This window comes from Glycine soja, chromosome 9, assembly GCF_004193775.1.
Source record: "Glycine soja cultivar W05 chromosome 9, ASM419377v2, whole genome shotgun sequence".
NCBI lineage: Eukaryota > Viridiplantae > Streptophyta > Magnoliopsida > Fabales > Fabaceae > Glycine > Glycine soja.
In genome coordinates this window covers 11,492,028-11,564,116 of record NC_041010.1, presented here as the reverse complement: position 1 = coordinate 11,564,116, position 72,089 = coordinate 11,492,028, and the positions used below count along the sequence as shown (strand labels likewise).

The 72,089-nt window shown below is 33.9% G+C and overlaps 2 protein-coding genes and 1 pseudogene across 6 annotated transcripts in view; 1 reads left to right on the top strand and 2 right to left on the bottom strand.

Annotated features, from left to right (window-relative positions):
• Positions 1-12,204, top strand: part of LOC114367818 (CTD small phosphatase-like protein 2) — a 14,850-nt gene extending 2,646 nt beyond the window's left edge. For 2 of the 5 annotated variants that reach the window (XM_028325023.1, XM_028325022.1), the window contains exons 3-7: positions 273-400; positions 1,225-1,324; positions 4,008-4,526; positions 5,908-6,245; positions 6,941-7,528. In XM_028325023.1, the coding sequence (XP_028180824.1) occupies positions 273-400; positions 1,225-1,324; positions 4,008-4,526; positions 5,908-6,245; positions 6,941-7,099 (1,244 nt within the window). In that variant the 3' untranslated portion in view covers positions 7,100-7,528. Of the gene's footprint in view, positions 1-272; positions 401-1,224; positions 1,325-4,007; positions 4,527-5,907; positions 6,246-6,940; positions 7,529-10,611 lie in introns of those variants that run through there. The other 3 variants (XR_003657273.1, XR_003657272.1, XM_028325024.1) reach the window with 3 other exon arrangements.
• A 22,984-nt stretch (positions 12,205-35,188) lies between these two features.
• Positions 35,189-35,596, bottom strand: LOC114368175 (agamous-like MADS-box protein AGL80). Its single transcript, XM_028325513.1, has one exon. The coding sequence runs from the start codon at positions 35,594-35,596 to the stop codon at positions 35,189-35,191; it is 408 nt and encodes a 135-aa protein (XP_028181314.1).
• A 12,062-nt stretch (positions 35,597-47,658) lies between these two features.
• Positions 47,659-53,934, bottom strand: LOC114368173 (annotated as a pseudogene).
• Between the last annotated feature and the right edge of the window lie 18,155 nt (positions 53,935-72,089).

The window sequence follows — 72,089 nt, the reverse complement described above, 5'->3', positions numbered from 1 at the left end:
TTTTTTAATGTAGATAAAGTTGTTTTGGTAAGATTCATTTTGTATAAAAGAACTAGTTTTTTTAATCTTTTTGACTGAGTAAAGTTGGCGAACTATAAAATTGTGTTTCCAGTTCTGGCTGTTATTCTTGATATAATATATTTCTGTGCTGTAATAGTAGACATTACTTTCTGTATACATACAATCTTCCTTATTTTATGGATTTGTGTTTAAATTTATGCTCAAATTATTTCAATTCCTCAAATTTGATGGTTCTTACTATTTCTCTGCAGTTTCCTCAAGGACGCAGCCCAAAGATGTTGCATGTGATCAATCTGTTGATAACAAAGAATTTCTAGATAAAGAAAACTCTGAATCCGAGCAGCAATTTTCTGTTTGTTCCTCTGTCCTGGGAAAAATGGTAGAGTTTGATTTTATTGGCTTTAGACAATCTTTATTCATTGGAAGTTTACTTTTTGTTTAATTTACTAGTAACTCGGTGTTAATCACTACAATGGTCAAGACAACTGCCACAAATGGAGTGTGGATTGTTTGATATAACCCATCATAAAAAATTGTCCTAAAATTAATGTATCCACGGTTTGCTCGGCCTTGTCATTCTAAAAGTGTTCCATAACTTCCTCTTGCTAAATTATTGGGTTGAATTGTTTTCATAAGTTATCTTGTCATAAAGTTAGTTGTTTATGAACCTTTTCTATTTCTAAACTTAGCAAACTTGAATTGTGAAATCAACAATAAAAACTGAACACTCTGTTGGCCTTGTCAATTTTCTGGAATGATGTAAAACTCTTAAAGGGCTGAGGATGTTATTTTTCCCAAATTTTATATGCAACATTTTCTTCAATGCTTTTTTCAAGTGTTGGAGCTTGTGAATTGGAATGCTTTTATCCTCCCCCCCCCTGCTTTTCTTTGTCTATGATTATTTTATTTTTTCTGCACATAGACTTCTGTTGTCTGGTTCTTGATAAGATGTGATTAACTTCCTTTACTTTTATTTATTTATTAGAGTATATTAACAGTTAGTGTTTGGAAGTGTCGTAAAAGCAATATAATCAAGTGGTAATTAAGAAGTCCTCCCCTCCCTCTTCCCCGCATACACAAAAACAGGAGAATGAATGCAATTTAACACACGAACAGTTCCTGTGTTTTATTATAGGTGGAATCTGATTGTCTTGATCTTAATTTATTAATGGCACAACTGACTATTGTTTCTCTGTTTTCTAGGAACTAACTAACGCCTGTACAGCAAATTTAGAAACAATTTTTTCTCCTGCTTTTGAACCTATTGAAGTCCATTCACAACATTATACTGAAAAAGATGCAGGTATGACAATTCTGTGCTGTTAGTGTGTATAGAAATATTTCCTATATGTATGGGGGGCATATCTAGTGAGAGTAGTGGCTTATTGGGAGAAAGAGACAAACAATGACTGTTTGATCATGCATGGGTGACCAAGATTATAACCTAAAAAGTTTGATTGTGAGAATGATTTGTGAGAAATGAGAATAATGAAAATAGATTATTAGATTTGAATGGTCAAGATTAAAAGAAATAACTTTTTTAAGTTGCTATGTGATCACTATAAGAGTAATGAATACTCTTATAATCACTAACTAACTTTTGATCTTGACTATCCATGTATGGTTGTATAATCTAAATTTATAGTTCTCACATTTTTAATTAGCCATGTTCTTGTTATATATGCCTCTCTCTCTCTCTCTATATACACACACACACACACACACACACACACACAAGTATGTATGTATGTATAAGAAGCATATCAGATCAGATGAGGGATGAATGTAAAAGGAGTGAATCTTTGCTGTATAATTTAAATAGATGGTTAAAAACAAAACTAATTAAAGCAAGGAATAATATGTTTTTGGTTCTTGAAAATATTACATTTTTTGTTTTATTCTGTCTCTATAAAAATTGAATTAATTTTTGGTTCCTACATCTAAATGATGTGGTCTTAGTCCCTCACAAAACACTAAAAACATATGTAGTAAAAGACTAAAACCCTATGAAGCACGGACACAAGACAAGACATGGACACAGACACCGGGACACAGCTAAAATCTAAAACATAGGACACGACACATACATACATACACACACACACACATATATATATATATATCAAGACAAACAAAGGGTGTATCAGAAACACGAGATGAGAGGAAAGTTAGCGAAAAGAAAAGCAACATGAAGTAACAAACAGAGGGACCACAAATGCGAAATCAGCCAAGCAAGACAACCAGACGCTGACGATGCAATGACGTATGGAAAATAACCAGTGACATTGATGTACTCGAGAATTTGAGTGGATGCTGTTGTGCAAAAGGGGCAAACCACAAATGTGTCTGATGTGTGTCCAGATAAGTGTCCGTTGTGTGTTTAGAGAGGTGTCCACTACGTATCCAGTTGTTGGAGAAGTGTCTGCTGTGTGTCCACTTGCTTTGGAGAAGTGTCCTTGGGTTTTTGACTCCACTTGCTTTGTTTATGATCTTACTATTGTACTTGATAAACTGTCTACTTGTGTCATTAAGTATGTTTTCCTTGGGTATATATATAGTGAAGGCATGAGGGGTGAGAGGAGTTGATGTGTCTTTTGTGAGTTGACGTCCTACATATGACCAAACTCTTACTTCTATAAAAGTGAAATTCTTCTGTATCTAACTGCTGCTTTGGCAATTTATTTAAATGGAAGAAAATGCCTTCATATTCTTACAGATTTTTATCATTCAAGATTGACAGGTTATACAAAATCCAGTTTTTCACAATTCCTCTTCGGTCCAGTAAACTCATAAATAGTTGGGATCCATTACTATTAAATAAATTATCTTTCTTTTTTGGCCAAATCCGTAGCTATTTTCAGCATTGAATAAATTACTATGATGATCTATCATATTGGTACCATACATAAATTTAACCAAGTCTTCTTGATTTATTGTCTACCAGTTTTTTTGTTATTTAGTATGTAATTATGCATATACAATAATAGGATGACATTTCAAATTCCCCTTACAACATCAACAAATAGTAAGCCATAATCCCAACGGTCTGTTACCTGGGTTTACAGCCACAAAATACCACATGATTAAAATCATAAAATCATTCCATATGGATTTTTATCCCCAATGCTATGCCAACAGTGTCTGTTGCATGCATATGCTAACACTGTACATTCACTTACATTACATTACATACTTATACAATTATGACAGGGTATTAGAAAGCTTAGAATTCAGCATATCAAAATTATGATTCTTTTGGGAGAATTGAAGATAGGATTTACGGGTGTTTTTAGGTCATAGGTTTAAATCTCCTTGTAGTCATTGTAACAAAAAATAAATAAATGAGAGATACATGATAGTCATAGCATAATGGTTAGTGATAGAGGTCTAGGAGGGGGCACTGAAAATGTTTCAAGTACCAAGTGAAACACTTGGAGAGCTCCATGAAAAGACCTTAACAAGGGCTAAAACCAAGAGAATTGATGAGGATTTGAAAGGAAATATCAAGTTGAAGAAAGGCTGTCAGGAATTTAGTGACATAATTGTATTTTGGGCCTCTTGGGCCCTATTTTGTGACCTAATATGTGTTTAGGGCCTTAACCTTGTTTCCTGGGGTATAAACACCTTTTTACAAACACTTGTAATCAGTTTTTAGATGAATGAATTGAGAATGACCATTGGGTTAATTGTAAGAGTGAGTGGGTCTCCTGGAGGTTCTTGGATTAGAACTAAACTTGGATTCTTATCAAAGGCTTTTCGAATCTTTTTGGTGGATCTACGGCCTAGACTTGTTGTTTGTGCGGGGTTGTTGACATGTTGTTCAAATCATGGTGTCTATTCTTCATCTTCTTCCTCTTTCTGTGTTTTCGTTTTTATGTTCTTGAAGGTTCATCATTGTTGACCTTGTGTTTGGTTCTGGATAAATCTTACTTGATGACTATTTGATTGTCATTATCTATATGCTAATGACTTTGATTCTATTGTAGTGAGCATTTGTGATACAAACATGGCGGGAGTGGGAGCTGATGAGGGAAGAAGCATATGTGGTTATGAAACATGTGATGTATCAGACTTCTACATTTCTGACATGATCGTTACAAGCTTACCCTTTGGGGGAAATTCCTTTGATGATGATATCAGCGAAACCAACTGCCTATCTGATTATGGATCTGCTGAGCCATCTATGTTTACTGCATCTGAACAGTACATGATCCTGCCTGCTCTTGAAGATGATATTAAAGTTGGTACTTCTGATATCATATCATATGAAGAAGCCGTGATGGTTCGAGAAAGTGCTAGTTTGTATTCAGCAATAGGTCAGATAAGATCCTGCAACCAGGAGTCTAATGTTAAAAGTGACTTGGATAAATCAGAGTGCTTTGATCCTCAGTCATTTATCAAGAATTTACCAGAACTATCAGAAATAGAAGTAAATGGGCAGCCAACCCTAATTCCTAAGCAATCTCCAAGAAGAAAGTCAATAACTCTGGTGCTGGACTTAGATGGTAAGAAACTAAGTTAGCATGTCATCCACTCAATATTAATAATATATTAATAATCAATACTTATTTAATATAGCATTGTACATAAACGGACACCATTAACTTAAATGCTGTTTACATCCAATTCACCATTTCTTATTATATGATTAACTTTCTTTTGATTCATAATACCCTTTTTTCAGTTTTTTTAAATATTATTTTTTCTTAGAGATTGGCCTTACATCATGAAAATTTGTCGCACTTCACTTTTGATTTAAGAATAAATTTTGGATGATTTGTCTTCGAGTATTTAATGTTTTAGCTAAAAAAGAGACATTCATGCAGCACTTTTCTATCCATGGCATGGCAAAGCTGAAATTATTGTGACATATAGGATAAACACCTACTAGGCTAGCCGTGTCTATGACTGTGATTGGGGTTTTAGACCATATCTAGGACAAAAAATTGGTGCCAGATCACATTTGCATCAAAAACAGGAAGAGGCCAGACTGCTTCTAGGACTGAGATCGAGGCTGTATAATATGAGACCAAAAAGTTGGGTCCAGATAGCATTTTGGACAAAAAATTTGTAGGCCTAGATTGAGGAATTGGAGTCCATGGGTTATAGCAAGAGAGAGATAAAATGACCAAAGAGCTCTGAAAAATGTAGAAAAAAGAGGTTTGATATTTGATACTGTTGAAGGGAGGGCTAAATTGGGTACAGGGAAGGTGGCACTGTGCACATTGTCCAGAAAGGTGTTGAGACATATTCACATGTGGTAAACACCGACATTGCATACAGAAATCAAGCTGAAGAAATCATGTGTGTCTGGACATGTGCAAGCTTGAATGAGGATGGAACCAGTGGGGTTGGGCTGGCCTTTGAGGGAGTATTCCAATCTGGTGGTCGGCAGCTTGAATCAATGACAGCCAGTGGTGGTGGCCAGAAAAGTGTGACAGGAAGTCGAAAAGGTGTTGTGTGATAGAATCAGAAAAGGGTCACAGACAACAGTGATCCTGGCAGAACAGTGTGACAAAAAAGGGATTTCTCTATTCTGAAGTGCTGTAGGCTTGATGATTGCTTGAAGTTCCTTTTCAATTAACTTTTTGAAGCTAGCAAGCTTGATTGCTCAATGTAGCATATCGAAGTGTTCCAGTGCCCCAGTATTGGCTCGCAGATACAAATAAGTCGCCTTAAAGTACAATTGAATTTGATTGTGAATTCAATGTATTCATTTGAAATTCACTTAGTTTTACCGACTTCTTTAAGCATCTCTACTGGATGATATTTCATTGTTGCATTCATATAAATCAAATTTATCATTTTTCTGAATGTTGGTTTTTGAAATATTTACAGTTGAAAATCCTATTTACCTTAGCCATCTGTCATGTTTTCTTATTGCAGAGACACTTGTTCATTCTACACTGGAACCCTGTGATGATGCGGATTTCACTTTTACTGTCTTTTTCAATTTGAAAGAGTACACAGTATATGTAAAACAGAGGCCTTATCTCCACGCATTCTTGGAGAGAGTATCAGAGATGTTCGAAGTAGTAATTTTTACTGCCAGCCAAAGCATATATGCAAAGCAACTACTTGATATATTGGATCCTGATGGAAGATTTATTTCTCGTCGCATGTATCGAGAATCATGCCTTTTTTCAGATGGAAACTACACAAAAGATCTTACTATATTAGGTGTTGATCTTGCAAAAGTTGCCATAATTGATAATTCACCTCAGGTACATAATCCGTCGCACTCTGTTGTTGGTTCATTTATCTCTTTTAGTTCCCAATTTTTAAGCAGTTTTTAATCTCTGTCAAGTACTGAATTCTCACCACAAATGTTTTTCTTTTGAATCTGTGGGTAATTAAAAATATTTTTCTTTTCATACATATTAGAAGATTTTCCAAAAAGGCATATATAAAACTAGGTATATTAAAAGTTCCATAACAGTTATCTTGGGGAATCCTGCAGCAAGCACTAGAAGAGCACTAGTCTCTAACTTTTTCCAAGACAATATAACAGGAGAAACTTGAGATTCCTTACATTAAGTCAATGATATCCTACTAACCTTGTGTGTTAGGATGAAAGCTAAAGAGAGGGAAAGGAAGGGAAATTGACTCTGACCTTGTTTTGAAGTTTTTAAATAAGGGGAAGGGAGGGGGAAGTGTTCCTTCTTTCCCCCTCAAAATTAGGCTGGGGTTAAGGCTTTATTTTAAAGAGGAAAGTAGCCCTCATTCTCTCCTTTGTTTGCTTAAACATCCAAACAAGAGGAAATAACTCTCTTCCATCCCCTTCTCTCTCCTTTCAATCTCTTCCCCACTTCAAAACTTTTAAAGGCCACTCTGGCCCTGGATGGGGGAGTTGAGAAAATGTTTTCTTCATTGAATATTTTTTGATGTTTAATCCTTTCACTCTAATAATACATTTCAGGTTTTCCGATTGCAAGTGAATAATGGTATTCCTATAAAGAGTTGGTTTGATGATCCATTAGATTGTGCACTGATGTCATTACTTCCCTTTCTAGAGACCTTGGCTGATGCTGATGATGTCCGCCCTATCATTGCAAAGAGATATGGTAACAAAGAATAAGGTTTCTCATTAGACCAAATTTAGCAGATCTTCTCCTTTCTTCTAGGATTAAGAAAAATTTGGCCTCTAATTAGATGCTAAAGTCTCCTTTCCATTTGAGTTTGAGATGAATTAACCTATACAATAAACTATTGGTTATCTTAGTGTTGAGTCCAGAATTGGTTCCCCTTTCTTCTCTCAGTTGACAAATGTGGAGTTCTGTGTTTCTCTCGAAAGGTAGTTGTAGCAACCATCTCTTTGTCTTCTCTTCCTCCTGTTAGTCTTTGTACAGTTAAAGTTTGAATATTCCATGGCGGTGTACATGAAGTTTATCATATTAAGGAATATAGTTCTGAAAGTTACATATTTCATTTCTGTGTTCCATATGAAGGACCAATCAATTTTCATGTGTGCTGATAGAAATGGAACCTGTTATTTAGTTGAGTTTTACATGGTATTTTTATTATTTATTAATCTTTTTCTTGTCATATACTCCTTTAAGATTATGATTCAGGTATTATTTTATGGACCATTGATCAATGAGTAATGTGTTGTCAAATGAGACAAATTTAGTTTGATATCCTAATTCCTAAGAAATTGTGAACTGTTTGTTCAAGAACAGTACATATACTAGGAAAAACTTTATGAGAAAGTACAACAAATATGTCAAGGGGCTAAATTTAGAGTTGAAATTATAACAATCAAGTTAACAATTCTATGGATAAGATTAAATACTATTATTGTATTAGTCTTTCAAACAATAATTAATTATCATCCATGGTCAAAACATAACAATACAAAGAAATATATGATCATAATTATGAAACATCAAGTTTTGAGAATAATTGAATAGTATAGTTTTGAGGATAATTATGATGACAATCCTATTTCATTTAAGGTTTGAGTTGCATTTTAAACAAATAGCTGAAGATGAATGTCAAATTAATCCCATTCATTATCTAAACATATCCACAGAAATATATTCAGATAAATAAGTTTTAGTTTATTGTCCTACTCTTTATGATTCAAAGAAATATAATTACTGTATCCACTTTCCATAGCTGTTGAGATATTAAGCGGATTATAGAGATGCCCTAGGATATATGATACAAATTTGATTTAGAAAGTATTTTAGCCCAACTTTTTTTGAACTTCTCTTCTTAAAAGGAGAAGTTGAGCCAAACACATTTTCTAAAGAGCTCTTAGTTTAGCAATTTAATTTCTTATAAAGGAAAAGGAAAACAATAGATTTTTTATTTTTTATTTTTAAAGCTAGGTGAAGCAGATTTTCAAATCAAGTTGTCATCTCCTTTCTCTCCCCTCTTGCTGTCCCTGTTCTCTCTATTTCTCTCTCTCACACTCTCTTCCTGTTCTCTCCTCTCTCTCTCTCTCTCTCTCTCTCTCTCTCTCTCTCTCTCTCTCTCTCTTTCCCCGCTCTTTCTGCTCTCTGTCTTCCAGCTCTCGCACTCTCTCAAGCCATCTCTTTTAAGCTTAACAGAATTGAGTTTAGGATGAGGAACAAGAACCATGGGAGCCAAGAAACATGCAAAAATTAGATACTAGGGTGAAAAACAAGAACCTTCATGGGGGAGATGAGACAAACCATGGCGAATTAAAACCAGCAACAATATTAGAGATCAAGAACCAGAATCAAGGTTGTAGAGAGAGCATCAATGGTGAGGAAGCAAAAGAAACAAAGAACAAGAGTTTTCATTTAGCAAATGAGGTGTTCGAGAATGCGAGAAACTTTAGTATGAATATGTAGGAGGAAGATGTGACAGATAGGAAAAGTTTGGTTTCAAGAATTCCAATCAACCTACTCCCGATTGGATCCTCCCAAAACAGATTTGACCCACAATGCAGGTGGGGGTCATCAGCTATGGAGGAGCTCAGGCTCTAATGCATAAGGTCAAGCCACCACAGCTGGAATCACTGGGCTCAATCTTCGATGAGGAGGATGGGTCATGATGCTGGGACATGCAACCCAGCTTCCATCACCAGAATTGCAAATGATACTGATTTATGATCCTCGTATGGTGGCTGAGATAGAGGCAGAAATAGTTAGTCTCGCATATCCAAAGCATTGATGTGTGGGCTATGGTCAATGTTTCTTTGAAGATGAAGACGAGGGTGGAGATGGAAGTGGTTCTGCTACCCCAAAATATTAACTCAGTTCATGAGCCAATGTGTGTAATGGCTGTGGCAATGTCTAGCTCATTGGCCAAGCTGTCCTGCCATGAATTAACAGACCAATATGTGTGTATGGTGGCTGATGCAGCAATAATGGCTGGGTCAAGAGACGAGGTGGTTGCTGTCACACAACCCCATATCAGTGGCAAACATTGGAAGGGAGAAGAAGCTAGGGGCAAGAACAAGGTTACGGAAAATGGGCCAATTTGTTAGCCTAATTAGTCAGGGCCCATATATCATATACCTTTTATGTTGTTCCAAGCCCAATAGAATGACATTAGTTTCTTTTTTGCTGTGTGTGCAAATGGGGTTTGTGCTGTGAGCTTTTTCCTGATTTAATGGGTTGCAATGGTTATCATCTTGTACCTCTTGCCATGGTGCAATTCACAAGGGAGCCAGGGAATCTAACTGCAGTTGCAGAGGCATTAATACTGCTTCGTAGTCAAGAATTGTACAGAAACAAAGCATTAGAGAAGAATAGAGGTACTCAACTGTTTGTATTTGACCAAATGAGGGGTTGATGATATTTTGGGGCTGTTGCAGTGCCAATTTGGCTTGATTTTCATACTTCAAATAGTTGGAACTCCAATGGAGCTTGCGGCTTTTTTTTTGCTGAGGGGGAGAGATTGTTGGGAGTTGAACAACATAAATGCATTTCTGCATAAACATTCTAATAAACCACTTAACATGATTTTTTCCATAATTTGCGTTATGTTTATGCCAATCATTTTATTAAGATTTAAAAGAGGGTATCCTTGTTCATGAGGCTCCCACATGTCTCACATCATTGCGGGGTCTTCCGGACTGGGAAGCCTTGGGTATTCTAAAATCTGATTGGTTAATTTTATTATTATAGTATATGGTGGGTTTGTGGTATAAGAGAAATTAAATAAATTATTGATGTTTACAAGGCCCAAGTCCATATAATTCAAAACTTTCACATAATGAAGTGAACAATAGTCTGAAGTTTCCTATTACACATAGATACTTAAGGATCTAAGGTTAACATTGATAAGGAATTAATTGTCATTTTATCATGTGTATGCTATATTTGCTGTCCTCCACTTCATCATTGTTGTTTTATGGATGACATTTTTTGGATAAAATAATAGATGACTTGCACATTTGTTGTTAGCTTTTGTTTGTATATTTGTACAATAAAAGAGCAACCTGACTCTATGTTGATATGAAAACCATGCTGCAATTGAAAAATATGAATGTTTGAGCGTATGTACTGGGATTTATGTTGGTTGTGCTTAAACATATATCTACTGATTGTGGCATAGATCCACAGACCGGTGTTCAGCACCATTTAAACATAAAGTATTTTGGCCGTCTATCAGGTCTGAGTGGGAAGTCACCATCCTTAATAATTTCAATTGAGTTGTCAACATTTGAGGTAATAAACTAGCTTCCTCTTCTTTTTTTTTCCTTCCCTTTTTTCTTTAAAATTTGAACTAAGTTGTTATTAAATTTCTTATTCAAGATTATCCTGTACTGAGTTCTGGTTCTAGCAATCATTTAATATATCAACTAAATTATGAGCACCCAAGTGGCCTGTTGTAATGTTTTATCTTGATAACTAGACCATTTCCTTGACACTCACACACCCCTGTTCTTAAGGTTCATATATAAAAGACTTTCTGTAAATGAGGAAAGCAGTTCCCGCAGGTGAAGAGAGAATATTGTAATTCAGTTAAACATCCTTCAGCATCATGGATTTGACTGTACTGCTATATACTTTACTAGCAATAAATTTACTTTTATCATCTTTTATGATGGTACGTGGGTGATTAACTAGTATCATTGATTGGGACTGCCATTTGTTTGGTGTATTGGAAAGAGACATAAGTTAAGATCGAGTTAGCTATATGACAATGAGTTTGTTTCAATGGTCTACAAATGAATAGGATATCCCAAGTGCTTTGGCTGGCAACCGGAGGATTTTGAAAACTCATGTTGTCTATAGTTCTGAATCTTCCTATATATTTTTAATAAGATTAGATGTCTTATGCAGCCAGTAGCCATATTAATGTACCCCTCCAGAATATCCACATATAAATCAACCTTAGTGCAGTGGAGTTGTTTGAGGTAATCCAACAGCAACAGTCTTATCCCACCTGGAGGTAATCTATTTTAAAAGGACTAAAAATATTATTATCATTAAATCATTGGTCTGCTACACTGGATATGAAACTAAAATCAATGCGACTATATGTTATGGAAGGATTGAAAGTTGAGTGTTTGTGCATATGGTATGACATTTATGCTATATGGATAACATTCTGATTATGTGGTTTGTTCTAGAAGAGAGGCTGTGATATGATTTTTATATATTTCTTTTTATTTGTCCAAAATTCCTTTAGGTTTGAATTTTAAGTTCATGGACTTGGCCTGTATAAAATAGGTGACTATCACTGCTTTGATGATTGTCTGCTATTTCTTGCTATCTACATATGCTTTCATGATTTTGCATATTCTCTGCAGGTCCGTGAAGAAAATTTTATTAGATTATTCCTCTAATGGCTGTTTGATAGGTATGTAAATTTTGATTGCACAAGAGTCCTGTAGCCATATGTTAAAAGTTAATTATCCCGTCATAATATTTTACACATGTTTCACCTTCATTGCAAGGTGGTGTAAAGTTGTAACATCTAACTTGAAATTTTAAATCACTGTTAGTCCCTTTTTATTTCCCCGTCCTTCATTCCCTGGCCATTTGAAATTTTGTCTTTACAATTGGCTGTGATAGTGCTGAGAAAATACAAATGATTCTCTGCTTCCTTTTTCCTTGAGTACAAAAATTTGGCTATGTAAATTCTAGGAAGAAGGGAATTGATTTTTGTTTTTTTCTTTCTTAACTTTCATCTTTAGTTGGATTAGAATCTGATCATTTAATGTGATATAACGCAGATTACATTAATGTGGTTTATTTATTTAGTTTGTGCATACTTGATATGGTTTATTATATTTTGAATTTTGGAAATTGCTTAGTGGGATGAATTCGTGTAGCACGAATTACTGTGTATAACTGATCACCTGCGGATTTTTCTTTTCTTCTAATTATCAAATTTCTTTGATTTTTAATTAACATTTGAACAAATTATATTGAAACAGATGTTCCGAAAACAATTTCTTACCAACATGTTTCGTATCATTTAGCATTGCTTTGCTGTTAAAGATTAAAAGCAAAACACATTCGAATCATGTAGTTGGTGATGTTACTTCAATCAATGCACCTTGTGATAATTCTGATCGGGTTGAACGTGTTTATAAAAAAATGTTTTAGAATGTGAGAAGGTTTCAGTCCAATATATTAAGTCATTTAATTATTTTCTCAAAAATCGAAAAAAGCTGATTATGGTATGCACGAATTATCAAGGCATGTTTTGATATATCAAAATTTTCAGTCAGTCTTACACTCTTACGAGTTACGACCTCATTATCATTTGAACGATGAAAACGCTTATTGCCATTCCTAACATGATTTAATAAATCCTATGCTAAGAAGTTTCTGTTGGGTTACATTTTGAGTTTTTTATGTAGTACCCACGAGTGGATAAAAAGTACTTAAAAAGGGATATAACTCAAGTATAGAGAAAGTATTAGCAGTAATAAACTGATTTCGGCTTAGTGACAACATTTTAACACCTAACTGCCATCATATTATCAATTTTACTAAGTTTTGTTTTTACTAATCTTATTACACAAGTTTTCAATTTTTTTTTCTTATTTATTAATGGTGAAATTGACGTTTATTTTTGTTAACAAATATAATGTCATAGGTATATTTAAAGAAGAGAACAATTCTTTCTTTAGAGGGTTTTTTTCTTTTTGATAAATCCTTTGTCATGGGTCATAAATACAATCAAATAAACTATTGATATCTATTAAGTAATAAAACATATTGGAAGAAAAAAGTAATATAAAAATGAGAAGCAATCAGGAGAACATGGACCCTAATGGTAAATGAAAATAAATAAAGTTACTTGATGCAAAAAAAAAGTAATATATATGTTGATTTAAATTATAGTAAGTTTAAATTAAAGTTCAAAAATTTCATAAAATTTATTTTAGAAAAATATATCTCCATATTTTTTCACATGATATTTTTTAATTAATAAAAAATTTAATTGATTACACGTTTCTTAATTAATTTGATTAATTAATAACACTCATATATACGTTGATTTAAATTATAGTAAGTTTAAATTTAAATTAAAAAATCTCGGAAGATTTATTTTAGACAAATACATCTCAGAATTTTTTCACAAGATATACTTTTCAGTTTTAATACATAGAAAATTGATTTTTTATAATTATAATTATAAAAAAAGATTTTTTTTCACGTAAACATATTTTTTATTCAAAATTTCACTAAATTATTTTATTTTTAATTCACGAAAATAAATATTTATGGTAATTAAAGTGATCATTTAACTATGAAATACTTAATTACAATAATCAATTATGACTAGAATATTCTTAATTAAAGTGATTATTTGATTATACAATACTTAATTACAGTGATCAATTATGAATATAATATTCTAATTAATTATTAATATAATTATATACTTTGACTCAAATTATTATTATTATTATAAAAAATCATTTTATTATTATATATTTAAATTTAACTAAGATCCGTTCATTATAAAAAAAATATTATAAGTGGTTTTTTAATTCATATATGCTAAACAAAATGAGATTTCTGCATCAACTATAAACATTTAAATTACTTTGAAGCCAAGGATAATATTATCACTATCGAATGAGACAGCATAATAAAAAATAACATTAAAATATATAAATATGTAATTTAAGATTTTTTAAAGAAAAATTTCTTTTGTTTACATCACATATGTTTTTATTAGAGACAATCATACTTGAGTAGGGTATGACACTATGAACAACAATTTTTTTATCGGAATATTTGTTGCAATCACAAATTTGAATTTAAGACCTCTAATTAAGGAGTAAATGATAATTATATATATATATATATATATATATATATATATATATATATATATATATATAAATATAAAATTTGTTACTACTAAATTTTAAAATTGGGTAATTGATACATGTTTGTTATAATTAAAAATAACGTATGTTAATTTTGTAAAAAAAGAACTCCATGTAAATATTCTTTGTCAAAAGCTATAATTGGTATTTTAGTTTATGTATGAGATTTCCTTGTCACTATTTCTAATAAATTGGCTTATAATATTTTTGTATACGATAATTTTACAATAATTAATTAATTTAAAAATCTATATATAAAAAGGTTTTTTCATGAGGACAAATGTCACTTTTTGATAAAAATTAGTTATTGATAAAGTTACTTAACATTTCGTACAAATAATGATTAATTTTTTTTAAAAAAAAACAAAAAAAAAAACATATAAGATATCACCATAACGAATGAGATCTTACTTAACATAACATCTTTAATAATAATAATTTTCAAGAACATGTGTGTATAAAAATATATTAAAATATTTATTAACATAAATTTATTAAAATTTAAAATAAATAATTAATAATATACTAAAAATTCGAAATCATATAACAAAATTACTTCTACAAATTATAAAATGTGATACTAAGCAAGTTTTGATAGTATAGATCAATGTTGGAAAAGTAAAAGGATTGCCTAACTTAGTTGATTCAACAATGTATATGAATTATTATAAATTTTTGGTATTATCTTTAATCGTTACAAATAAAAAAAGATTAGTGTTAGAAAAAAAATCCTTTCATGCATAATGAGAATTAAATGATAGAATATATTCAAAGCAACACTGTATATAAAAATAATAAAAGACGAATTTAACGTGATTTGATATTGGTGGCCATGAGAATATTTTAATAAGTATTTGCTATGTCAAATAAGATTATAAGTATTCTAATCAAATTTGAGAAAAAGTTAGACAAGCTTGAAAGTCTTTTTTTTTTTTTTTTTCAGTTACCCAAATTTGTTATCTCACTTGCCTATAATTTTTACTCTTCACAAATACTCTTTTTATATAGTACAGATTCATGACTCTAGTTATAAATATGGCTCAGTGAACTTTAATAGTGTCATCTCTTCAACTACCCATGGTTATCATGCTTCTGAATCTAAACAATCATAGTCTCAGCAGCTTGCAGATCAAAGATACTTGATTCAAACACATCTTTAACAAAATGGCGAACATCATCCCCTATCTTGTCCCAAAACATCTTATAAAAAGCTGGTTGGAACCCATTAGGTTGGAGAGCCGCTTTATAAGATTTCATTCCCATGAGAGCTTTATAGACCTCCTCCTTCGTAACTGGGCAGCTGGGTAGCCATGGAAGGAGAGGGACTAAGGGGGCTCACCTCTTCTGTCTCACCAAACAAGCTCTGAAAATAACTTCCTGCTGGAGGATTTCATCATCCGTACACCAATTCCCTTCAGGTAGGAATAAGCCATGAATCTTACTCCTCTTTCTTTGCACCACAGTCTGAGCATGAAAAAAAGCTAGTGTTTTTACTTCCCAGCTTAATTCATTGCTCCCTAGGCTCCTGGAACCAAAGTATTTCCTCTTGAAAAAGGACTCTCATATTCCTTAGAGAGCTCCTGATACAGGTTCCAAGAATGAACACAATCCACCCTCTCCAAAAAATTCTCCAAACCTTTTATCCTTCTTTGAAGCTCCCTCTTTCTCTAAAAAATGGTACCAAAGATTTCCTTGTTAAAAACAATAGTCTTGTTTAACATTCTCTAACCAGTTCAACACATTCCTAGTAACCAAAATAGACCTGGACTCTACAAATATCCATAAGCAGAAAGGATAATTATCTACTTAGGGTTGGGAATAAGGACTGGTACTATAGTACTTGTTCCATCCCGTCCTCCACACATATATTAAATATTAATGTATTAAAATATGTTACTTAAATAAATAATTTATATTATATATATATATATATATATATATATATTTTTTTTTTCTATAAAAAATTATACTTTCCAAATTTCATGACTAAGAATAACACTCTAGAATAATGAATTCTAATTCAACATACCTCATATTAAATTTGTTTTATATTTTATTTAAAAATATTGAACTACTATCTATTTTTATTTATAAATTTATGAATTTGTTGATAAATTCTTCTAAGATTGACTTCAAATTGTGAATGATATTTTGTATTGTTTGATGCTTCCATTAATAGTGTAAAATTGCACCTATTTAATGACTTATCTTTGTAATTTTTGAATGATTATATTTGTAATATTTATTTATGACTTAAGTTTTGATAAATCAATGTTATGTTTGCTTGTTTTTAATATTACCTTTGGTCTTATATATAAGAAATAAAATGTAATATTTTCTTGATCCTAATTATAAGAAATATAAGACTATTTTATTGCTAAATTTTCTTTTTATCCCTAATTATTATGAGGTCTATCAATGATATGCACTTATTATTTTCTCCATGAAAATGAGTGCACTTATTGAGCTATCAACAAACCAAGAAATACTCATTGGTTAAAAAAATATCTTTGAAAAATAATCTCAAACCATTTAATGTCATGGGTAATCTTGAAATAAAAATAAACTTTATGACAAATTAACTAATCTAACCACTTATATTAGTCTTGATGAATTAATTAATTGTTTCTTATATATATAGGACCAAAGGTAGTATTATGTGGATGCTTTTAATGTTATGTTTGAATTACTTAGGAGTAAATTTTCAATTTACTTGCTGTAAATTTTCTAATTAATATATTTTTTTATTGATTTATTAACTTTATACATAAGTAAAGTGCGGATTGTGGATGCAGGCATGAGTATATAGATACTCAATAGGTACATGCATGGAGATTAAAGTTGCTACTTGCACATGTGTGGAGCAAGATGCATGCATTTTTTTAAAATGTGAATATGGGAACAGATACTATAAGACCCTACCATTACCATCCCTAGCCCTACTCCATGCATTTCTCACCATAATTTTATAATCATCATGAGTACACCAGACAACTTCAAATCTAAAAGGCCTATCCCCAATAGCTTAAGGGAATTCCTCACATCCATAATTTTAAAACCTAGACTGAATCAGTCGATTTGACCTGGACCCAGAGACCCAGTTTGTTTGGTCCAATTATTGGATCGAACGTGTAATTAGTTCGGTGAGAACCGTGCAACCTGTGTGACTCAGTCCCGTATCAGTCAAAACTGGCCATTCAACTCGTTTGATTATGTATTTTCCCACATCAAAAGAAAAGAGGCTTGTGGTTCGGGTGGGCTCTACCAAGCACCTCAACAATTGCTTCACTGAATTTCAGTCTCCATTGAGTATCATAGAAGCCCTGTCCAACTTCTTATGCATAGGGCGACTTTCAGGACCTGTCCTATGCCAAATAAACTTGCCCCCAACCTAATTCATATAAATTAAGTTACAATCATCAATGCTTTGGACAAAAACAACTCTCTATTATGGTTAAATACTCCTCTTTGCTCAGAAGGGTGCCAATAGTCATTTAAATCTCCAATCAACATCAAGGCTTATCACTTAGTAATGTTTTCCTTCAAGTGAAGTTGATTCTTCCACTATTAGAAAATATGTTTTTTACATCGGTTATTTATGACTTTCTACATCGATTTTTAATCGATGTTAAAAGTACCAATGTTGAAAGTATTATCGTTAACATCGGTTTTTTAAAACCGATGTTAACGTAAAATTGACAACATCGGTTATTTAAATAACCAATGTTATATAATAAGAATTACACCAAAAAAATGTATGAATGTTGACAATTCACATCGGTTTTTATACAAAACCGATGTTAACTTATGGATTAACATTGGTTTTCTATAAAAATCGATGTTAACTTATACGTTAACATCGGTTCTGTATAAACATCGATGTTAACTTCCAAACGTTGACATCGATTTCAGTCAAAAACCGATGTTAACTTATACATTAACATCGGTTTTTGTAGAAAATCTATGTTAACATTTTTTATGGTAACATCGGTTTTTAACAAAAACTAATGTTAACGTATACGTTAACATCGGTTTTTTTCAGAACCGATGTTAACGTTTTGGATATTAACATTGGTTTTTAAAAAAAACCGATGTTAATATACACAAGCAACATCAGTTTTTTGAAAAACCGATGTTAACTTATACGTTAACATCGATTTTTTTGGAAACATTGATGTTGTTTGTGTATATTAACATCAGTTTTTTTAAATAATCGATGTTGTTATTAGGATTTTTTTTTAAATACACTTTCTGTTTTTACAAAAAACCCAAAATTTAACATGTAAATTTTAAATCAGACCACACAACAGAGCATGTATCATTTGCATTCTGCTTTCAAACAGTTTTTAGCAGAAAGCTAGATAGTAAACTATCAATTGTAAAAAATTGATCAATTGATAACTATGAATAAATAATTTATTAATAACTATCAATAAAGAATATTCAATGTTAAAATGAAACAACAATTGTAAAAAATGTAAAGCAAACTAGTAAACTAATTAAGGAACCTAAAATTACATAGTTCCCTAACATCCTAAGTTTGATTTCAACTTTGAGATAATACTGTGCCCACTGGATGCGAAGCGCCTTCAATCTTTCTGCTTCTAATGGTCTAATATCATTAAAATACTGCATGATCAAATAAAACACAAGTTAATAATGTAATACCAATGATAAGAAAATCAAATTTGTTTGAAATAAACAATTACCGTTTCCCAATTATTCCTGAAACTTCCTAAGATTATAGTGGGCATCCGGTGCATGACATAATAGCCACACTCAGTGCTTGCTTTTTGTCTATTACACTAAATACATAATGAAATTTGGATATTAAACATTAACTACAATTAGTGTACACACACATAAAATATATATAAGTATAAGTTTTATTTAAATCACTTATCTTAACAACAATCCACCTAGCAAAAGCCTTGGATTTAGGTTGTGGAGTATCATCAAGTCCTTTCAAAGCACTATTGAATACTAGGAACATTAAAATATTGATGTTGTTGAGTAATGCTGATGCAAATGCATTGAAAAACAACACTGACCTGTTAATTATTCCTTTAAGGTAGTTGTCTGGTCTGTCATGCAAGGAACAAAACCAGACAACAAGATTTTCCTTAGGCAAAATGACGACTATTTGCCAGTGTGCGCTGTAGTGGAGACCAAAATGGGTTATTGTAGTATTATACATTATTTAAATTCAGTTGTTCAATTTTACTTACCCATTCAGGTAGGCTCCAAGGTAGACATCTCGTTTTGAACTTTGCATCCAACTCTTCATGTAACTTTCTGATTCAAATTGTGATTGCCCAGATCTCTGAATGGACTGTGGCTCGAGGAATCCGTACACATCGAAATTCCCTGCTCGCATACTTGTCTCAGTCAGATGCCTATTGTTGTTAACACAAAGTTAATTATGTATGAATTTAAAATAATAATTTAGGTAATTAACAATAATCAAAATTGACTTACAGAATCCACAACTGTATAACAGGTATGCGGAGACATTGACCACCATGTGCAATTTCAGACAGATCTTCGTGCTTTATGTACAACGGGAAGTGTTCATTAAACACCCCGAACACGGTATCATCCCACATAACCTGCAGAGGCTTCAAAAGAAGCTGTGGGATGATCAATGTCATCAAATGTAGGAGATCATGTACCTGAGGATCCGGTCCATCTGCAGGTTTTGCAGGAGACACAACTGCTTGTTTATCCAACATAGTTAATTAACATAATTTAATCACAGTGAGAAATTCAACTGAAAAAAAGAAACATATAATGAGAGTAAAATACCTGTTCTGATAAACGCTTCACGAGATGTGTCGACCAAGCAAGGAAGGTGTTAAGTGTCTGCCCCACTAAAATAACCTCGACAGTGGGTACAGGAACGAGAGGTTCTGCATATTTAACCTCCTCAACACTAACCTTCACTTGGCCATGCAACAAATGGATGTTGTGAACCACTGTGGATCCCTCATAAAGTCTTCCTAGGGCAACCATGCGGGAAAGATTTTCTTCGATGTACAACCTGCATTTGTCTGAGTCACCCGTGTCTAGATCAGTTAGTAAGGGATCAACACAACTCCCCTTTGTGCTGACACGAGCAGCTGAGGGACCAACCTTAGGCTTCAGAGGCAGTGCAAGTCCCTGTGAATGGATTTATGATTGCAACTGGGACTGCATCTGGCTGAAGGATAACATCAACTGCCGAGTCACTTTTTCTATGATCGACTCCTCCAGCTGGTCCCTGATTTGTTGAGTCCGCTGCTCTAGTTCTTCTGGAGCCATGGAGGAAGAAGTGCGGGAGGTCCGTGGAGCCGATCCAAAGTATTGCTTGATGGTCACACCGGCTTCATCAGCACGCACACAACTAGGGTGTTCTGGTCGCCCAATGGCAGCAGTGAGGACATCCTCACGTCCATGGGGGACAAAGGAACCCTATGACGCCTGCTCCTCCAAAGAATCCTGTGCAGAACACATATACTTGTTTAGTCATTCACAAAATAAACAAATATAATTACAATTTTTAATTGAAAATGACTTATAATCTTCTCAGCAATTTCCTTTGCTGCCTTAGACGTCATCTGCCCACTTTTCTTGGTGCGGGCCATCTTCCACTTCACGTGTCGTCTGATGGGAGATGGAGGGTCAATCAAGACCTCAGTGCTTCCAAATTGAGTAGCTTCCTCCAGTTTTTTCTTTGTCTTCTCCGCCATCAGCTTCTGTTCTAAGTATTCATAACCCCCACGAGACAACACGTGGGGGGCGGCGTTTTGCTTCTGGATGGCTTGTGCCTTTTTTCGCACATCCTGCATAAATCGAACATTAATGAAACTTATTATTACAATGTATTATAAGAACTGGATTTTTAGTGGAAAACAATTAAAATGACAAAGTACATACCTCCCACGAGGGGTCTCTGCGGGTCTGACAAAACTGGACCCATTTCTCCTTGCTAATGTCGTATTTTTCACAAACAGTGTCATACACACTGTCCTTGTTGGCTGCAAGTGTCATTTCCTCGTCAAATCAGATTTAAACTGTCTCCACCGCTCCCTGACAGTCTGAAGTATTTTCTTCTTTGTCTTACCGTCAGATGCTTCAGGGATATCAAATTCAGCTTGATAAACAATAAATTAGGTTTTATTGTCAGTAAATTATAAATTTTGGCTAATAAAGAAAATGAAAGATGAAAACTAAAATACCTAAATATCCTCCCATATCAAATCCTTCTGAGTGGTAGGGACTTCCTTCCAAGTCTCGTATGTCACGTCGACCTTATCACGGGCGACAATCCCCAAATATGTTCTTAATTTCTTCTTGTGGGGACTGTCGGCCTTCCCGGTCGCAGGATCGACGTGGACCACTGGCCTCTCTGCCCCAGGTGGTCTAGTGGCCAAGGATCATAGCCGTGTGGCTTTGCGTGTCCGCTTCAAGGTAGATAGAGACTGCGATGCTACTGCAGGAGGAGAAGGAGGAAGAGGAGGAGGAGGAGGCGAGGCAGGTGGAGTAGCCATGGGCCTGTTAAGAAAAAAACTTGAGTTAGTTAACATTATCAAAAAAGTGAATCAGTTATGTAAATAAATGTAGTTAAATGAAATACATAATAAGAAAATTACATTAGATGATAATTAATTCTCCTTCATCATGATGATTACGATTAGCATGAACGTCGTTAGCTTTTTCTCCGACGATGTTAGGAGTCATTTGTGTGGAAAAAGGACTAACATAACTATGAATGTATGAATCATCATCTTCTACATTAACACCAATTGTTTTCCCGTGTAGAACTACAGATCACCCTTCATCACAAGGGTCTTGAACATAAAATACCTGTTTAGCTTGTTCTGCCATGATGAAAGGATCATTCTGATAAGCTAGTTTCTCTAGGTCTACCAACGTAAATCCTACATCATCAGTCCGCACACCGGTGTTGCTGTTAACCCATTTACATTTGAAAACATAAAAAATAAATTTGACATAGTTAAGCTCCCAAATTTCACCAATGAACCCAAAGTAAGGGATGGAAGCTACACAGGGATTATCATCATGTACACTTGCGAAGTGTTGAGATTCAGCCCTTAGGGTGACCCCACTATTTTGCATTGTATTTTTCTCGTCTTGTGCTTTTGTATAAAATGAATACTTGTTTATGTCGTATCCTTGCCAAGTTATAACATTTCTTTTAGGCCCATCTGCTAGATTTCTTAATGTTTCAGAAGCATTTTCATTTGCAAAGATTGTATCTTTAAACCAATCAAAGAAAGTCTTGTTATGCTTTTTCAAGACCCAGTTCTTCGACATTTTTGGATTACTTTGTTTGACTAAACCTTCATGCTGAAGTATATGTATGGCAAAACTTCATTATTGTTATTCAAGACATATAAGTGAGCTTGTAACAAATCTTCTAGACTTGGAGTGATAACATGCAGTCCTCTTGAGCCCTTACTGCCCACTCTGTCGCCATGACGAGACTCAGGAAGCCCAATAGGTTTAGCCTTTTCAATGGCTACTTTTGCAATGTACCTTTCAACAATAGAAGCTTCGGGACGATGTAGATTCTTGGTATACCCTTTTACGATCTTCATGTATCGCTCAACCGGGTACATCCACCGCAAATAAACAGGACCACAACATTTGATTTTTCTAACCAGATGCACAATTAAGTGAACCATGATGTCAAAGAAAGCAGGAGGAAAATACACCTCCAACTTGCACAATATAATTGCAGCCTCGTTTTCCAAGTCATCAAACTTGACAAGATCAAGGACTTTGCTACATATGGAATTGAAGAAAAAACACAGGCGAGTTATGACTAACCTGACTTTGTTAGACAAAATGTCTTATATGGCCACAACTAACAATTGTTGCATCAACACGTGACAATCATGAGACTTTAATCCTACCAGCTTAAGCTCCTTCAACTGCACAAGGCTCTTAATATTTGAAGAGTATCCTTGTGGGACTTTGACCCCCCGTAGACACTGACAAAAATTGATCTTCTCCTTTTTCGACAAAGTATGACAAGCTGGAGGCAAGTATATTTTTTCCCCATCAGACCTTGGATGCAATTGCGATCGTATGCCCAACTCAACTAGATCTTGATGGGTATTCAAACCATCTTTCGTCTTGCCTTGAATGTTAAGGAGCGTCCCAATGACACTATCACATATATTTTTTCTCCTCATGCATAACATCAATACAATGCCTAATGTCAAGGTCAGACTAGCACGAAAGATCAAAGAAAATTGACCTCTTCTTCCATATGCAACTCTTACTTTTTTCCTTCTTTTGGGTCTTTCCAAATATAGTATTCAAGTGTTCAACCCGCTGCAAGACCTGCTCACCAGTCAACGGTATCGGTGCTGTTTCATGCTCTTGACTTCCATTAAATGTTTTTTTCAATCGCCTGTAAGGGTGATGAGGTTTTAGAAAATGCCGATGCCTAGTGTAAACTGTTTTTCTACCATGTTTCAATTGTATGTAGCTTGTGTCTTCTTCACAGACGAGGCATGCATGATGACCCTTAACAATATAACCGCTCAAATTCCCATATGCTGGAAAGTTATTAATGGTACAAAAAAGCATTGCACGCATTTGAAAAGTCTCATTCCGAAACCCATCAAACACTAAAACCCCCTCGTCCCACAACTTTTTCAGGTCTTCAATCAACGAACTTAGATAAACATCAATGTCATTTCCTGGTTGTCCTGGGCCTGATATCATCATGGACAACAACATGTTTTCGCTTGATGCACAACCAAGGAGGTAAATTGTAAATTACTAGTAGAACTGTCCATGAACTATGTTAAGTGCTTAAATTGCCATATGGATTGATTACATCACTGGCTAGTCCAAGCCTAAGATTTCTTGTCTCTTTGCCGAAATCCAGAAACAAATAATCTATCTTCTTCCACTGGGAGTAATCAGCCAGATGACGGACCATTCCATCACAGTTTCTACCATTTGCATGCCATGTAAGGTTTTTAGCGTCGTCTCCATTAGCAAAAAAATGCTTAAACCTTGGAACGATCGACAGACAACACAACACCTTTGTTGGGGGGCCCTTCTTTGAGTTTTCATCACTACTACACTCCTCATCATCCTTGACTTTGTATCGTGATACCCCACACCTAGGGCATTTAGACATTTCTTCAAATTCATGTCTGTACAGTATGTAATCATTGGGGCAAGCATGAATCTTCTGATACTCCATACCCATCGGACACAGTATCTTCTGGGCCTGATAGTAACTTTTAGGCAACGTGTTTTCCTCTGGAAGCATATCGTGCACTACTTGAAGCAGTGAACTAAAGCTTTTGTCACTCCACCCATATTTGGCCTTCACATTAACCAGACTTAACACTGCCAACAATAGTATCAACCAATTGTTGCACCCCGGATACAAAGGCTTCTTTGAATCACTTTGTAATGTATCATACATAGGGGCATGTGCTTGCTGAAAAGACTCTTGTCCAAGGTCACAAATCATATCCTCAAAGCGATCTCCCATTTCTACATCAAACGGTTCAGATTAGGGCCCACTCTACATGTCTGTCATTTCACCATGTCATATCCACGTTGTATAATTCCTCTTAATTCCATCACACAACAGATGGTCCCGTATGTCGTCGAATTTTTCCCGTCTCCCATTCAAACAATTTATGCACGGACAAAAAAACTTCCTATTTTCATCTGGTCAACTTCTTTCTGAAGCAAATTGTAGGAACTGTTCCACGCCTTCCTCATACACAGGGCTCAAGCGGCTTTCATTCATCCAACTTCAATCCATTTAAAAAATAACTCCTTCATACTCTGAAACTCATTCAATGCATGATATCTCACTTTTTCATTTAAGGTGTGGCCCTATCCCATTCAAGAAGACACATGTTTATGGTACATTCATGCATCAATGTTAATCTTATTTTGTTAAATTTGATGAAATTTCGGCAGCATTTCGCATTGGTCTCCAAGTACACGACATGAAATTGGTGACATTAATTCGCCGATAATCAAGTATGCACTCAGAGAACAACTAGAAATGCATTGTACCGTAGTTTCATAAAATTAAACAAAATAATGTTAACCTTAACACATGAATGTACCATAAAAATGTGAGTCTCCCCAAACTGTCCAAACGGGCAATTCAAGATTCAATATAATGATTAATGCAAACTTTCCACAATAATCATTGTATTCAATCTCAAATGGGAATCTAAGGTTCACTCATTATGAACAAAAGTTGAATCTAATGCAAAACACATTAATGACATACAAATTAAATATAGCGAGATATAACATAACACAATAGATCGGGAAGAACCCTAACCAAACAAGCAAGCAATGGTTGCAAAGTTAGGGCAACAGACGGTGGAGCTATCCACCCTCGTCACATGTGCTGCTAACGATAAGTCCTCCAATTTGTTAGCGCTGCTAACATATTAGCAGACTTATCGTTAGTAGCGCGTGTGACGAGGGTGGATAGCTCCACCGTCTGTTGCCCTAACTGAGCAGCCATTGCTTTCTTGTTTGGTTAGGGTTCTTCTCGATGTGTTGGGTTGTGAATTATATCTCAAAAGAGAAACTAGCTAACTAATCGAAACCAGCCATTGATTTAATTGCAGGTTTTTACAAAACTGGCCAGAATGCAATTTCATAGAACATTTATTACCTAGTTACCTATCTAGTGTTCTCTTGTAATTGCAGATTTGACCATTATACCATATAAGATTTTAAATCAAACACCAGTATATGTGTATATAAATACTGAGACAAAAGTCGAAAGACTAGTCCGTGACAATAATAATATGCATACTAGTCTGTACGTACGTACCTGGAGTTGCTATAATCATAGATCTTCCACAACAACGCCAATTAGCAGTAGTAAATGATAACTTGAAAAAAAAAGCATAGTCCAATTAGCCACAGTGTATTTAAAGCCTTTTATCAGCTATGTCCACAACTGCTTTACTCAGCAAGTGGCGCCATCAGAGGAAGGCAACAACCTATCAATTATCAACCAAAATGTTGACAGAATTCAACATTTAAATCCAATGCAGTAAACATGGCAGACAGCTCTCCAATGCTTTTCATGAAGTAAGTGCTACTATCATATATCAATATTTTAAATTTCTCTAGAGGATCATGCGGTTCTTGAACAAGTACTAAAATTATTGGTTACTAACTTGCTATTCTTTGTTGTCTTATGTATAATTTGTTGGCAACTTGAATGTTTTTGGTTGACGTTTAAAAATTTCAAGTCATGAAAGTGTTAATTATCATTAATAAATAAGCAAAGACCTAGTAGCTGTGAGAATTATTAACTAGGTGTTGGAGTGGCCTTCTAATTCTAATATTAGATAAAACTGAGCAAAGCAAGCACACATATTTGAAACAAATGTGGCTACTCAGCAGAGAAATTGAGAGAATCTTCTCAAGAAGAAAGACATAGACCTGCTAGAAATACAAAATATTTACACATAATATTGACCACACAGATTCTTGACAGTTTCTTAGCAACAAAATTAAAATTCAAACTACAAATATGACAAAAGAGACAAAATTATTATTAATATGGTAAATAAAGTTCATCATCCTTATGTTGGGTGAACTGGAAATCCAATCCTAGCGCCACTCTAATTGGGACCCAAAATTTGCAACAAAGACTAAATTCCAATGTCTACAAACAATTCTTCTCAACCACCAATCAAGATAACTCTATGTATAAGAGACACTATCAAACTTATTTTTACTGCTTAGCTCCCCTCCTTGCAAAACTATTATGTTTTCAGAGACTAATCAGCCTAAGAAATTATGAAAAAGGATGGGATTAAACAGAAATGAGGCGCAATATGCAGATTTGCACATAGAAAAATTCTCATTATATAAAGAGAAAATTTTCTTCGAGATTCATATGTTGTCATCCACAACATGTGCATATTTGCACATGAGGAAACTGTTGGAAGGGATGTATCAAAACCTCATAAAAGGAGACAAACCAAAATAACAAAATGAAGTCAATAGCACAAACTGTACACATCCAAGAGAAGGTAAAGTGAAGAGACAGTATTTGGGGCGTAACTTCACTTCTAATTGTCCATGGCACATGATTGTGTGGTCATAGTAGTTCAGTGGACAAGCAATTGGATCTAGAACTTTACCAGCTAGTAACATGTGTATGTTAGTTCAAAAATGATTCCACTGTGATAAACCAATTTTACAACATTGGTTAAGAAATGATCAAGAAAATTCAAGGCAAAAACAACCTTATGTAAGGGAGAAATAACTATAAAAAATGAAGTGAGGTAGGAGCATAATGTGCTCAACAAAGTTTTCAAATTCAGAGAATCTTCTCAACAAGAAAGACATAAACCTGCTAGAAATACTGAATATTTAGACACCTAGTTTTGAGTTTGAGTGTGTGGTCCAATAAGGAACGATATATCCACTTCCTACAATTGCTATCCAATCAAGAACAAACTCTAGTTTGAGTGCGTGGTCATTGGTAATCACAATCTTACCTTAAGGTAATTTTTAGGAAAATTTTCACTAAAAAGTAATTATACTCAACAATACTTTCAAGCAATCCAGAGATGGAAAAAACATAAAGAAACAAGGTTTGAATTTATGCATCAGCATCACACTTGTGTCATAAATTAGAGAGAAGATTTCATCATAACATAAATATAGGACCAGACAGAATTTTTAAAATTTTGAATTGGGTGGAAGCTAAATTATACATGGAATATTTGTACTTATATGAAGAAAGGGGGGGGGGGGGGGATTAGGAGATTCACAAGTTTTATGGAACTTTTAATTGCTGAAGAGATAATGACTGTTTCTTGCCAACTTTATGACCCATGTGGACTGCAAAAACAAAGATGTAGGACTGCATGAATCACTAAATTGACTTTTCAGATTGAAAATCAGAAGATCTGTCTATGCCGAAGAAAGATTTCCTCATACAGATGTCAATGGAGTCTAATAAAAAAAATATCTGCAGTTTAAAATTGATCACCCCTTTTTCTACCACAAGCTTAGTAACTAATAGCAATCTAGTTTCTTCTAGCTAGAAACACAAGTCTAAATCCACTGAATTTAGTAAAACTAGAACGAGGAAGATCAAATATTAATGTCACAAAAGGAAAGGATTGATATGTACCACCAATTTCAATGCCCTTAGGAACAAAAGGAATAGAACCAGTAGTAATGATGATATTTTTTTGCAGTCACTATTTTGTCTGAAGAGCCAACTTTCACCTTTTGAGGACCCTGCACAGATTGCACAAAAATACAGAATATTCAGAATAATTATTTTCATATGATATGCACTTATAACAATTGAATAATCTTGTTGCAACTCGTCTCCTTATGCCTATAAATACATAATATTTAGACACCTAGTTTTAGCAAAGATTTTGCAGACCATGCATTTGAGTTGCACAAAAATAATAGAGTCAACTCGAAGGTGCTGATTGGTTATTGCAAACATCTCATGTTTTTCTTCTTTCCCGTGTTTGTAATTTCAGCTGTATAAAAAAGTTACAACTGAATAGAAATCATGTTTGTGATTTTAGGAGCTTCTATTAACTAAACAATAAAATCTGAAACTAACTAATTCACTAATGGCTGAATAACATATTCTTTTCAATTGACTTATTCAAACTAAAATTAAAACTACCTTGACAGATCCAAGGTACGTTCCCAATGTACTATCAGAAACTGTATGTGAACCTTAACCTGTGCTACACCTGACCTGAATATAAAACTTAATTCAAAACTTAATGGCTGATGCACTATCCAGGAAGTTTTCATTTTCAACAATTTCAATGGTGCAAGAGGAGGGAATCGGCTAATTGTGGAAGCAAAGCTTCATGATGAATCAACAATGATTCAAAGGTGTTTTGATGATAACAATGATGACAACAAAAGATGATGACAAAGGTAATGAACAAAAAGCTCAAAAGATCAAAGAACAACTCAAGTTAATCAAAGAACATCTCAAGTGAATCAAGAACAAGTCAAGAGTTCAAGACTCAAGAAGAAAGTCTACAATAAAGAATCAAGATTCAAGATTCAAGATCTCAAGAATCAAGATCAAGATTCAAGACTCAAGATTCAAGAATGAAGAAAAGACTCAATCAAGATAAGTATTAAAAAGTTTTTTCAAAACTTTGAATAGCACATGAGTTTTTGACAAAACCTTTACCAAAGAGTTTTACTCTCTGGTAATCGATTACCATATTGTTGTAATCGATTACCAGTAGCAAAATGAGTTTGAAAAAGTTTTCAAACTAAATTTACAACGTTCCAAATATTTTCAAAAGGCTGTAATCGATTACAATGTTTTGGTAATCGATTACCAGTGCCCTTGAACGTTGAAATTCAAATTTAAATATGAAGAGTCACATCCTTTCACTCAAAAGCTTTGTGTAATCGATTACACTTATTTGGTAATCGATTACCAGTGTTTGTTTCTGAAAAATCTAAAGATGTAACTCTTCAAAAAGGTTTTGACTCTTTCAAATAGGTTTTAAGTTTTTCTAAAAGTTATAACTCTTCTGAATGGCCTTCTTGACCAGACATGAAGAGTCTATAAAAGCAAGGCTTTGTTTTGCATTTTAAATTAATCTCATACAATCCTTTACAAGCCTTGAATCTCTTTGAACTTCTTCTTCTTCTTTGTACCAAAAGCTTTATGAAGTTTTCTGGTTTTCTAAACCTTGAAAACTTGTGCTATTCATCCTTTTTATTCTCTTCTCCCTTTGCCAAAAAGAATTTGCCAAGGACTAACCGCCTGAATTCTTTTTGTGTCTCTCTTCTCTCTTTTCCAAAAGAACAAGGGACTAACCGCCTAAATTCTTTTGTGTCTCCCTTCTCCCTTGTCAAAGAATTCAAAATGATACAGTCTGAGAATTCTTTTGATTCTTCTCATTCCCTAATACAAAAGCGTTCAAAGGTTTAATCGCCTGAGAATTCTTTTGTATCCCCATTTACAAAGTATCAAAGGTGTAACAGCCTGAGATCTTTGTCTTAACACATTGGAGGGTACATCCTTTGTGGTACAAGTAGAGGGTACATCTACTTGGGTTTGACTGAGAACAAGAGAGGGTACATCTCTTGTGGATCAGTTCTAGTGGAGGGTACATCCACTAGGGTTTCAAAGAGAACAAGGGAGGGTACATCCCTTGTGAATCTTTGCTTGTAAAAGGATTTTTACAAGGTTGAAAGAAATCTCAAGGACCGCAGGTCGCTTGGGGACTGGAGGTAGGCACGGGTTGTTGCCGAACTAGTATAAAAACTCTTGTGTGTTTGTTTCCTTCTTCCCTACTCTTTTACTTTCCGCTGTGCATTTAATTTTCGCTTTTACTTTCTGTTAAGTTTCTCTTCTACTCCATATTCTCTTAACAACAAAAGTAAAAGCCTTAAAAGAGTAATTTTTAATTGGTAAAGTTTTAGGAATAATTAATTCAACCCCCCCTTCTTAATTATTCTGAGGCCACTCGATCCAACACTAATTGGGAGGAAGAAATACAAGCTGACCCTGAATTATATGAAATTTATCAAGGAATTCTAACTAAAACAACAAAGAAGCCTGGATATGCCATTCATGGAGGTAAACTATACTTCAAGGATAAACTAGTTCTGTCAAAAAACTCTACTAAAATTCATCTACTTTTGAAAGAATTGCATGACTCCCTTTTGGGAGGACACTCAGGGTTTTTTAGAACCTTCAAGAGAGTGGCTAATGTGGTGTTTTGGCAAGGAATGAAGAAAACTATAAGGGATTATGTTGTTGCATGTGAAATTTTTCAGAGAAATAAGACTAGTACATTATCCCCAGCAAGGCTGCTACAACTACTGCCTATCCCAACTAAGGTGTGAACTGATATCTCTATGGATTTCATTGGAGGCTTACCAAAAGCTCAAGGGAAGGACACTATATTAGTGGTAGTGGACAGGCTGACTAAGTATGCTCATTTTTTTTGCATTAAGTCACCCTGATACAGATAAGGAAGTAGCTGAGTTATTCATTAAAGAATTGGTGAGACTGCATGGTTTTCCTGCCTCAATAGTATCTGATAGAGACAAACTTTTCGTGAGTCTCTTTTGGAAGGAATTGTTCAAGAAAACAGGAACCCAATTGAAGATAAGCACTGTCTATCATCTTCAAACAAATGGGTAGACTGAAGTAGCTAACCAATGCTTAGGAAGCTTATTTGAGGTGTTTAACTGGAACCAAACCAAAGCAGTGGCCTAACCACTTGGCCTCGACTGAATTCTGGTTTAATACCAACTTCAATATCTCTACCAAAATGTATCCTTTTAAAGCTTTGTATGGACAAGAACCCCCACTTTTAGTTAAAGGAGCTAACATTCCTTCCAAATTGGAAGAGGTAAATCAGTTGAGTAAGGACAGAGATGAATTATTGTAGGAACTGAGGAACAACTTGCTCAAGGCTCAACATCAAATGAAAAGATATATGAATAATCATAGAAGGGAGCTAGTCCTTCAGGAAGGAGATTGGGTCTTTTTGAAACTGCAACCTTATAGAATGAAGTCTCTAGGAAGAAAGACAAATGAGAAGCTGAGTCCACGGTTTTATGGACCCTACAAGGTGATACAGTTTGGAGAGGTTGCTTATAAATTGGAACTCTAAGAGGGTAGCAAGATGCATCTAGTGTTCCATATATCTTTGCTCAAGAAAACGGTTAAGCCCACTTGCTCCCCTCAACTATTACCAACAGCCCTGAATGAGAATTGGAAACTGTAGGTCCAACCAGAGAAAGTAATGCAAAGTATAACTTCAGAAGATGACAGAAAAGAAGTTCTCATCAAATGGCAAGACTTACCCCACCATGAAGATAGTTGGGAACTTGCTGATGAAATGTAGACTGTTTTTCCTTAACTTGACCTTGAGAACAAGGTCCCTCATGAGGGGAAGGGGTATTGATAGATGGGGAAAGGTGTATGTTAGGAGATATTTTTGGAAGAGCTAAAGGGTTGTTAGTTAGAATAGCTAGGATAACTAACTGTAGTTAGTTATAACTATAAATAGAATTGAGAGAAGTTAGTTAGGGGTTAGAGAGAAAATTGAGAAGTGGAGGGTGGTGAGACCTCGAACTCATTTTGTATTCTGTCTTGGGTGTTGAAAGTATCACCATAACAATACAATCCTTTCCTTTGTTTTCGGTCCAGTTCTTTCATTGAACAACACATAGTGATTTACAATGATATTTATAACCTAATAACAGACTTACTTGTAAACTATAAGCCAACTTGTATTAAGACAAAAAAAAATTTACAGAATAATCCTATATTCAAAATTTAGTCACAACTCACAAGCACAGGAAATTATAATTCCTAAATAAGTAAATAGGTTTTCCACTTACTTAAAACAAAAAAAAAACATACCAATTCACTGTTCTTACCCAATCAAAAGTAAACACACACAGATTGTTATATTTCATTATTGTTTCAACTCAAAGTGTTTAAGCAGTTTTTTAGTGTGGAAGAGGGAGAAAGGCTGTTGAAAGTTTGTCAGTGTTAATTGTCTTAGTCATCCACAATGAATCATGTATTTGACACTTAGTTAATACCTTTGTATTCGGTCAACCTATTTTGAAACAAAATGGTACTCTCAAATAAAGTTAAAACCACATGTCCTCTAAGATAACATGACTGCTAGGTATGCAACAAAGAGGACTCTCAAATAAAGTTAAAAGCCCTTAACTGCTTGTGCAAATACTCTGTCGTTTCTTAAGAAAAATACATGTTCTAGCATGGGTTTTGCTCAAAATTGATGTCTCTGCAAAAGCCCTCAATTGATTTCAGAAATCATTTACAAATAGAGGAGAAATCGGGGAACAAAAGAAACACATTTTCGTGGACAACCCCAGAACCGTATTTTCACAAAATTCTCTCAAAACAGTGAACAACATTTTTAGGTCTTCATTGTGTTTTGTTCGAAATCCTTTGGGCTATAAAAACCCTAAACTAATTATAGAAAAACAACTATTCATATGGAACTAATTTATTTTGAAAGTTTCAGACGGTACAAGTTTGACACAAACATTCGAAGAATTGATAAGTGACCATGACTGAGAGTGGATTGAAACCATATTCCTTGTGCACACAATGTGGTTATAGTGACGTACCTCAATATTGACTTCAGCGGTAGTGGTAGCTTTAGTAGTTGTAGCTTCAGCGGCAATAGTAGCTTCAGTAGGGGCATTTGCGGTAGTCACATGGTCAGGAGGAAGGAGAAAGGAGAAAGGACAAGAGGGTTTGAGCGCGCGGGGGCCAAAATGAATTCGGGTTTTAATTTATGAACAGGACAACATCGATTTTTTTAAAATAACCGATGTTAACCTCAAGTAGTTAACATCGACATTGAGAAAACCGATGTTAACCTCAGATAGTTAACATCGGTTTTTTGAGATTAACATCGGTTTTCACATCGATTTTAAAAAAACCGATGTTAATCTCAAGTAGTTAACATCGGTTTTGACAAAACCAATGTTAACTAACTCGACTTATTTACAAAAATACTATCATGCTCTTCTTAATATCGGTTTTTTAAAAAATCGATATTAATCGTGCGATGTTAAATCTATAAATTCTAGTAGTGCTCTTACCAAAGGCACCCCTAACATTCCAGGCTAAAATATTTAGGTCCTTAAACATCATAAATATTGATATAAAAAGAAGAAACCCAATCCTTAAACATCATAAAATATTTATTATGTAGTTGAGTTGGTAGGTGCACTAAAAGAAACACAATCCAACCAATTAAAAAAGATGTAATTAGATTTACATTACAACCCAAGTTGGGCACAACTCGCTTACACTTCTATATGAAACTTTAACATGAACATCCACTCATACAATTTAAGGGAATTCTAATGCATAATGATACTAATAAAGTAATTTCGGGTGACAAATTACCATGAACTAAATAAGATGCATGACTACTTGATGCATAATATTAATAAAGTAATTATGATGCACAAATGGTCTAAATGATGTGGTTGGAATACTGATTTTGAAGCGTCTTGCTGTAGTGATCTGTCTGAAATTCATCCTTTGGTAGTAGAAGGGGAGATAAAGTTACTATTTGCTGCACATTTTCTGACCGAGAAGCAATATTCTGCAATGCAGTATCATAGTTATAGGGTTGCATTGATTGCACAAGTCCATTGTAATTGCAAAGTGAGGACTCTTGGTTGTGTTCATCTCCATGAATTTGAGGACAAGTACTACAGCAATGACAATGGACTTCCCTCAATCACCGGCACACCATGTTGATAAGTCCAAATTATACACTCACCAGGTTGACTACCCCAATTCACAATCTCATCAAGTTGAATAGTCAAATCTTCAATTTCATCAAGCTGGCTAAAATAATCCGATCACTCATCAAATAGATGATTAGTCAAATCTACTGGCATATCATGTTGATTTGAAAGTTTTCCTAAAGCATTAATTTGATTTGCACAATCCAGAGGCACATCAACTTGATTAGTAATATCCACCACCCCTTCATTCTTCGCAATTAATTGCATAAGATTTGGATCAAAGTTAAGCATTTGGGCCTTCAAAAAAAAAAGTCAAGCATTTGAGATTGGGAACTAGAACCTTTGTCAAGATTAAGTAGGTAAGATGCTACCTGGTTACCATCATTAGGTGGCCTCATAGGAACAAGAGAAAATTGATTTTGAGAAGTTTCCTGCATGAAATTGAGTTGGCCTGGGATTGGAGCAGCACTCTCTGATTGAACCATGCTTTGCATGAAACTGAAGTTGGCTTCATTTTGATGCTCGTGTTTCGACATTTCAATTTGTTGTTTACAAGCTTCAAGCTTAAAGTCCAACCTATCAATGAAATTCCTCAGCTCCTCTACACCTAGGTTGTTGAAGCTTGAATGCCAAGTTGGATATTTGATCTTGAGGGTCTCTTTTTTGGACTTTGGAAATATCATTGTCAACCATATTCTTCCTAATCTCAAAAAAGTTATTCAGATCAAAGTTCTTAGGATGTTTCTCATTCTTTATACTCTCATACCTTTTAATGATGGAGTGCACCTCAATAGGGTCATCTTGGGGCCAAGTCAGTGGTGGAGCATCACCATAATTGCCATCATACATAATCATGCAAGCTTTGACTCCACACACGTTAGAAAATTCAGTCATTTTCGTCATTAGTGCCTTCTTTCTCTTCGTGAAAGCCAAATCACGATCTCTCCCATTTGGGATTGGCTTTAAGATTAATTTTGGACGAACCATATTCTAAAAGCATATGCACATATATAGAAATTGATCAATATAGCAAAACTTGTGGTCATGCGTTACGGATAGAGAGAGATCAAACAGACAACTGCTTCATGAATTGATCGAACGTTTCGGATAAGATGTTCTAGAAATTTTAAAAAAATTGAACAAAAAAGAAAACCATCATGAACAGTAAAATATCTAAAAACAAAGGATAAACTATATTGATAAAGAAGAATGGTTCAAAGAAAAAGCAAACTGTTTTTGAATAACAAAATTAAAAGAAAAATAGGGAAGAAAGAAAGAAATAGTAGAGATATATATTGATAGATAATAATTTTCCTAACAGCTGAAGAAAGTTCCTTACTTGTAATGGCTGATCTTGGAACCTTCTACCGGCTGATTTCAGATTTGTTCATGAATTAATGAGTAAAGAAGCACAAAATTTTAAGCGTTGAATATATGAAAATTAGGGAATAACTTTTGATGATGTTATTATTAATTAAATCAATATATATATATATATATATATATATATATATATATATATATATATATATATATATATATATATATATATATAAAAATTATTATTACATATATCAGGTGTAACAATTTAAGAAAAAAAATCAATACTTATTTTTCACCCATAATTTTAGCGTGGGGATCTAGCTCCAGATTCTGGAATAGAAAATATCCACTCTTTATATTTTTTTATTACTCACTCTAGGTAATTATGAAAAGATCTTACATTAGTGAATTTAATTATATCCTACCAATGATATATCCAATCAGCTATACTATTTTATGCATGTTTGAAATAGTTGTTCGGATTGAGTGAATATGTCTCTAACTAGGTTAAAAATTAGGAGTCGGGTTATTGACATTTATGTCTTTTTATATTTTATTGTTTTGGATATGATTTATCTCTATATTATAATTAGTTAATTACAAATGTAATTTTCAGTTCTAATTCTTAAATAAAATATTTTTAGGAATCCTCATTAAACATATGATTCTCAATTTGGATCCTCTCCGGTTGTATTATTGGTACAGCCAACATGTAAAGTCTAAACAGTTGATTTTGTTATTACCCAATGATTAGAGAGGAAAGAGAACATGATGGATGATTGAGATTTTGGACGGAGAGAATTCCGACTAAAGAGGATACGGAAAATCCAGATTCAATTTTAATTTTAGAACCTTGTATCAGATTAAAAACATCTCCTATTTAGATAAATTAATGTTTAAGATTATTTATCTTAATTAATCATAATTTGAATTTTATTTTTCAATTTTAAATTTTGATAGATTGTGATTTTTATATTTTTTAATTTCTTTCTTAATTTAAAAATTATATTTAATTTATTTTCAATTAATATAATAAATTATTCATTATTAATATTCTTTATTTTCAATTTTTTTTAAATATGTCATTCTTTTTTTTATATGATCAACGAGGCCAAAGGCCCAAAGAAACTACAAACAACAATTCTGGACACTCACTAGTTACTCCCCTACGTTTGCTAAGTACATCCCCAACTCCCTTTTTATGTTTTAATTATCCATTATACCCTTTTTCCTTAAAATGATACACCCCTTGGAACCTCCTTTCTCTCTTTCAGAATTTTAACATATATCTATTCTAGAAATATATTTTTGGAATATGTATATATTATTCAAGAAAGACATTTCTGACAGTAAAAAAACATAACTCAACCAAATCATAAGAGACATTGTAGCCTTCAGTAGTTGATGTTGTAAACCTAGATTAGAAAATGAACGCTTATTTGAATGCACTTAAAGGAGAGAATTCATTGTCAAAAGCCTTGCTTTGCAATTAAGGAATATAATAGGTGAAACACACTTAATTAGTGATGAATTTACATTGAAACACAGTGTCACGTGAAGGAAAACAACAATGTTCGTTAGTCTTATTTTCATCATATTATTATTTTTCTTTAAATCTATTTAAAATCTTATTTCTATCCCATCTTTAATGTTCTCTAAACTCTACTTACAAACTCCATCTTCACCCATATTCATCTATTATACATTTTAATTGCAAAACAAAGCTTTTGACAATGACTTTTCTCCTTTAAGTGTGTTCAAATAAACGTTCATTTTCTAATCTAGGTTTACAACATCAATGATGCAGGCTACAATGACTCTTAAATGAATTGGTTAAGGTATTTTTATTACTATGAAAAATGTCTTTGGAAATATATTTCCAGAACTATGTATCACAATTCTGGAAATACATTTCTAGAACTGTGATACATAGTTTTAGAAATACATTTCTGGAATAGGTATGTATTATTTTGGAAAGACATTTCCAAAACAGAAAAGAGGTTCCAAGGGGTGTATCCCTTTAGTGAAAAAGAGTATAATGGATAATTAAAACATAAAAAAGGAAGATGGAGGTGTACTTAGCAAAAATAAGGGGTTTAAATAACAAGTGTCTATTTCTGGGATAAGACAACTCTAGTGAGCAATCGAATGACTGACTTAATTGAGTAGGTTTCTGCTCAAACATCACAAAATCTACATCTAAATCACAAGTCATAATAGTTAACATATCTGCATAGCAATTAGCTTCTCTATAGATATGCTCCACCCGAATGTTAATATTTGAAGCAAAAAATAACCTAATGCTTCTAACCTGCAACACTACCTATGTTGCTTCCTTTGATAGCTTTAACAATTGATTCAAAATCCACCAGAACAACAACATTTTTTGGAATCCTTTCTCCCAGACCATTCTAGGCCCTTGCAGAACTCCCCATAGTTCAGTTATAAAAGTTCACCGCCTTTATTGAATTGATTGGTATAAATCTTCACTTTGATATGGTGAGTAGTCATCCCATCCAACAAATGCCAATATTAGTTTTTTAAAATTGTATTTTACTTACTTTCGTTCATACATTAATGAGTTTATATGCTTTGATTTATTCTACATTTGGTTGGGTTATAGAAAATGATTTATGGGTTGCATCTCTTTAATGGATGTTTGCTTTCTTGTTATTCGTATGTGCTTTGAGGACTTCCCATTAGCCCTCGACTTCAGCTCCAAGTCTCTCCGCCTACAATACAAAGCTAAGTCCATCCTAGCCTTTTTATTGTCTTTTGTCTTACCACTGACATTCATCATAGTGATGCATATGTTGTCAAAGAAATTTTTTTCTATGTGCATAACATCAAGATTGTGTCGCAACAAATTATCTTTCCAATACGAAAGATCCTAAAAGATATTTCTTTTTGTACAATGATGTCACTCGCCTTATTCGTGTACTATTGGTGGTGGCATACCAATTTCTGTTACTTTTGGCAAGTCCTTAACCCTACACCAAACTTGCGTAGGTGTCAACATACATGGTGCCTCATCCCTTTCTACTTCCCCCTTTTTTGAAGGCATTTTTGTTCCTTCTAAATGCATGATCACTAGGTAAAAACCTACGATGACAATCAAACCAAGAAGTTTTTCCCCCATTTGCCAACTAGAAGGCCTTTGTGTTCTTCATGCAATACAGACATGCTAATCTACCATGTGTCCTCTAACCAGACAACATGCCATAAGCAGGAAAATCATTAATAGTCCACATCAAAACTGCCCTCATTATGGAATTTTGCTTTCTTGAAACATCGTAAGTGAGAACACCATTCCACAACTTCTTTAGATCATCAATCAAAGGTTATAAATAAACATCAATACCAATCATTGGATTAAATGGTCTGGTACGACACAACTCAAACATATAAGGTTTAGTCACACACATTTATGGAGGAAGATTGTACGGGGTAACAATGATTGACCAACAAGAATAAGGTGAAGAAGATGCTTGAAAATATGGGTTAAATTCATATGTGCATAAATCAAGTCGCACATTCTGTTGATCAATAGCAAAATTTGCATGTACCCGATCAAAGTGCTTACAGGCTTCACCATTAGAGGGATGACGTAACATGTCCGAAGATCTTTTATTCTTTTAGTGCCATGTCATTTGGCTTGCAGTTTGCATTGATGCAAACATTTTATGCAACCTTGGTATTATAGGCAAATAGAACATCACCTTTACTGGAACTGGTTGTTTATTGCTTGTTCCAACAATCTTGGCACGATACCAGGGTACAAAATTTGCATTCAGTTAATGCTCCATTATTGTTATAATACAACATGCAATCATCCACACAATAATCAATCCTTTTAGCCTCCAATCCCAACTTCGATACTAACCTCATGGTGTCATAAATTTTTTTTGGCAAACAATCTTTTATATGTGTTACATCCAAAAGATTTTTGAAATAAACTCTAAGCACTGGTCAAGAACATTCCAATTGGACTTGCAAGCTAAAAGCCTAGTGGATATTGATCATTTTGAGTCTAATGCCCCTTCATACAATTGCTTATTTTCCTCCACCAATAAATTGTAAAATCTTTGAGTATCTTCATTTAGAGGTTCTTTTGTATTATTTGAGTTTGGAGCTTCAAATGTCTCAGGTTGCCTCAGAGCATCACACACCATCTCTTGCATTAACATAAATTGTTCACCTTAAGCCACATATTTTGCACTACTTGAAGCATTTTGTAGAAGCAAGCTTCATGATGATGAACCAAGCAATTTAGATGATGCCAAAAGCCCAAGTGATTGATTCAAGATTGATTCAAGACTTCAAGATCAAGCATCAAGAATCCAATCCTAGATTCAAGATTCAAGAGAAGAAATCATGAAGCAACAAGTCAAGACTTCATATAGGATAAGTATTAAAAGAATTTTTCAAAAACCAAATAGCACAATTTTGTTTTACAAAAGAATTTTCTCAAATTTTCTAAGTTACCAGAGTGATTACTCTCTGATAATCGATTACTAGTTGACAGTAATCGATTACCAGTGACCAGTTTGGTTTTCAAAATGTTTTCAAATGATTTATAACGTTCCAAAATGATTTTTAAATAGTGTAATCGATTACACTATATTAGTAATTGATTACAAGTGAATCTGGACGTTGGAATTTAAATCCAATTGTGAAGAGTCACAACTTTGCATAAAATATATTTTGTAATCAATTACTCCTTTGTGGTAATCGATTACCAGTGAATAGTTTTGAAGAAAAAAGTTAAGAGTTATAACTCTTAACATGGTTTTCTCAAAAGTCATAACTCTTCCAATGGTTTCTTTGAGCAGACATGAAGAGTCTATAAAAGCATGACTTTGGCACACGTTCAAGGTGTGTGATATTCTTCCAGACAATCCTTTTTCACAATCTTTCTCTAACCATCACCCATTGTTTTTTCTTTGCCAAAAAGCTTTCTAAACTTTGTTTCAAAACTTTGTTTTTTCTGCAAGTGGAAATTCTACAGAAAACAAAAGTGTGCTATCTTTTCTTCCTTCTCCCTCTTGCCAAAAGATTCAAAGGACTAACCGCCTGAGAATTCTTTTGATTCTTCCTCTTCCCTTTAAACAAAAGATTTCAAATGACTAACCGCCTGAGATATCTTTTGTTTCCCCTTACAAAGATTCAAGGGACTAATCGCCTAAGAATTCTTTGTCTTAACACATTGGAGGGTATATCCTTTGTGGTACAAGTAGAGCGTACATCTACTTGGGTCGTAATACTGAGAACAAGAGAGGGTACATCTCTTGTGGATCAGTTCAAGTGGAGGGTACATCCACTTGGTTGTTCAAAGAGAACAAGGGAGGGTACATCCCTTGTGGATCTTTGCTTGTAAAGGATTTTACAAGGTTATTGGAAATCTCAAGAACCGGTGGTTGCTTGGGGACTAGATGTAGGCACGGGTTGTTGCCGAACCAGTATAAAAACTTGCGTTTGTTTTTCTCTTCCCTACACTCTTTATTTTTCATTGTGCAAGTTTTATTTACGCTTTACTTTTGTCTAAGTTATTATTTTTGTTCTTTACTTTCTCATAACTTAGTGGTAAAGTCAAATTGAATCTAGTAACATTAAGAAGGATAAATTTTTAATTGGTCGAGACACGTTCATAATTAATTCAACCCCCCTTCTTAATTATTCCGAGACCACTTGATCCAACACATTTATGTAACTATTGTCATCATTTAAATCAACATGCATAATCTCTTCTCCATGATCAATTCAAATCCAATAATTAGGCTTGGACCCATTTATGTAAAGGTGAACCTTCACAACTTTATCCTCCAAAATCCTAGTACAATCACATTTGACACAAGGACATTTGATCCCCCATCATAGTGATAACAATCCTGCTTACTAGCTTTGCTTACAAACTCTTCAACCCCTCCACAAAAGACTCTTTTAAACCGCTTCTACAACTATAACATCTATCGTACATCCAATGACAATTGGAATGAATATAATTCATGTTCTCTATATTTAAGAAAAAAAAATGCGAACATTCATAAATCACACATAATCTTTGAGTGATCTCTATTATTAGTAGAAACAATTTTGATCATGTTTTAGATGAAAGAAAATCACATACATAGTGTTTGACTTTCTAAATGAACAAAGCATGTGGAATATAAATAACATAACCACAACCATAAATATACTTAACACATTTAGAATATAAAATTTCAAGCAATTAGAATAAAAAAAAAGACCATAACTAACTTGAACAATGGAATGTACGTGTAAATAAGGAAGCGATCACGTAACACAATGTCACCTGTGAACCTGGGAGAGAAAGTAAAAAGTTTAAAAATGATTATCTATACACTATCTAAAAATGCTTATAATGGGAAATTATAGTAAATGTGTCTTGCAAGTAATCAACATCATTTATGAAGCACAATTAATATTCTACTTAAGAATAATATTCTTAATTAGTATCACAATTAATTTTCATTTATTTTTAAATAAAAATAGTCTTACAATTGTTTAAAATTTTAATTCTGTCGATTTAAAATAATAATCTATAATTTTTCACATATATGCAATGTTTTGATTCAATATGCAAAAATAAGGAACCAATAGTAGAATCACTATACAACTTTCATTTCTTTTATAAAGCATGTGTATAGCCAATTATTATATAATTTGATTCTATTAAATCTACATATCATTCACTGATGTATTATTCTTTTGGAACGCAGACACTCATTTTTTAGCAGAAAAATATCCGCTCCACGCAACTGATATGGACACAAAAAGAAATTTGTTGATCACATGATCATTATAGTCATTTTCCTTGAAAAAAGGTCAAAAAAATCATTATGCAAATTAATTAATCATAATAAAAAAGAAAAACGTCTATTTAAATGTTTTGTTTACTTTTTATGTAACCATGAAAGTGGCCATAAAAAATTTATTTGTACAAATATTTTAAAATATACAAAATCTTATATTCGATTTTTTTTTCACTTTTTACATGCACAATTCAGATAGATAGCTTTGATAAGTACATTAAAATAAAATTAGGAAGAACAAAAAAATTAAAGGCACTTCTTTACTGATGGTTCATATATAGGTTGAACTGATTGCCATTTACAATGTGGAAAAAACAAAGTAAGATTGGAGTAAAGGCTAAAATGAATTATGATTATAGCTTTTACAAAAGTATAGTCGAATATTACAATTGGGAAGGGAGAATTTTGGGTTATGGCAATAAACAAGTGGCTTAGAACTCTGACTTTGGATTTCCTTTTTGAAGATGAACAAGCCATTAGTATCTAATATTAACCCTAGTAAACATCCAACAATTGTATACACTATACACTATACACCTATGCATCCCCCTTTCTTTTTTGGTGAATAAAGAATTTTTCAATTTTAATACAAAAGAGAAGATCCAAAATTTTAAAAAGGATACACCATAAAGGATTCTAACAACTTTTTCATATGGAAGAATAAAAGTCAGCAGAGACAAAACTTATATATATATACGAAAAGGGATGCATGGAATTTATTAAAAATAAAACAAAAATTGTTGTTGGGAAAAGGCATAATAGAAGAAAAGGGACAAAGGACTTAACAATACAATTCATGTGCACTAGCCACTAATAACAGATGGTCCATGAGCCATCGAGAAGGTGATGAAACTCAAATATCATCACATCTTTATATGAAAAGTAACTTAGGAATGGAACTGCAGACTTGTAAAACAATCTCTCTTTCTTTTTTTCTCCTTTTTTTTTCTTTACTTTTCTTTTCTTGTTTCTGAGTTTAATCATTTGGTTCAGTTGCAGATTCTCCCCTTTGAAATTGGGTTTAGAACTTAGAAGAATAGATAAATACAACAGCTGCCGACATTTGAACATAGGCGTGGATATACCCATACGTCTCTACACTCCACATATAATGACACAACTCTACACTATCCTCATGTTCACCAAATACCACTTCTTTAGATGTTGCGTCCCCACATCATCCACTCCATCCAACTTAATATTAGTTTTACTATCCAATAAAAAACGAATGCTTCTAGTATGGACCAGTAGTTCATGTCTTCCATGGTGGACCATTTTTAAGAACCACTACATTCATCTAATTCCTACAGTTTTATCCTACACCCTCAGAATTAGATTCAACCCCCTTTCTCTACGACAACTGTTCGCCGCTGTTGGATGTGATTCCCAACATCGACGTTTTAGTTTGTTTTTCTCCCTTCTTTAGTTTCTCCTCAAAACAAAACATAAAAACAAAAATTCTAGAACAATGCATATATACCTGTATGTGGGCTCGACAGATGATTGGCGAATGAGGCTTAGAGGATGCACAAATGGCATTCAGAGGATGCAAATGAAGGTCATAGGCCACGACGGAGTCAGTGAATGACTAAGACATAGGAGGTGCAATCCTTGTAACCAAGAAAGCCACAAATCGGGGAGAAGGATATGAACAGTGATAAGCGAAGAAACCAAAGTCCCTGGATCCCTATTTCATCGGTAAAATTCGTCAGATATATTTAGATTTTCGCCAGAAACATGGGTAAAAATCCGTCAGTAATTTTAACTTTCCAACGAAATTTATTCCTTCAGTAAATTCCGTTGGTAATTTAAATATTTCCAGCAGAATATTTTCCATGGGAAATGTTTCATTGGAAATAAAGATTTTTCTTGTAGTGAATTGAAGTACCAAAAGGAGTCAACAAAAAACAATAACCAACAATAATCCATTTGATAAAAGAGTGAGACAATTGCAAAGAAAATTAGTTTCCTATCGGTTACTACTCCTTGAAACAACTGATGAATGACATAAACAACTGTTGGTGCATAATTAGTTGTAGTCGTTGCATAACCATAACAAGTGTGTTATTGAGGTGATCATGTAGATAGAAAACAACTAAAGGTCAAGCTTCTAGAACCAAAGTTAGCTTTAACAACTACTGCAAAATTGGTGCTAGAAGCAAGAGTCATCTCAATTGATACAAAAATGACTAATACAAGATGATCACTTGGTAGTGGAAGTTCATTTTGTGGAAAAACCTTTTATTGAATGACTTGTTAGATTAGCCTCTTTTCCTTATTTGGTTATTGGTGTTAACAACATAATTCACTTTTTGTGGTCAACAACTAATAACTCTTGGAAGGGATGTGCTTGTTGAAGAAGGAGAATGACTAACTTGGAAATTCCACATCAATTACAACAAGCTATTTATCTCTAGAAGGACTAACTTTAAACATTGTAATAATACTATATTTGTAAGGTTGGAAAGAAAAGAACAATACATTGAAAATGATTGGTTTGGATATCAAAGCCTTCGTGCTTTTTCCTTTTTGTATTTTTGGCCTTGATGGGTTAGTTGTAGAATCATTAGGCGCATTATTTGTCAGTTGGCCTACATTGACGTGCAGAAAGTACTTGTTTGTTATCCATGAAAGAACTATTTGCAAGCTAATAACTTGATTAAGATCATTAAGGAAATGGGCAAATCAATTTACAAAGGCCAGAAGTTAAAGATAAATACAATAACTCAAGTTCAAGATTTTGGATGTTTGGTGCTTATTGTCAAATAGCCATTGCATAAATTGTAGGAAGGTTGAGAAGCTAAAGTTTTAGTACAATGTTTGTTTTTTCTGCCATCATTTGTAATGAGTAATTATTGAATTAGTTGTTGTCGTAACTGAATGAGGCAGAAAGGGCGGGGGGGGGGGGGGGGGTAAATATGTGTAGGTCCCACATTTTTCTCTTCCCTCTCTCCTCAAACGCTGCTTCTTTCTTCTTTCTTCTTCCTTCGTCGTGGCCTCCTTCCCCACCGCTGCAACCTTCTTCTTCTTCCTCTGTCACGACCTCCTTCCCCCTTCCCCTCCGCCATAACTCACCCCCTTCCTCCTTTCCCTCAGCAGCGAACCACCCCTTTCCCCCTTCCTCTCCACCGCGACACCCCCTTCTGTCGGTATGTCTATTTTTTTCTTTTTTTTTGTTTTTGTTGTTTTGGTTTGTATTTTGCTTTCTTCTTCTTCGTCTCCTTCTGTCTGATTTTTTGGTCTTTGTTCTCCTCTCGTGTTTTGCTATTAGGGAGAGAGAGTATTGGAGATCTATCCAACTCTTTTATTGGTAGATCTAGTGAAGACCAGATCTTGAGCTCAAGATCCTTGTTCAAGAGCTGGCACTAAAGTTGCTCTTATTAGGAAACAACTGATGTGCCTTGTAAACAACTAACACTTGCTTAGAAAACTTTATAAATAAGACAAACTTAGATGTAAAGGAGGACCACAACCAAATAAATCAAATTACTTTTCTAGTCATTTATCTTTTATTTATCCTTTATTTACAACTTCCCTTTTACTGTTTTCAGCCATTTATAACTTTCCTTTATCGTTTTCAACCGTTATAGATTTTGTTTACCCTTTCAACCATTTACAACTTTCTTTACAGCTTTCAACTGTTTACAACTTTCCTTTACCGCAATTTCACATATGAGTAGTCTAGCATAGAAACTTCAATTCATCAACTTTTAAAAAGATTTTTGGAGTGGACTAGGAAACCAATTGAGGTACAAAATCTTTTTCTCAAGTCAGACGCTTAAATGGAATCACTCGTTGTTCACACCAACAAATATGTTTACCTCTTTGTCTCTTATATCTATATATATATGTGTGTGTGTGTGTGTGTGTGTGTGTGTGTGTGTGTGGATTTTGCTAAAAGATATGTGTGCATTAGCAACTTACATCAAATTTTTTAAGACAATAAACCCTTACCTTTTTGTTTCATCAATTTATTCGAAGTATAAAATATTAATTTAGGATTGAATTTAAGAAAATAAAAAAAAATCATTTTCTATCTCCTCTGCCTATCACTACTAAAAAATGACATTTTTACAATGCGTTATTTAAGTCGGTTATAAAATGATTGTCATTGTAATAGATGCAGTGACATTCTTGTTAATACTGAACACATTTCAAAAATGGTTTTTACAAAATTGACTTTGAAATTTCAAAATGAAGATCATCATCATTTTGAGCTTCCAAAGTCGTTTTCGCAAAAACCGTTTTTGAAATGTGTGGAGTCTTCAAAGATGATTTCACTAAAGCCGTATGAAATTTCATTTTCAAGTCGTCATTAAGCTAGCCATGTCCTGGTTGTCTTTGCCAAAGAAACTTCCTTTTTCTTAGTGACTTCTGTTTCGCTCTTGACTGGTTGGTGAAGCTTGTGTTGGGTGAGCTTGTGTCCACTGACAACCTATTTCGACCGTCTCACTTGGTCGCCTTTGGCAGCTTGTGCTTCATTGGTATACGTCCATTCCATTTTATTTGTTTTCCATGTAATATATGTTTCTGCTTTCGGTGAGCCTCTGTTTCTGCTTTCGGTTTTGAGATTATATTAGTTGATGTCTTTGCTGTTTTGTTGGCATGCGTTAGGGCTTTGGAAAAAGCTAAAGTCCGATTGTGTTAAATGTGGAAAAATGTGTTAGGGCTGTTTCGGTTTTGAGACTCTATTTTGTTGATTTATGTTGTCTGTGTAATTTTGATAATATGATATAAAGGTCAAAAAGGTAGTCATACATGTAAGATTATTTTAAGCTCTGCTGAATACAGGTCAATTTGTGATTTTTTTTTTCGTGTTTGTGCCTTACTTTATCAGTTGGGTACAATCGGAAACATGTAATGGTAAGTTGTGCTGTTTGTTCTTGCCAGAGGCTACAACATGTGTTGCACAGTCTGATATAGTTGAGATTGCTTTCCAATGAATCGAGATCTCTTCGTGTCGTACTATTGTGGCCACCTGTCTCTTGATATTTGTCTCTCAACAATCTCAACTGCTTTTGCAGCAATATGTGTTCTCTTCATCTTTATGCATGCAACCGTGAGCTGCAATAGGCATATTTCATGTTAAAAACTTGAACCTGATATTTCGAACTTGCAATAGTTGAATAAAGAAACCAGGTACACTAACAAAAAGGATTTTACATGTACATTAAGTAAACGGGACATTTACTGCTAAAAAAAAGACAACAAAGCTCATTCACTAAAATGTCTAGATGAAAGAAAATGTACACAGGATATATTATAATAATGAATTTGGTTCCTCTTAACTGAGTAAAAGTAAGTAAACTTAATCATTGATATTTCAACATATGTAATATTGACCATTGTTTTTCTCATTAAAGACTGTTATTAATTATTTTACTCTATAAAGTAAATTACTCACTTTAGAGAAACCAAATTCTATAATAATAGTAAAGGTGAAAAAGAGGATAGAAGCTTTAAATAAAACAATTTTGACTAGAGAGACTTGAGTGTACCAAAATTTGTCACTGTAAGTACATGTTCTTAGGATCACTGCCTGTGATTATCTGCCACTCCTGACCATGAAGTGCAGGATAACAAATCTTGAATGGTATCTCTACCACCCAATCTGACCATTTGGCCTCAATAATGATGCAATCCTCCCTAGGAAGGGACTAGTCACTAGAGCCATGAGCAAGAGGCTCTAAGAGGATTGGGCTAGAGCTGCTGAAGAAGGCCCTAGGGTTCTCATGAACCTCAGGGTAGATTTCTGAACCCATGGGCCAACGTTGGGTCCAATTATCTTTGTACATATTAGACTAGGATGTCATTATATTTGGTCCTTGTATTTAGGGCTCTATAATGTAGGTAGGATACCCTAGAAATATAGGATTTTTCAGCCCTTGTATTTTAAGGCACCTAGACTAGTTTTTGTATTAGGTGTAGTTTTGTAATTTCACATGCACTAAGTGAATATTTGATGTGTGTAGTTGGAAATAAATTTAATTGAATTGGTTGAAGCACAATCCAATTAAATTTCATAGGGGGAGGTGAGCATTTGCTTACTACACCCCATCGCCACATCATATAGTCACACTTTGTGCATGTCCTTCATGCATTACATGCCTCATGACACCTAAGCACACTTAGTGGAGAATCTTGGAATTGATCTTGGATTAGTGGGCTGAACCATAACTAAAATTCACTAATCATAATTAGTGAAATTTTGGCTCCAAAGTTTGGCTCCACAAATTCAATTTCAAATTCAAGTGAAATTTGAATTGAAATTCAAATTTCCCTCCAATTTTGTGTAACACTTAGGCTATAAATAGAGGTCATGTGTGTGCATTTTTTTCAACTTTGATCATTTGAATATTAAACTTCAGATTTCAGAGCTCATTTAGAGCACAAAATTTCGTGCTCTTCTCTTCCTCTCCCTTCATTTTTCTCCTTCTTGCTCCAAGCTCTTATCCATAGCCTCCTATGGTGGTGAGCTTCTTCTAGACTCATCTTCTGCTTGAAGTGGCGTCTCCTCTCTCTCTTCCTTTCTCCATTCCGCTGCCATTCATCTTCCAAGAAGCAAAGGAATCCATTGATGAAGAAGATCCTAGGCCTACAAGCTCCAATGGAGCTTACATCAAATAAGATCCTATATGGCATGTGATTGCTCCTCTGTGGCCAAACTATTTACGATAGACGTAAATAGACCACAAGTTTCCCGGTGAAAAAAATCAGAAATCCATGTGAGCAGGTTGTAGGTTGCCAATTAAATAGCCTCCTTTGTTTGGCATCTAGTCCACTAACCAAGGAGAAATATGGTTTGGGTATATGTTGAACTTATTAACTGCATCATATGAGTACTCCTATGTCTTGTAATGGTAAATCTCATTAAATGTTTTCAAATCAATCCAATAGTATTCTCTAATATGAAATGATAGAGCTGCCAGACGATTGTTCAGTGCCTGTATAAGATCATGTGATCCATCCTCTGGACTAAGCATCCCACGTGCACAAATTAAGGCATAATAAAACAGTGCCCAGAAACAGAAAAATTAACAAAAAGCAAAAGAGAATACAAGTTAGAGAAGATTACTTGAACACTAATTTCATCTTTAATTTTAAGTTTCTCTAATTGTGTGTCATATTATCACGTGATTCCTTCATTTTCCAGAGTTGAGAATTTATTTTATGAAAAGATTGTTGCATTCTCATGTGACTTAAACAAAAGTATTTGAGAAAGGCATGCATAGTGAATAAGATGTAGGTGTAGAGGTCTGACGGCACAACAACTGTTAGTCAATTAACTGTTAGAATGGTGAAATTACACAGCTTTGTCTAGTCCAACTTCTGTGCAAACTTGTGTGTCAGTTTTTCACATATATTTGTCAAGATAAGGAAAGAATGCTTATTTCTAAGCTTACAGAATTAGCCATCATGTAGTATCAATCAACTGTTATTGAAGAGTATATCAAAAGTTCAAAATAGAAAAAAACCGCAGGGACCCTCTACTCATGAACCAGTCAAGCCTTAATCTGTGGAAAAAGATGCATCCTTTTTGTAATTTCAATAAGTTATTGCTTTAATTTTTATGCCCGGTATCATTTTAATATTTACTATTCAGATGGATTAGCTTTTGATATTGTTTAGTTTATTTATCACCACTCCTTTACAAAAAATGAAGATTTTATGAACTCTAATGTATATCAGATAATTGACTGTTGCTGCTTCCTACAAATATGAATTCAGCCAACACTTTTATTCTTCAATCAATTCAAACTCAATATGAAGTTGAAAATACCTTAAATTTTCCAACCCTATTAAAAAAAAGTTTTAAATACAAAAATATATCTAATTGACTAATACCACTACCATCTTCCCAAAAACAAAAACAAGATAACTCAATCACAAACGATACAGGAATGCAGGTTCTCAATTTGATCTTGCTTCTTGAAAAAATGGTGCACACAAATGCATCATTTCCCTCCTATCTAAACAAATGTATAATCATGAATGCACAAAAAATTTTCATTCCTGACCTTAGAACATACATATTTACAAATATCATACAATTGAAGAAAGAAAGGAAATCTTATTTACCTGAATCTCCAAAGGATGCCCATGAATTCCCATCCTTTGATCTATCATGCAAGAACCATTAGTTACTAATAAGGTTGGGAACATGTCAAAGCCATCAGCAAGACATAACTTCAACATCATCTTAATTCCTATTTGCACATCAACTCTCTCCCAAACTGATAGATCATCAGATCATTTTCCATATGCCCGTAATAAAATAATCCACCACAATCCTGAGATCATATATATGTTCAGCAATCCAAGGAGAGTTATGGTAACTTTCTTTGGCTATGTAAGAAAATATTTCTATTGTTTTCATTATTTATTTTACTTGAATCAACTGGAGCAACACGCCCAATGGATGCTTCTCCAAAGTTAGGATCCAAAACCTCTTTTGTTGCAGAATCATCACTGTCCAAAGGAACTGTCCTAACCTTAAAACTAGTAGGCATCAAACCTTGTCTTGGATTATGACAATCCATAGTTTTCTCCCAACTCTGAAATATGGATGTGTGGATTAAAGATAGTTTTCAGACCCTAATTTCATCCAGGTATAATATTTTTATCATTCGGATATGATGTTTTGTTCACTGCTAATTGAACTACGGTGTTTGGCATTGGTTGCAGCGCAAGGTCGAAGGGTCGTGTGGAAGCAAAGCTACCATGATGATTCACCAAGATGTTTTGATGATGCCAAAGCTTAAAGAGTTGTTTCAAGATTAAAGAATCAAGCATTCAAGATTCCACTCAAAGATTCAAGAATCAAATGAAGAAATCAAGAAGTATCAAGCCAAGTCAAAGTAGGTAGTAAAAAGTATTTTTAAAAAAAACATTAGAACACACTTTTTATTTTAAAAAGGATTTTATGAAATCTTCTAAGTTACCAGAGTTTTTACTCTATGGTAATCGATTACCATTTGGTAGTAATCGATTACCAGTGACCAGGATGGTTTTCAAACTGGTTTCAGTGCTTTGCAACATTCTAAAATGATTTTCAAATAGTGCAATCAATTACACTATATTATTAATCAATTACAAGTGAATCTGAATGTTGGAATTCAAATTCAATTGTGAAGAGTCACATCTTTTCATAAAATACATTGTGTAATCAATTACACCATTATGGTAATCGATTACCAGTGAATGTTTTTGAAGAAAATGTTAAGAGTTATAACTCTTAACATGGTTTTCTCAAAAGGTATCAAGGTTCTATAAATATAAGACCTTGGCACGCATTTTAAATATACAATAACATAGAAAAACACATCTGATTACACAGAATTTTCCACTTCTTTTCTCTTGCAAAACCTTTGCCAAATTCATTCTAAGTTTTTGTTCAATCTTTCCTTGAAGAAAGGAAAATTCTGCAAAAACAAAAATTGTGCTATCCTTCTGTTTTTCTCCTCTCCATTCATTCTCCCTCCTGCCAAAAGAATTCAAAGAACTAATCGTCTGAGAATTCTTTTGATTCTCCAAACAAAGAATTCAAAGAACTAACCGTCTGAGAATTATTTGCCCAAACACTAAATTCAAAGAACTAACCGTCTGAGAATTTTGTGTAAGAAGCGGATAGCTTCTTGGTTGTAATAGTGAACACAAGGGAGGGTACATCCTTTGTGGTTCGCTTCAAGTAGAGGGCACATCTACTTGGTTGTTCAAAGAGAACAAGGGAGGGTACATCCTTTGTAACTCTTTGCTTGTAAAGGATTTTTACAAGGAAAGGAAATCTCAAGAGGTTGCTTGAGGACTGGATGTAGGCACGGATCATTGCCAAACCAGTATAAAACTTGTGTTTGCTTTCTTCTTCCCTACGTTCTTTACTTTTCTGTTGTGCACTTTATATTTCCGCTTTACTTTTGTCTAAGTTATTGTTTCTGTTCTTTACTTTCTCATAACTTAGTAGTAAAGCCTAATTGAATCTAGTAACATTAAAAAGATAAATTTTTAATTAGTCAAGACACGTTCATAATTAATTCAACCCCCCTTCTTAATTATTCTGAGGCCACTTGTTCCAACAGGTCGCTCTGGGTTGATGTTTGATTGTCAGATCCAGAAACAAAAGCCATAAGGAAAGGGGCAAAATGGTCATTTTTGGAACTTTCTAGGCCTAAACTTGCCCAAGTCAACATCTGGCTCGCCTGGGTCATGGAAAAGCTTCAGCCTGAAGCAACCAGCTCGCTTGGGCGAGTTTCCCCTACACCAAATGGCCTTTTCCTATAAATAGCCATGCAAGGGAGGGGTTTCAGGGGTTGGAAAACTGAGGAAAGAAAGGAAAAACGCAGAAAAGGAGAAAGAAAAGAAGGAAAAATTTAAAGTCGAGGTGCTGCTGAATCGAACCATGGATCGTTTCCTACATCCTTTCTTTTGCTAGCCTTGTACCCTATGCAACAGTCGGTTAGTTTTTCTTAAGATAGTGATGTAATATATGTACCCTTATTAGGTCCTTTGTGAGATTATGTGTGCATTTATCTTCTTCACTTATCATTGGTAATTTCATTTTATCCGTAAGGCTTGGTTCTAATTGGTCACTAGTGTCATGAAATTGGTTTTTTTAGTATGACTGGAAAGTAATAAACAAAACCAAAATGAAAAAAAATCAATTCACAATCAAGCTTCTTTTCGTCAAATATCACTGAAGATCGTTTCAAGGTCCAACGCCTTAACAGTTCTCTTCGTTTTTTCAAATGAATTAAAATGTCATTTCAAGGTCCAACACAAACGACTTTTAGTTTGTATTTAAAATGAATCTTTCAAAAAGAAACATGAGTATTCTTATTAAAGAACTATGTAGGTCTTATTTTCTCATTGCACTCGGAGATATGTAGGAGTAAGGGTAACACCCTTGTCAATTAAAAAAAAATAATAAAAAATAAAAGAGGGAAAATAAATAATTTTGAGGTCACGTTGGTGGTAACTGCCACTTGTTTTTTCCCTAGGAGATGAACGTGATTTTATTTTATTTATTATTTTTTTTCGTCATCCCGTCGTAAGGTAGGTTGCGACAACAGTATATCAAAAACTAAGAACAAGATTCGAAGACATTACTTGCAACTGAAGCGTATAAAGGATAAAATTCCGAATGTGAAGTGAAATTGAAGTTGTGACTAGCATATAAATGAACGTGAAGCTGTTAGTAGAATATATGATGTGACACCCTCTACCCACACAAATAACGAACAAAAGGAAATAAAATCATGCGGAATTTTTTTTTTAAAACACATTGACTTTAAATTAATTTCAAAAGATAAAGGGTTCACATTCACTTAATGAAAACATATTAGAAATTGTTTGAATAAAATTAAAGTTATCCTGGCTCAAAACAAGGTCTTCCATGCCGAATAATAAAAAAAAAACTAAAACAGAAAGCATAACACAATTATATCGTTTACAGAAAAATCACATGTGAAGTAAAATCCTATGCCCCAATGTCACGCTTATCAGAGCATGTCTCTATCATAGAATAAGTTTCTCCGACTCTATCATGGAACTCATCATATGATGGCTCACCTGAAACAAAATGGCAATCAGCTCAAACACAAACACACACCGGGAGTGAGTTATCACATTCATATATAATAAAACAGTAGAGCATGCGAAACATATAATACTTAAAAATGAATTTATATAAATAACATCACTTCACAAAATCACACACATTATTTACACCCATTTGAGTTCACACACTCCAGAAAATAATATCAAATCACAATTGTTAACTCAATGAAAGTCAAACACAAGCGTTATGTGACAAATACACTAGACTCAAGCCTACATGCAATGTGGTACCATTTTTCAGTGAAAAACCTCGTCGGGCGCCTAGGAGTACATGACATGACATGCCTCACAATGGGTAAGTCAGGTCACTCTCACTAAGTGAAATCATAGGGAGACCAGTCAGGGTCACACTATTTTGCGAGAATGCTCCAACCATGTGGGATCGGCACAGGCTTAAAGGAGCACTCAAACCGGGTAACCACCAAGGCCTACACTTCGAAGAGTCTGTCAGGGCCTCTCCCTCCTGATTCAGGTCCAACCCAAAAAAACATTTGAACACACAAACTCTACCTATGAATTATGCAATGCACACAACTACTCAATTGTTTTCAAAACTCAATTTTTTTTTTCAAAATAATTTTAACTGATCGCGCTTCAAGTGATTAACTCGTCGGGTTCCCGCAGTGGATTCCATCACAACTCATCGCGTATTAACTCGTCGCCCTTAAAGGGTCTTACAGTTGTGTGATTACATAATTCATAGCTCACAACTCAATACAAACAACATCTCAACAATCATGTAATTTTCAATCCATTGTGTACCAGATGAGTATCACTTACACACAATCTCAATCACAATTTAATAATAAAATAATTTATGGCATCTCATGTATCCTACACATATAATTCAATAGTAACATTTACTTGACACAAAAAAATATAAATTAAATTGAAATATATTAATTCAACAAAATAAAATAAAATAAAAACTTCTACAACAATTAATTTATAAAGTAACAAAAATAATCACTATGAAACAATAATTTCTATAACAACCTTATTTTATTATTATTATTATTATTATTATTATTACACATCAAAGTAAAATGCCTACTTGAAATACATTAAGACAAAAATAAACAGAGTACCAAACCATTTTTTTTATACTTTCAATATTTCTTAATGTTCAAAATATATTAATTCAACAAAATAAAAAATAATTATTATTACGCAATAAGTTTACAACAGTATTTAATTTATTTTATATATATATATAACTAAAAAAGCAAAAAGCATGCGTATCAATATTACTATGGCTGCACTTACCAGTATAATATCTTTAATGATTAACATATTAAATATATATTATTGCACCTTGAAAGGAAAATTTAGCTGCTGAAATCTGTCTATCAATTTAATGTGAAGAAAACAGTAGTGTAAGCATATTTTTTGCAATTTAAAAGGAATGTTTATGCTGTAATTTAATTATCAATTTAATATGCAGAAACAGTATCGTATCAAACATATTTGATGCACTTTAACGTATCAAAGTTTTCTTTTTAATTGCTGCAGTTTTGTTATACTGTTAAAACATTCGAAAGCAATTATGTCATTAGTAATAATGCTTACATGACACAAAATACATGTAATTTAAATCAAATATGCTATTTTCAATTAAATAGAACCTCTACAACGATTAATTTGAGATATAGCAAAAATAATTATGATTAAGCTATAATTTTACAAAAATATTTAATTTATTATTATTCATATATAACTAAATAAAATAAAATAAAATAATAATTCCACAATAATAATTTCACTGGACACGTACAGTGAAATTAAACTTTCACCAAAAGCATGATACCATATATATATATATATATATATATATATATATATATATATATATATATATATATATATAACGAACATGTAGATTGTGTACTGTAGATGGGAATTGCAAATGATAACAATTCACTGACACATTCCAATAAAAAAGTAATTCACAAGTGCAAAACAACAAAAATTACACGTGTTAATATACAAAAAGAATCAAGTAATAACAATTTCCAATTAAAAAAAATCTGATATACACTAAAAAAAATATCATATCAGGATACACTAAGCAGGATCATAGAATTTCATGATAGAAGATATTACACTCAATTTAGCGTATGAAATATTCAATTGAAAGGATTCATGAATTAAAATTTTATAAAAAAAAACAACCCAAAATACCCAAAAATTGATCCTCTAGAGATCCCTAGACATGTTCATTCTAATCCCCAATCGTGAGTAATTCATCTCTTACCTCGATGTAGTCACTTAAATGTTCTCCGTTAGCAATTGTGGCGTTTATGGTGCTCTCTAGAGCTCCTCCTCCAGTTGCTTTGTTAGGGTTCTTGTGCATCAGAAGAAGAAAAAGGAACAAAAGTGTTTTGTAAAAGCTGCTCTAGGTTAACATTTGACTTATATAGCGAGAAATTATGACCTATTTACTTTTACTTATTTATTTATTTATTAATTTTATTTATTTATTAAAAGTTACGACTGTTACATATGAAATTGTGGGTTTTGCACTAATATACTCAGTTGACGATGACCCCATTGTTGTTTGCTTTTGTTTGTAGATTGACAGTGTTCGAATTTGGGTGTTGATAGAATTATAATGGTGATTGTTTGAACTTTGCTTTGCCTGTTGTGATACCAAATTTAGAATGGTATAAAGTACATGTATATGTATTTGGCTGGTGTTTGCATATTGTATTTTAAAAATTTAAATATTTATTTTGTAGGTAAAGAATGATGTGTATTTTGCCTATGCAAACTATTATTGTTGGTGACGATTGTGCACTACGCATCACTATACTTTTTGTTTTGACGAAACTCAGCATCTTTTGAGGTATGTATGTCAATGTAACACTTAATTACTTATTAAATGTTTCATTATATATGACTATTGTTTTACATTAAAGTTATGTGCATTGCGAGTGAACCTTAGTCTCCCGTTTGAGATTTAATACTACGATTAATACGGACAGTTTGGATTAATCATTGTATTGAATCTTGGATTGTCCATTTGAAAAGTTTGGGAAGAGTCATTTTTATACGTAATTGATACTTATAGCTTAACAATGTTGTGTTGAATTTGATGAAATTTCGATTAATTGCATATCGCTTTGTTCTCCAGGTACATACTTGATCGTGGGGAATTTAACACACCGCTTTCTTGTAGTGTACTTGGAGACCAATGCAATATGCTGCTGAAATTTTATCAAATTTAACAAAACATATTTAACATGTATGTATGAATTATGTATAAAAAATTTCTTCCCGAATGGGATAGAGCCACACCTTTTAAGAAAAAAGTGAGATCTTCATGCATGTAGGTAGTTAACCTTGTAAGTATTACAAACAACGAAACATGGATCGAAGTTGGATGAAAGCATGTCGCATAAGTGATGAGTATGACAATGAAGTTGAACAATTCTTGCAATTTGCTGAACGATATGCACCGATTATCCGTGGGAAATATTTTTTTCCATGTGTCAAATGTGGGAATGGGAGACGACATTCACTAAATGAAATAAGACCATATCTTATATGTGAGGGGATCATTTCGAATTACACAAAATGGATTTGGAATGGTGAATAGGCATATGTGACAATAGCTTCTCATACTAACCCAGTTGATGAAGACATCGAAGATCGTATAGAAGAAATGATACACGATCTTGGACAAGAGGGTTTTCGGCAAGCACATGCACCTTTGTATGAGCAATTACAAGTTGATTCTAAAAAGCCTTTGTATCTGGGGTGCACTAGTTTTACATGGTTGTCAGTGATGTTAGATTTGGTAAACTTGAAGGCAAGACTTAGTTGGAGTGACAAAAGCTTCACTGAATTGCTTGTTGTGTTGAAGAAAATGTTGCCTGAAAATAATACTTTGCTGAAAAATCAGTATGAGGCAAAGAAGATCTTAAGTCCTGTGGGCATGAAGTACCAAAAAATACATGCATGCCCTAATGATTGCATATTGTACAAAAATCAATTTTCCGACATGCGTAAATGTCCCACATGTGGTGTATCACGGTACAAAGCCAAGGATGATGAAGGTAGTCATCATGCAACCACAAATAATGACCGTCCAACAAAGGTATATTGGTATCTTCCAATAATTCCAAGGTTTAATCAATTGTATGCCAATGCACATGATGCCGAAAATCTTACATGGTATGCAGATGGCAGAAAAAGTGATGGATTGCTTTGGTATCCAGCTGATTCACCCCAATGGAAGACTGTTGATCGATTGTTTCCAGATTTTGGGGATGACCCAAGAAACTCGAGGCTCAGGCTTGCTTCAGATGAAATGAATCCTTTTGGTAACTTAAGCACTAACCATAGTTCATGGTCTGTTTTGCTGATGATTTACAATCTCCCTCCTTGGTTGTGAATGAAAAGAAAATACATTATGTTGTGTATGATGATAGCGGGTCTAAGACAACCAAGAAATGATATTGATGTTTATCTGACTCCCTTGATTGAAGACTTAAAAACATTGTGGGTAGACAGGGTTGATGTGTTTGATGGGAATCTCCAACAAACGTTCAAGTTGCGTGCAATGGTATTTTGTAACATTAATGACTTTCCAGCATATGGAAATTTAAGTTGATATAGTGTTAAAGGACATCATGCATGTCCTGTATATGAGAAAGAAACAAGCTACATCTAACTGAAGCATGGAAAGAAAACAATGTATACTGGGCATCAAAGATTTCTCAATCATTATCACCCGTATCGACGATTGAAAAAAGCTTTTAATGGAAGCTAAGAGTATGAAAGTGCGCTGAAACCCTTAGCTGGAAACAAAGTTCATGATTGAGTGAAGGACATTCTAACTATATTTGGGAAGACCCAAAAGAAGGATGCATCTGACAAGAACATATGGAAGAAAATGTCAATATTCTTTGATCTTCCATGCTGGTCTGATCTTGAAGTTAGACATTATATAGACGTGATGCATGTGGAGAAAAATGTCTATGATAGTTTAATTGACACCCATCTTAACATTAAAGGCAAGACAAAGGATGGTTTGAAGTCTCGTGATTGTTAAGAACCTTGTATCTGTGAATGATCTGAAATTGGTAGGATCGAAATCTCATGATTGTCACGTGTTAATGCAACAACTCTTGCCTGTTGCAATTCGAGGAATCTTGTCTGACAAAGTTAGGGTTTCCATTACTCATTTGTGCTTTTTCTTTAATGCTATTTTTCACAAAGTTATTGACCCTCAAAAGTTAGATGATTTGGAGAATGAGGCGGCCATTATCCTTTGTTAATTAGAGATGTATTATTCTCCTTCATTTTTTGACATAATGATGAGAATCCTAAAACTACCCAAATACGGGGACCTATGACTAGGAGTAAGACCAAACAGTTAGTGGATACCCTCCAACAAATGGTATTAGGCATACTTAACAAGACCCAAGTGGAGCCGGATGAAGGCCTAGAGGCAGAGACACTACTAAGAATATTAATTGTTGCTGAAGGCACAGACTAATTTAAAGGCCCAAGACAAATATGTTCCTTTTTATATTTCTATTTTTTTCATTGCCATTTTGGCCCAAACTGATTTGAAGGCCCATGTCTATTTCTACTTTTTTTTTGTTCAGATACATTATATGTATTGATTTCGTTTTCAATAGAGGGACTTTTAGCATTTGATAAAATTTGGTGAGAGTTTCTCTCTGGGTTCCTTGTTGAACCAATCTCAGACTTATCAAGGTAATCCTTGTGGCGTTTACTCTGACTTATCTTCCCTCGCCGGAAGTGGCGTCATCCAAACTCTGTAACCTGTATCAAGCAATCCTTTCCTAGTAAGGATCACATCATCTGGTATCAGAGCTTTGGTTCTTGTTACAGGTTCTATCCTATCCAATTTTTATTTTTTTTCTCTTTGTAATTTGTCTCAGGTTCATGTTTTGTTCTGTTATTTGTATTCTTGTTGTGTTCTTGTTTGCATCTTGTTGCGTTTTTGTTTGTGTTCTTGTTTTCGTTCTTGTTCTTGTTCTTGTTTCTTTCAGATTCTGTGTCAAAAATTCTGTTTGAATTCTGTTTGGGGACAATTTGGTTTACCGAAAGAATTTTGGGGTTTAGGGTTTAGTAGGCTCTTGAATCTATTTGCCTATTGAACGAATTGCTTGATTGCCTCTTGAATTTGGACCAATGGGATTGATTGATTGAAGAATAGTCTATTATCTTAGACGAATTTTAAAAAAGAAAGCATTATATAAACAAAAAAAAGAAAAAATAAGTTGCAGAAAGTTTGAAAAAAAAAGTGGGTGTTTGATCTTTAAACATGAATTTGAGGTAGTTAAAGACATTTTTTGGCAAATCTGTTATCTAAATCTGTTATCCAAATTTGTTATCTAAATCTGTTATTCAAATCTGTTATCCAAATATGTTATTCAAATCTGTTATCCAAATTTGTTATCCAAATATGTTATTCAAATATGTTATTGAGTCCGTAATAATTAAGATGTTTTTCCTGTTCGATTATCTTGTGCATCCAATTTGATTCATCCAATAACTTAAGAAGGAGTGAGCAGTAAAAGGCAAGAGTGAAAACATCACACAAAAGCCTATATTGAGAGCATCAAACACGAGTGTGCTTCAATCAAAAAGAGAAACATGTGAGTAAAGTATGGAGATGTCCTGAAACCTTTGTTTAAATTACTGCAAATTTTTATGTTCCTTAATTATGGCAGGAATTGGTGACGGTGGTGGTGAATATCATCAACTGGGCGGATCTCAGCATTTTTTACTGGACATGATTACTACACAGATGCAACGTTTGCTGAACTGTAACAATGAAAAGCTCTATGAGCGAATTGAAGGATTGGAGAACCAATTGAATCAGAATGTTGGAAGACATTATGGTGGGAACAGAGGGGGCAATGATGGACCCAAGCAAAACAGAATGGAGGGGCTGGACAGAATTGAGGGAGTAAAACTCAATGTACCTCCTTTCAAAGGCAGGAGTAACCCAGACGCCTACCTTGACTAGGAGATGAAGATTGAGCATGTATTCTCCTGCAATGATTATACTGAAGAGCAGAAGGTGAAGTTAGCAGCAGCTGAATTCTCAGACTATGCCCTTGTTTGGTGGAATAAAAATCAGAGATGATGAGAGAAGAAGGGCGGGAGATAGATACATGGACTAAGATGAGAAGGGTTATGCGAAAGAGGTATGTTCCAACTAGCTACAGTAGAACCATGCGACAGAAACTCCAGAGGCTATGCCAGGGAAGTCTGACTGTGAAGGAATACTACAAAGAGATGAAGATGGCACTAGTGAGGGCAAACATTGAAGAGGAAACTGAGGACACAATGGCTCGTTTTTTGAGTGGCCTAAATCTTGACATTAGAGATGTTGTTGAATTACAGGTGTATGTGGAATTGGATGACTTCTTGCATAAGGCAGTCTGGGTTGAACAGTAGCTGAAGAGGAAAAGTGCAACAAGAAGGAACTCATCTAACACCTTCGACTATAACTGAACCAACAAATCCAAGAAGAAGGAAGGCAACTCGTTCAACCTATCAACACAGTCTCTACATGGAAAGTCAGCAGTGCCTAGTGCTGGAACCAAGCATAATTCTACCTCTTCATTCAACACCGGTACCAGAAACATAAAATGCTTCAAATGCTTAGGCAAAGGACATATTGTTTATGACTGTCCAACTAGGAGGACCATGATCATGAAGACAGATGGAGAGATCAGCAGTGAATCTGAAATCAGTGAAGAAGAAGAGGTGGAAGAAGAGCTTGAGGAGGAATCTATGCAAGGTGATATTCTAATGGTGAGAAGGCTCTTGAGAAGTCAGATGCAGCCACTGGACAACACCCAAAGAGAAAATATTTTCCACACCAGATGCACAATTAATGGTAAGCTTTGCTCTTTAATTGTTGATGGAGGAAACTGTACCAATGTTGCAAGTTCCAGGTTAGTGTCCAAACTGAATTTGGATACTAAGTCTCATCCTAGGCCATACAGACTTCAGTGGCTTAGTGAAGATGAAGTGGTAAAAGTGACTCAGTAGGTTGAGGCGCATCTTACCATTGGAAGATACAATGATAGGGTGTTGTGTGATGTGGTTCGAATGGAGGCGACTTAAATACTGTTAGGAAGACCATGGAAGTATGACACCAAAGCAGTGAATGATGGCTTCACCAATAAGATTTCTTTCCAACACCATGACCAGAAAATTATTCTTAAACCTCTATCCCCTAGAGAAGTGTGTGATGACCAAATCAGAATGAGAGAAAAGAGAGAACAAGAGAAAGAAAAGAGTGAAACACCAAAGAGGAATAGGAAAAAGAAGAGTGATACACGTGAGGGCAAGAGTGATACATATGAGAGAAAGTGTGATACACATCAGAGAAAATTTAATTGTGTAGCAAAGGTAAGTGAAGTGAGGAAAGTGTTACTTGCTCGTGAGCCGCTTTATCTACTGTACTACAAAGATAATAGAGTTTTTGATGATAATTCTAATGAGTTAACTATTTCTGTTTCTCCTAGTGTTGAATCCTTATCTTAGGAATTTAAAAATGTCTTTCCCAAGGAGATTCCTCATGAGCTGCCACCTTCAAGAGGCATAGAACATCAAATTGACCTCCTTCCAGGAACTTCATTGCCTAAAAGGCCAGCTTACAAAAGCAATCCCAAAGAGACTAAGCATAAGGATGCATGGGCTAAAGTTGAGTATGTGAAAAGATTGCATGTGCAAGTGAAGGCTCAAATTGCAAAGAAGAATGAAAGCTATGCCAAGCAAGCCAACAAGAACAGGAAGAAATATGATACTTGAACCAGGTGATTGGGTTTGGGTACACATGAGGAAGGAGAGGTTCCCTAAACAAAGGAAGTCCAAACTTCAACCTAGAAGAGATGAACATTTCCAAGTACTATAGAAGATCAATAACAATGCTTACAAGATTGATATTCCAGGTGAGTATGGAGTAAATTCTTCATTTAATGTTGTTGACTTGACTCCATTTGTTATAGGTGATGATTCTGAATATTTGAGGGCAAATGCTTTCCAAGAAGGAGGGAATGATGAGAATCCTAAAATTGTCCAAATACGGGGACCTAAGACCAGGAGTAAGACCAAACAGTCAGTGGATACCCTCCAACAAATAGTATTAGGCATACTTAACAAGGCCCAAGTGGAGAAGGATGAAGGCCCAGAGGCAGAGACACTACTAAGAATATTAATTGTTGCTTAAGGCCCAGACTAATTTGAAGGTCCATGCCAAATATGTTCCTTTTTATATTTCTATTTTTTCGTTGCCATTTTAGCCCAAACTGATTTGAAGGCCCATGTCTATTTCTATATTTTTTTGTTCATATACACTATATGTATTGATTTCGTTTTTAATAAAGGGACTTTTGGCATTTGATAAAAATTTGGTGAGAGCATCTCTTTGGGTTCCTTGTTGAATCAATTTCAGACTTATCAAGGTAATCCTTGTGGCGCCTACCCTGACTTATCTTTCCTCGCCAAAAGTAGCATCATCCAAACTCTATAACTTGTATCAAGTGATCCGTTCCTAGTAAGGATCACATCACATAATGGTTCACCTAATTGTTCATCTAGTTACAAATATTAAGTTGTGTGGTTCGGTTTATTTGCGATGGATGTATCCAGTTGAGCGATACATGAAGGTGTTGAAAGGGTATACGAAGAATCAATATCGACCATAAGCATCCATTGTTGAAAGGTACGTTGTTGAAGAATCCATTGAATTTTGTTAAGAGTACCTTGAATCAGTCAAACCTGTTGGGCTTCCTCAATCTTGTCATGACGATAGACACAGAGGTAAGGGTACACAAGGTTAGAATGTTGTAGCAATAACTCGACATGAGATCAATCAAGCACATCTTTATGTATTGAATAACACACAAGATGTTGCTCCCTACATAGATACTCACAAAGATTTTTTGCTGGCTGCTCACCCAAAAATGAACACGATGAAGGTGTTGCAAGAGCATAATAGAAGTTTCATAAACTAGTGTAAAGAAACAATCTTTCATGATGACAATGCTTCTAAAACATTAAGATTGTTAGTTGTTGGACCAAATCTCAATGTCCCTACATGGAAGGGATATGATATCAACAACTATTCCTTCTACACTAAGTCACAAGATGATAACAATAGCGTGTAGAATAATGGTGTCAGCCTTAAGGTTGATTTCGATCACTTTTGCAAGGTATCAGATAACAACCTCATTCGAGCGTTCATGCCTTACTTTGGAGTGATTGAAGAAATCTGAGAGCTTGATTATAGTGAATTTAGAGTGCTTGTTTTTAAGTGTAATTGGGTTAATGGAAATACTAGTTTTAATGTAGATGAAATGGAATTTACTTTGGTAGATCTTCAGAAAGTGGGTTACATGGACGAGCCTTTCATCATGGAAGAACAAGCAACACGGGTGTTTTACGTCCAAGATCCGTGTGACTCAAGATGGTCAATGGTTCTACAAGGAAGAACAAATAATTTTAGTCTCCAAAATCATGATTCAACATTGGTATTTGTGAGACGCCTTCTTTGTCCACACAAAATGCCTTCCATAATTGAAGAACAAGTGGTCGATGATGTGGTTGCAAATCGTACTGATCATGATGAAGGTTACGGGAGAACATGCCAACGTAACTGCGTTATATGAAAGTAATGTTTATGATATAACAATATTTGTATTAAAAATTTTAAAGTGTAAATTCACAACTTATTACTTTTGTAACTTTGTAGTTGATGTTTAATTTAAATTTGTTTTATTTGCACAAAGTAATGGCAACACTCCCAAGGTCCCCTCCCCAGTCAACATATCCTTCTAAATCTACATCTAAAAAGAGTAGACAATCCACACGACTGAGAAGCTTGACTGTAAGGAACTTGGATCATCCCAAGCCAACATTCTAATGTCGTCGACTTCATCAACAACCCTAACACAATTGGAGATTGGATTGTAGATATTTTCATCAATATTATTAAAAGAAATGTTAGAATTGTGTTTTTCTGCTATGCTCTTTTTTCTTGAATTGTGTTACGTTTTGCGAATTTCAATTTGACTGCAATTGATATACTACCAATATCTCAAATCTCAAAATTCCTCTATTCTTTCATGTTGGTAATTTGTGAAATCAAAACAATATCAACACCCTATTAAGATTTGGTGCGACAATATAGTTATTTTTTTTATAATGAATAAAAAACTCCCCAAAATTCTGAACCTCGTAACAACCCATAGCCCACACATAATTTTTGCGGATGAGACCGCAACCAATGAGAAAAATGAGGTTTTTGGTGTTGAAAGTGGTGGCCCAACCTTTGGAGTACCAAAACCGATATCAGACGATATGGCTCTGCTAGGGTTAGGGTTTCTCTCATAAACACCTACTCTTACATGGTCATGACATCTTCTACCCATTTGTTTCTTGGAGTTTTCTCAATGATAGAGAATCCCATGGTGCTACCTCGAAGGTTCATCCACCAACATTGGTGTCATGATAGAAAGCTTTTGTCCATGTGCTTAGTTATGATTGTAATATTCCTATGAGCCAATTACCATTACCTTGGTTAAAGGGAGATGCATTTGCGATATATATTCCAAATTGATGAAATTATGGCACCCCATAGGGTATTGGAGAATGGTACCCATTGTTAAAGGCTTTTTTGAATTCTCTTTTGCCTCTATTGAAGACCTACAACAGGTTCTTACTATGGGTTCTTGGAATCTTTCCCCTCTAGGGTGTTGTGTTTGTTTTCAATCCTAACTCAGTAAGACAAACATGCACCAGTGTTGGATTCACATCTTTGGGTTGCCATATGAATATTGTATGTCTTTGGCTGGTATTGATAAAGTGACAGATCCTTTGGTCTGGTTCATCTTTGACTGTTACAGGTGAAGGCCTAGATACACCGACTCTTGATGATGTTCCAAAAGTTGTTCATCATTATATGAATGAAGTCACATGACTCTGGAGTGATATGGTTGATGATGCTGACTAAGGGGATAATATCATTGAATTTGCAAGCCAAGAACAACGTTTTATTGTTGTTATGTCAAAATCACAACAGAAGAAGCTTTGAAAACTCAAGAAAACTTCTAGAAGTATTACTCGGGCTGGCCCTCGAAATCTAACATAATAAAATTATTATATTGGAATGCAAGGAAAAAAGAGGAGGTCATCTAGCCTTATGATGCTCATGCGAATAGCTTCAGGCATGGAAAAACTGTGGCAATATCATTCATTTAGATACAATTGGTCAAGCTTATACTTGGCATAATGCTAGGCGTGGGAAAACATCTACTGATATGCGCCTTGATCAGGCCATTTCAGCGATGAATGCTTCTCTTTTTGGAACACAATCTCTTGCAGTATGTTAGCAAGATTCCCAGAGATTATGTTCCAAAAAGGTCTTAAAGAGTTCCCCTCCTTCTAACAAAAACTAACAAATTAACAACTAACATTGGCTTAAAAAAAAACAAGTTCCTCTCCCCCTTTCATTTTATGAAGATCTATATGGACTGAACAACCCTCTTGCCGTCAGGTGGTAGAGAAGGTCTAGCATCAGCATATCACAGGTTGCCCTATGTTTATTCTTCGCCAAAAGTTTAAAGCTTTTGAAGGTTGAACTTCATGATTGAAACAAATTAGTATTTGGCAATGTTCATGCATAGGTTAATAAGACCCGTGATGTTGTTGTGGAAGTGTAACACAGAATTGAGGTTGAGGGTGATAATGATCGTCCTCAAGATTTGGAAACCAAGAGATTCACATATGAGTAGCCTAGCATAGAAACGCTTTGGAGAGAAAGGGCTAGGGGTTTTGTGGCATTGTCATGGGGATAAAAATACCTTATTTTTCCACAAAGTTGCCTCTATTCGTTGTGCTTCCAAATGATTATCTACTCTTCGTAAAGGCAAACATCTTTTGGAGAATGTTGCAAATTTAGAGAATATGGTATTGAATTATTTCTCGAGCATTTATGCTTCTGAAAATTGTTGTGTGCAAAATGATATTATCTCCAAGACTGTACCACCTCTTGTTACTATTAAGGATAATGGTTTTCTAACCAATATCCCGACGAAAAGTGATGTTCATTCAGCAGTGTTTGGCGTGAATGGGGATGGGGTCCCTGGGCCCAACGGCTTTTGGTGGGTGCTTATCAATCATTTTGGGAAATTATTGATGATGATGTGTTTAAATCGGTTCTTCAATTTTTCAATATGGTTGGTTGTTGCCAAATCTGAATTTGAAGCTTGATGTTCTTATACCAAAATTTTCGGGAGAAGACACTATTGATATTTCTCGTCTAATAGCTCTGGCCAATTTTAGCTTTAAAATTATTACTAAAGTGGGTTGACCGCTTAGCCTCCATTGCACCTAGGATTGTATCTTCTCAACATATAGGTTTTGTGAGGGCCAGGCATATTGAAAATGACATCTGTACAACTTCTTAAGTAGTGAATATGCTCCATAATCATGCTTTTGGGGTAATATATCCTTAAAATTGGACATATATAAGGCTTTTGACACCATTGATTGGTGCTTTTTGCTTTGATTGCTTTGTATGAGTGAGTTTTTAGAGACTTAAATGGAAGGTGGATGAATATATTTATGAGGAACTTGGGATCATCTGATGTTATGTCCGAGCTATAGGGGATAGCTACTGCTTTGAAACTAGCCTAGACTTCTGGACTCCGATGTGTGTGGTTGGAGTGTGATTCTCAAATTGCAATTCGATCAGTGTTACTAAGGAATTTAAATTTTGTCATCCTTACTAGCCTATTGTGGGATTTATTCGTAAATGGTGGGAGAAAGATTGGAATGTTCGGATTTCTAATGTTTATAGGAAAGCAAATATATATGGTTGTGGATTGTTTCGTTGGGTTAGCTCAAAATAAGGAGATAGGTTTTCATGTTTTGTCTGAACCAGCTTTAGAATACAAATTACTGTTTCAATTTTTATGATTTTTTATTTATTTTTACCTGAAACAATACTTTTTAGTGCATACATGTGCATTGTGCAATTCGCATTTGATTATTTATATGTAACTTAAGAAAATCATTGCGTGACAAACTTGATTGTCCATTTAATTTTATTTTTATTTTTTTATGAATGTATGGGGATATACCCAAAACAAAGAAGCACGAGCTATTGTGCTAAAGCCCATGTGAAATTATGTTAGAATTTACATTAGCTAAAGCAACATGAGACAAAAAAGTAAGAGTAAAATAAAATAAAATACATTTGTCCATCAAGGGAATAAAAAAATATGTCCATTAGTTTTTCTGCATCGTGAACCAAATTAACAAATTCGAAGTTTCACATTAAAAACTAATAATTTAATTTATTTCATAAGATTATCATGATTAATTTAAAATTTAAACAATTGGAATGACTAAAATATTAATACCCCTGATGCTAATTTTTGGTTTGCAAAAAGCTCCCGAAAGTTTAATTTATTTGAATCAATTTTTTTTGTGGACTACTATACTTAAGCACATTGGATGATCATATTTTTAAAGATTATTTGATTAAAGAGCGTTAAATATTTCATTTTATTAACTTTGTGCATAATTTTTGCAGCTCAGCTTAGGGCAAAAAAATCTGACTAGATACTAATTGACTGGTGGCTGAATTTGTCGACCTGTACAAACGAAAAAAAATTAATAAACGATCAACTACTGCTACTGTGCATTGCCTGTTGTCTAAGATAAATTCTGTACAATTACATTATGTATTTTTGTATTTCGGTGATTAACAATAATAATAATAAAATTATGATAACCCTGATTATTTGAAAGGTATTTTAAACAAAATTAGTAGTATTTATCCTAATTCAGACAGGTATCTTAGGAAATTAATAATGTTATTATTATTTTTGAAAATATTATAATTTTTTTTAGAAGATTATTTATTTCTTTAATTTGAAAATTTTAAAATTAAAAAAAATAATTGATGGGTGTAAATTTAATATTTTTTTATTACTATATTTAATAGGACAAAAATTAATTGTTACCAATATACATAGTATAAAAACATTATTTTATTGACTTTAATAGTAATTTTTAAAATTAAAAACTAAAACAGTAAAAATAGCCTTTTATTTATTTTCAAAATTGAGATAAAGATCACAAATAAGAAGAAAAGAGAGCAATCACTCAAAGTAAATAAGAGAAAGAAGGAAAATTGGATTAAAAAAATTAAATAAAGGAAGGTGCAAAAATAGGTACTATTGAGTGTTTTTATATGATTAAGTGGAACGTTCTGATTAGCGTGTGTCTTTCATTATCTACCTTATGTTACATGTATGGTTCCATTACAACCCATTATGTCTCACTTGTTCAGAATTTTTGGAATTTATTTTTTAGTTGATTAATTTATAGAGTTGTGAATGTGTTATTGAATTGTGATCATGAGTTTAATTATTCATTTTTTTCTAAACATTGAGAGATAGTGATAGGAGTGAACTTCAAGCTCTTGATTGTTTGCATGTTAATGGATTCCTGAGTTAATCTCTGATATCTTTGTGTGAGTTTTACTTTTAAAAAATTGGTATTCCTCATGCATGAGCTCTGACTTTAAAAAATTGTTTAATTGAGAATTAGAATAATTGTTTGAGGATAAACAATGCCCAAGTGTGGAGAGGTTGATAAACAATAACTTAAGTGATATTTTAATTTATATAATCTTTTGTGCTATTTCATGTGTTTTTTTTACAGAATTCACATTTGGATATTAATTTTTACCTTGTAGAAATACAGTCGCTTAATCAAATGAAAAAGTTTGAAAATTTGATATTATTTTCACTTGATAACAGTCATGGTGCATTGACCATAGCCATGGTCAACTCCAAGAGAGCCATGGTCAACATCATGAGGACTATGATTAGTTTGCACCATCCTAAAATGTCATAACTTCTTACAAAGGTCATGGTCAACAAGGGTCATGATCAAGAGCAAGGATTTTTGTCACTTCATAACATCTCAAACTTCAACGTCAAAATTCTATAACGGTCGTGGTGGATATCACCATGGTCATAGTGAGCTTAATTAAGGAAATTATTTTTAGGAGTTTAATTAAAGTAATTATCTTTAAGGATGTAATCAGAATATTTATCTATAGTATACCTAATTAAAGTAATTATCTTTAGAGATCATATTAAAATATTTATCAGTAGTGTGTTTAATTAAAGTAATTATCTTTAGAGATCATATTAGAATATTTATTTATAGTGTGTTTAATTAAAGTAGTTATCTTTAAGAGTCTATAAATAAGAAGTTGGAGTCTATACTTTAGAAGATTCAAAAATCATCATACAGTTTACATTTTTGAGAGCTTTGAGAGGTTTTTCACTGTTTATGAGGCATGGGAAACACCGTGAGGATAAATTGTGATCATCATTCCTTCCCTACTGATATGTCTATGCTAATTTCCTCTAAGCTTTCTAGTTTTGCTTTTGTCATGAGCGACAAGTCTCCCCTAGTCTGAAGGTTATGATGTAACTGTCCAATCATATTCCTTCCATTGTTTTTAATGATACCTCCTTTCGTAAATATAAGACATTTTAACTAACTCACATCTTATGAAAGTTAGTTAATTCAGTTAATACTATTAAATTTATTAATAATTTATATTATTTTTGCAAAATTACCCTTAAAGTTATTAGGGCTAGTCATCTTTTTTTCTACTTAATTACTTTCTACTTAATTAATTATTTTTTTCTAGTATTATTCTCCCATCCATATAAGAGAGACAATGGATCTATCTTTTTAATTCATATCATTTATTGTAAAGTAATCAAGAGTATTTAGTAAAAAAAAATAATTAATGCAAAAAATTAACTTGAAAAGTGTCTTATAAAGAGGGACAAACAAATTTAAGAAAAAAAAACTTATATTTAGAGATGGTGTAGGAATTTACATTCTATTCTATCATTACTTGGTTTATTATCTTGTGTGTACCAAACATTGGATAAGATTAAAGCTTATATTGTTTCTATCATATCATCTTATTCTGCCCTCATATTTTATTATATCATATCCTATTTTGATCATCGAACGATTCCTTAAAATACCATTATGAAATACAAATTCAAAAATACATCTGAGTACGTTTGGATATAGAATTTTAACTGAGAAAAGTAATTTATCAGAGAATTTAAATTTTTGTAATCTAAAATTCATTGTTTGAATTTTTTTTATGAAGAATTTAAATTTTTTAAATTTTAAACAACTAAAAATGTGTAATTTCAGTTTCCTTCTTAAATGTAAGAAATTGAAATTCTCTTCTTGATATAAGAATCTTTTAAAACATTCGTATATTTCCTTTATAACCTTCATCCTCTCTTCTACCTGAAAGTTTCTAAAATCTCGTTCTCGAACTCGCGACTCTTCTCTCACGTCGATGATCTTCTTCTTCAAGAAACATCGTCTGAGCTCTCATGGAGCATCGATCGAGTGTGGGCGTAAGAGGACATATAGAACTGCACCCGCTAGTCAGGGGAGCAGTCGTTGCTACCCATCATGCGACAAAGGTGCTCGTCGACACGAAGAGCCTGGGCCATGCCTTGCGTCGTTGACTATGGTTGAATGTGGTGGTGTAAGTTGCAGTATCCTAGTTCCTCTATGACTTCCCATGTCACATCAGTATTCTTCTCTTTTAAAGCACATCAATCATATCTTCTCTTCTCTTTGCATTC

Excerpts from the sequence above, each read along its gene's own strand:
- LOC114368175 (XM_028325513.1), bottom strand. The coding sequence starts at position 35,596 with ATGGTTCGTCCAAAATTAATCTTAAAGCCAATCCCAAATGGGAGAGAT.